Source organism: Rhipicephalus microplus, chromosome 9 (genome assembly GCF_043290135.1).
Source record: "Rhipicephalus microplus isolate Deutch F79 chromosome 9, USDA_Rmic, whole genome shotgun sequence".
Taxonomy (NCBI): Eukaryota; Metazoa; Arthropoda; class Arachnida; order Ixodida; family Ixodidae; genus Rhipicephalus; species Rhipicephalus microplus.
Genome location: NC_134708.1, coordinates 64,802,563 through 64,874,651, shown reverse-complemented (window position 1 = coordinate 64,874,651; position 72,089 = coordinate 64,802,563). Strand labels below are relative to the sequence as shown.

Here is a 72,089-nt window from a genome sequence, read left to right as displayed (position 1 = left end):
GCTCGCTATGCCCAGAATCACATAGCGCAGACGCCTGCCAGGCAGAACTTCGAAAATGTCGAAACTGTCATGGCCCTCACGAAGCATCGTCGAGAGATTGCCCAATCATGAAAAAGGAAATGCAAGTGTTGACTGAAATAGTCCGGGACGGCTAAACTCACAGGGAGGCCGCTGCCAAAGTACGACGCCGGCGGTCTCGTCACCGGGGGCCCCTGAGGAGACCCAGTGCTGAGGCAAGGATTGAACCTCACCAAACAACCACCGGCATACCACCTCAAGCGTCCAGACACGCCGACAACAAATCCTCCAAGCAAGACAAGAGCATCACCGGCTCACCTGAAGCATGGTCAGCGCTGCCAACGATAGACCCACCGTCTGAGCCACCGCATCGCTCGTCTACAATCACTTCGGAACGAGAATGCGGTGATAGTCGCGACAAAGAAATCGTAGCCATGGTAAAGGCCCTTATGAATACCATTCGTATGCTCCTCACTAGCATTGACAGTCCGGCTGCAAAGAGTGCACTTCAGTTAGTGGATGCGCTGAAGCCGGTGCTATCAAGTATGGACAGGCACCATGGCTCCGCCTCTGCAAGCCTTTCGTAAACAGGTCAAAGCAGCTTCGATATTTCAGTGGAATGCCCGAGGCCTCAAGCCCCGCATTTCTGATATACGACAATTTGTGTTCAAAAACCAGTTTCCAATTATTGTTATCTGTGAGCCAAGGCTACACAATGCAATACGACTATCCAGGTACGAAGACTTCAACTCCGCTACCTGCAACGAAGAGAGTAAAGTCATTGTATATATCAGATGCGACCTTACCTATATCGAGCACCGTGTAGCACCTCACGATGACAACCAGTATGTCTGCTTGACAGTTAAACGTAGAGACCTCAATTTCACGCTCGTAGGCGCATATATATCACCTTCGAACCGTTTTGAACCTGAAAGACTACGTGCACTGTTAACAGCCACACCTGGACCATGGATCATCACCGGAGATTTCAACGCTCACCACCCACTATGGGGAAGTCAGAAGACAGACAGTCGCGGAAGGCAAGTATTCTTCTTTGCTCTGGAGCAGCAGCTGCTTTGTGTAAACGACGGAAGCCCAACGTTTCTACGGCGAACGACATACAGCAGCTGCCTTGACTTGACATTTGTGTCACGAAGCCTAAATGGAAAGGTCAAGTGGTTCGCAGACTATGAAACTCATGGAAGCGACCACATACCAACTTATTTGAAGATCAAGGGCCTGGAAAAATCGCCAAACTATGACACTTCGACTCGCATCGACTGGACAAAGTTCAGGTCACTGACGGAAAAAAGGTGTCAAAAAAATAAAACGCCTCCTCTTGACACCCTCGAGGATATGTTTAGAGGTGCTACTCAAGAAGCGACCTATCATATTCAACATACTTCAGATTATTGTCAATATCAAGCGGAATTGGAAGCGCTCAGAGCGATCCGTCGTCGCGCAGAAAGAAGATATAGGCGCACTAAGTCCATTCACGACTTGAGGGAGGCAAGGCGCCTACAGAAAAAAATTCAGCGGCGAATCATTTCACTTCAATTCTTTCGCTGGAAACATCTGTGCGAGTCTTTGGATCCACACAAGCCTTTGACGCAGACATGGAGGATTGTCCGTGGCCTACGAACATCGCCACATCAACATCGCCCCTTCAAGTGTCTTTCTCTCCACCAAGGACGCACGGAAATTGAAGTAGCAGAAGATTTCTGCATGAAAGTTGCCGGTCATGCGTCCACGTGCACCACGCGCCACCTAGAAAACACTCCAGTTTCCAGAGATTCAAGAATGGACACCTTTTTCTCTCTAGAGGAACTACAAGCGGCCTTGACGGCATGCAAACGATCTTCATCGCCTGGTCCGGATGGGATCACGTACATGGCTCTTTGCAACCTCGGAGAAGCAGCTCGACGGGCCCTTCTATCCGTGTACAACGACTCGTGGAGCAGCGGATTTATCCCTCATTCATGGAAATCCAGCCGCCTCATCCCTGTACTTAAACCAGGTAAATCTCCTCTGCACTTGACCTCTTATCGCCCCATCGCGCATACCAGCTGTTTCGGGAAAGTGATGGAGAGGATGATTTTGACTCGTCTAGAGTGGTACCTGGAGCGCCACGAGGTATACCCTCATGCTATGACGGGCTTTCGGCGTGGGAGGTCCGCAATTGATAACGTTATAGACCTGGTCTCATCTGTTCAGCATCAAAAAAGACTGAAACGTTTATCTGCGGCGTTGTTCTTGGACGTGAAAGGTGCATACGATAACGTATCACATGAAGCCATTCTGGATGTCATGGAAAATGTTGGATTAGGGGGTCGGGTTAACCTATGGATCCACAGCTATCTGAAAGGCAAAACTTTCTTTGTACAGATGGAGAATGGCACAACAACGCACCATTGCAACCGTCGAGGTGGGCCTCAAGGCGGCGTTCTTAGCCCCACACTTTTCAATCTAGCGCTACTCGGCCTGGTTGATGCACTTCCAGAATCTGTCCATCTATCAAGATATGCAGATGACATCTGCATCTGGGCGTCAGGCGTAACAGGCCTTCATTTGCGTGCCCGGCTTCAGAGAGCGGCAAAAGTAGCTACAAAGTACCTGGAAGAACGGGGACTAGAGCTGTCATCAGAGAAATGCTCGCTTATAGCATTCACGCATAAGGCTATGAGCCCATATGTTATTAAAATCAACGGACACACGATCAACTACGTGAAGACCCACCGATTCCTCGGAGTCATAGTTGATCGCGACCTCTCCTGGAGCCCTCACATCGCCCACATGAAAACTAAACTCGCCATGATCACCCACGTACTGAGGTTTCTTGCTGGAAAAACGTGGGGTGCATCGGTACAAGCAATGCTCCAACTCTACACTGTTTTGTTCCTCGGTTATATGCAATACAGCTTACCTGTGCTTTGCGGGATCCGAAGAACAAACTTGCGCGTCCTCCAGTCGATCCAAGCCCAAGCCCTGAGGATATGCCTTGGTCTCCCGAGATGCGCGTCTACTGCAGCGACAGTCATCATTGCGCGTGATTATCCGGTCAACGCGTACATCCGCGTAGACGCTTTGAGAATGCACATAAGACATTTCGCTCAGCTTCCATCTCATCACCTAGCCTCACTTCGAACTTCCAGGCCCCACTCAGCGTTCAGCGCAACTGTAGCTCAGCATTGCGCAGTGCTTCCATTGCACTTCACGCATGCAGCACAGCCGCCGATACCATTATGGGGCCTACACCCACTCAAAGCCCTTCTTACAATTCCTGGCATCCAAAATAAGAAAAAGTCGTCGCATCTAGCCCTGAAACAGGCCACATTACTTTTCCTGCAAGAGAAGCACAACGGACGCCTTCACATTTACACGGATGGCTCGGTGTCTTCAGTAAGCTCTGCAGGGGCGGTGGTTATTCCCGCGAGGAACATCCCAATTAAATTCATGACATCGCATTTGACGTCGTCGACAGCTGCAGAACTTGCAGCCATTCGTGCAGCTCTGGAGGTTATAGTGAAAGAACCTTCGGGAATTTGGTCGATCTTCTCGTACTTGAAGGCATCTCTTCAATGTCTTATATCACCCTTTCGCCATGGACCTAATGAACAGTTAGTAGCTGAAATAAGGCTTCTTCATCACCAAGCAACCGAAAAACAGCACAGCATACTGTATCAGTGGATACCAGGTCATTGCGGTATATATGGCAATGACCGCGCAGATGAGGCCGCTAGATCTGCACACGATGGTACCCAATACACAGCCATCCCGTTCTCAAGAACCGACGCAGCTACAAGACTTCGTTCGCTTGCACGTGACCTAACACTGGTACAGTGGAACTCGACAGACTTCACAAACGCGCGCCTGCATAACTTGGATCCCGATCTGCAGCTTCGTCTTCCCCCAAGGATATCTCGAGCTGAGGAGACTCTTCTATGCCGCCTGTGGCTTGGAGTGGCCTTCACGAACGCATACTCTTACCTCATCGGGATGGCCAGCTCTCCTACATGCACTTACTGCAGTTGCGAAGAAACCATCGCGCACCTTCTGTGTGAGTGCACCTATTTCAACGTGCAAAGACAAGAACTCACTGCAGCTCTGGATAGACTAGACAATCGGCCTGCCTTTGTCGGAACAAAAGATTCTGGGTCATTCGCCGAGCCCATCCTCAGCCCAGAAGGCTTTGAAAGCTTTGCTGCGCTTTTTGCGGACAACTGGCCTCAAAGACAGACTTTAGTGTCTTATACTCTTTGATGTTGCCTTTCCTCTGTCGCAATTTTTTTGTAATTTCTCCCTCTCTTCACAACACTTCTTTTTAACATCTATCATTCCCCTCACCCCTTTCCCCAGCACAGGGTAGCCAGCCGGTCTAAGAACTGGCTAACCTCCCTGTCTTTCCGCTTAAACTTTCTTCCTCCTCCTCCTCCTCCTCCTCCTTGTTTTACATGGCACGTATATCATGATCGTTATGTTTGGACGTACAATTTACCATTGTCTTCCATTCACTTCGCGTTATACCAAATTTGGTATATGTGAAACTAGCGAAGAGGTCGCGAGCGCATCATGAGCGTAGTATGTTGTGAGGTTCTTTCATGACACGCATCTCATGATTATAATGTTCGCACTTGTCATGTACTTTCGTCACCCATAAACCTCCCGTAATACCAAATTTGGTATATGTGAAGCTAGCGAAACAACCGCGAGCGCACCATGAGCGGGGCTTGAAGTCGTGGCTAGTGATAACATGAAAATCATGACATGCATGTCATGATTTTGACCTAAGGGTATGTCACTTATGTGCGCCGTGCAGTCATGTATATCATACCAGTTTTGCAAAATGGCATGTGAACGAAGCCACTACAAGAACAGCAATACCATGAAATATAAATCATGACATTCATGACATACATGTTACGATTTTCATGTTATGAATAGTCAATTGTGCTCGTCATACAATGATGTTATACCATAACAATATTGGTATCGATACCATTATCGAGGGAGACGGCCAGAGAGCTAAAAGTCGAAGGTGGATAGATAGATAGATAGATAGATAGATAGATAGATAGATAGATAGATAGATAGATAGATAGATAGATAGATAGATAGATAGATAGATAGATAGATAGATAGATAGATAGATAGATAGATAGATAGATAGATAGATAGATAGATAGATAGATAGAAATGCCTCGCATTTAAAACACGCTAGTTTATTCAATGTTTATTGGAATATGTATGGGAGCAAAAGTTTCGACGCCAATTTTTTTTTTCGGCCAGCCCTCTGATACAAAGTACGGGTGTGTTCTTCAGTAGCGTGTGGCAACCTTGCTAAGGCCATTGACATCCCAGTTCACGCCTTCTAACTCCTAATGTAGTTTTACTGTTCCATCATCGCTTCGCAAGGCCTTAGCTTCAAATGGGCACTAAAATCAAATAACAATTTGCGTGAGAGTCAAAAATCATTATTTTGACCCGCCGCGATGGTCTTGTGGTTATAGTGCTCCACTGAACCACAGGTCGCTGAATCAAATCCCAGCCGCAGCAGTCGCGCTTTCGACGGAGGCGATAGTGCCACAGCCCGTGTACTTAAATTTAATTCCGTGCTAAAGAACCCCAGCTTCTCAAAATTTCCGCAGCCGTCCACCACAGCGTCTCTCATTCTCATATCGTGGCTTTGGAACTAAGCCCCAGCTATAACCAAGAGAAATGATCTGGTAATAGTTGGTAATAGTAAAAGCTGAACTGAAGGTCGCGGGTTTGATCTCAGCCGGGGCGGCCACATTTCGATGAAGTGAAGTGGTGGAGGGCCGTGTACTGCGTGACGTGCACGGGAGGGAACACCCACTGGTCAAAATTTCCGGAGCCGTTCACAACGGCGTCTCTCATAATCATATCGTGGTTTTGGAATGTTTAATACTAGACATTATATTATTAGTGCATGTGATGTTGCCGGATGACCGCCTTGTGTACGCATGCTTGGGCTGCAGAAAATAAACTCACATGACTTTCCACTGGGTTCCGCGAAACTTAGTCTTACGCTCGAAATGAATGAATGCTGCATGCAACTGCGTCACCGTCGCGAGACGATGTCTCGTCAGGGTCACCGATGTCATGGAGGCGGCAAGCTTCATTGACAGCTGTTGCTGCTACAGATGCCGCTACTTTGCCTCTGTTGCTACTATAGTGTCCGCTGCCACGCAGTGATGGTGAACAACGTTCGGCAAGGCAATTGCTTAGTTAGGAGACAGGGTTTCAGGCGGGTGATTTGAGGGGCATGAATGCTATGCGCAACCCTAAAACGTGATTTTATTTCAAAATAAGCATTTCCTTGGCACAAAAGCAGTACTACGAAGTTTTTGGATAATTTTGTGAGCAATCATCGCTATCATCATCTTCATAATGTTATATCAGAGTGGAAGAAACTGCCCGAAGAATTAGTATACGCTAACACAGCTGAACCATTTGTTCAATTTTCGAATCACCTTTCGTTTTTTTTTTTTATTCATACTGCAGACTACAAAACGTGGTCCAAGCAGGACGGGCAATCAGTAATCACAAAAACAGAGGACTAAGATTGATCACGAACGAAATAAATAACAAAGTGAGTAAGATGAGGAAATATATACAGTGCTACATCAACAAATATACACTATGAGACAAACATACATACTATGCAAGGCGGTCACACTCAGACAAGGTGTTCCACTCAGACACTGTTCGCGGAAAAAAGGAAAATTTATATGTATCTGTTCTAGCAAAATATGGTGTAAAAGAGTTTGGTTGGTGATGTCGTGTATATCTGGTTGACAAAGGGGTTAAATACAATGAAGGGTCAATCGCAACTCTATGGTTAAGCAAGGAACTCAGGAAGTCTAAGCGCAGTTGCCTTCTTCTACACTGAAGTAGTGGAATGTTGTTAGCTGACATTAGTTCAGATGGAGAATCCGTGTGACGAAATTTAGAATATATAAAGCGAACTGCTTTTCTCTGAATTCTTTCCAATTTGTCTATGTTACATTTGGTGTAGGGATCCCACACTACGCATGCGTACTCCAATTTTGGTCGAATGTAGGATTGATAACACAGAAGTTTTACACTTGATGGCGAATTGCGGAGCTTGTGTCTCAGGAAGCATAATTTTCTGAAAGCAGATGCACAAATGTTTTCAATGTGTGAATTCCAAGACAGGTTAGTAGTGAACATAACACCTAGATATTTGTAGTTATTGACCTGTTTAAGTGTAGAAGAACCAAGGGAGTAAGCATAGTGAAGGGGATATTTTTTTCGAGTTATACACATGGAAACTGTTTTTTCTGTAAACACAGGAAACTGTTTTTTCTGTGTTTCTGTGTTTGATATGTAAAGTTCTGTTTATGCTTAACAGCTTTGTTGCAGTTGATTCTTTCATTCACTTTCTTATATATAGTGATCATCTCATGTGTTGAAAAATTGTACGTACATAATTTATCATTCTTAATGTTGTGTGTTTGTTATTGCGAAGCATATTCATTTTCTTTTGCCTGGTAATTGTGGTTTACTACTCAAGTTGTCGATAGTTCCAAACATCATTGTTGGTATTGTTTTTAATGATATTCGTACTCCTGCTTGGGCCTGAGTAGGTCCTGCAGTATTTGTTAATAAATAAGAAATCATCATCCTCCTCATCATCATTATTAGTCTCACTACGCCCACTGCCGGGTGAAGGCCTCTCCCATGGTCCGCGAATCAACCCGCTATTGTGCTTTCTGCTGCCACGTTATACCTGTCAACTTTTTATTTTCATCCGTCCACCTAACTTTCCGTCTCCTCTTCATGCGTGTGCCTACGCTCGGCAAACTGATCGTAATATTCACCTGCAGTGCCTCTTTAAAACACCCCAAGTCGAGTTTTCAGTGGCGACCTGTTCTGGTTCAGAGACTGTTCTGTTGCTTTACTATTGTCCTATCAGCATCTCGATCTAATCTTCCACATTTGCTTTATTCTGAGCGCTATGGGATTCAGGAGTGACTTTCGCTTGTCAGGTAGTCGTGAGACAATGCACCAGGGAGGTCAATTTATGTTTTATCGCAAGTAAGTCATTGCTAAGAAGCAGAGAGTGTCCATTAAGTGTCTTACCTATCTAGAATCGATCCACCCATGGATGCTTTCTGACATCACTTTACGGCAGTACATTAACACTACCGAAGCACTCCGTGCAGATGGCTCATAGCAAAAAGCTGAAATACAATGTCCCATGCTTATGACTTTGGTTATCCTAATGGTTCGGTAAAATGTTAGGGCTTCTCACGAAGAGAGTGAACCTATACTGAGGGCGCAGATAAGGGTGCACCATCCTTTCTCTAGTACACCTTTCTGCTCGCTCTGCATTTGCACCTACTGTTATTTAGTTTAGGGGTCAAGTGATGAGTAGTGAGGCTTGCCCCATTTCAGTGGCACATACAAGCTAGAAAGTCTTTGTGTATGTATGAAGGGCGAACTTTTATTTCGCATTATAACAAGCAGCTTTGCTGTGAAAAAAAAAAAAACTTGGCAAAACTTTCACTAGGCCGCTCGAAACTTGAAACAGCGAAACATGGCGATCCCGAAGACTAATCTGGTTGGTTCTGGGTTTTTTATAGGTCTTAACCAGGTGATGCAGGTTCAAGGTTGCTTGTAGGCAGACCCTAAGCTTTAGCTAAATGATGCTAGGTTGTTTACATGATGAATTTAAGCGCATACAGGCAGTAGACAAGAAATCATTGTCACCACTACAGAGGCAAAACTCGCGCTGAAATCAGGCGTTCGCACCTCTCACAAGTCGGTGGACATGTCGTCGTTGGCGGAAGCCTGCCATCACTTACGGATCTCCTATCAGCCATTTTGGCTTGGTATTCTCTCGTTGTACGCGCTCGAGGCCTTCGGCTCGCCGCCATCTCTTCGCAGCCATTCATTGGGCTACCAGTTGACTTCTTCATTTTTGTGAACCAGCGAACCTGGTCGCCAATCAGTGTGACTTAGCTCAGTTTTGCTGCACTAATTAGTTTACGGTCTGTATTAGCGTCTTGAATTGAGCTGGTTGATTCTCTCGTCTTCGTCCTGTTCCAGCGCTGTGTCTTGTCTAATGAAGCACTTCATGATAATCAAAGTTTTGTGGATTAACTTACAAGTGCTAAGCAGCTTCACTGTTAAAAAAAAAACACGCGCAGCTTTGAACTCGTACGCCTCCCAGCACGTGTGACCGAGCTCATTCGATGACCGGAATATGCGTGTTGTTGAAGGATGAAATCAAGGACGAAATCTCTCAGCTCCCATTGCCGTTGATAAGCTTTGATGAAGAGGCTTGACAAACTTGTACACTGAGAATCGCCTATATATATGTTCACAACAACCACGTCTCTGAACATATCCATAACTGAAAATATGTCTGAAAAGCTATATCCGCAAAATACGTAGTTTAATTCTCGTTCTTTGAGAGCGACTCACTGTTTGTAATGACAAACTTAAGATTGTGGAAGTGTTTGATGGGTGAGTGGGCGCATGTTCTATTTTAACCAACTAAGTGCAGTGTGGCGAAGGCAAGGCTCAGCACCGACCAACAACTTCCCCGGATGGCGGCCCCGTTGCACGTGTGTTTCCCGTTATTCGGCGACCATCGCCGTTCCGCTACGGCAATGTATTCCGGGTGCATGGGAGTCGGATTTTCGTTGCCCGCGAGGGGTTCTATTCGTGTCGGGAGCCGCAGCTGCCATTCTCTCGAGCCAACGGCTGCCTTCCTTGCAAACAACGTGTTCCCACGAGCGGCAAGCGACGAACAACCGCAGTGAACTTCAGCATCTGCAGTGATTCGCGGGATAGAAAGCGGAAAAGGTACGAAAGAAAAAGCAGCGGGCCCAACGCTCTGGCGGACGGTGTGCAGCAATTTGCGCAGAAGAAATGCCAGAAATTCCACACAGCTCCCTCGTGTTACGCAATTCAAATGACGAACGTCGTTCTCCGAGGCCAGGAGGTCACAAAACGACAGAGCAATAACCCGTTTAGCTTTACTTAACTGTACCAATCACCACACACATATGTATATGGTTCTGTGACTTGGGTGGTTTCTGAACGCCCACGTTTTATGGTGAAATGGAGTTGTGCTCGGCACGTGCGTTGCATTGTCTCTTGAGAATGTTTGCCTCTCGTGAGTTGATCAACAGTTTCTTCTTGTGTGTACATTGCCAGTGATACCGATTCAGTGGGTGACGGAATGAAGGTGTCGCCGAGGTTTTCGGATATGAAGTTTAATCCGGTGGTGTGCGGTGCTACCACTCTTACTGCGCACGAGCTCCGGCTGTCCCAAGCACTGCCAGAATGCCCTCACGTGCTATCGCATTCCGGCCTTTGTAAGGGGCTGGGTAAGACGCTTTGGCCCCTCTCTCTTAACCTCTCTCTGCAATCATATGATAGCGTCGGGGAACGGCATTCTGTAGACGCGCGACGAATCCCCGTGCTCCCTCGTGGCGTGATGCGCTGCCACAGCATTTCGCGATGAGCAACAGCAGCAGAGACTACAGAGAATTCATGATGTGCTCCACTTCATGACGCGTTAGCATCGTTAGCAAGGTGCCGCCCGTAATGAACAAAACTGGCAGATGCTGTAATTCTTGCTTCCACCGCAAAAATATGGGTTGATACGTTAGTATGCTCAAGGAAATGAAATATAATGTTGATATATGGGGCTTCATGACGCAAGAGCCCGTGATGGCCAAAGTGCGCTATGTCATGATGTCGGATGTGGGCAACGATGAAAACAGCTCCTGGTAACGACATATTTTGTGATTAACAGGCACCATAGAAAAGACCGATGTGCACAGCAAGAATATTCTTCGCCATGAGTCCTTCCCTATTGCCCCGAGACGCATTGTCAGCTCTAACTTCGCCCGCCTGTCAGGTTAAGGCAATACGCCTTGAAGACATAACGTCCGAATGGCGTCTGAGTGCTACACACCACATTGTTTTGCCGGTAAAAAAAATGAAGCTTTATCGAATGCGTGCTAGTAGCCTGTTTCACGAAGAATATGATGTGGCAAATTAGAGATTCTCTTGGCACGGACTACAGGAGACAATACATTTGTTTGCGTCTTGAAAGACGAACGACAAGTGGGTGGGACAACGCTGGCTAACACGTTTCTTTGACGGTTGGTGACTATTGTGTAAAACTGAAGATCAAAATGAAGAACGAGAAGAAGAGGTGACTGCATACAAGTGAGAGAAAACTATAATGAAAACTGACAGACAATAATCCAAGGTAAAGTAGAGGGGGTGGTATTAGAAGCGATTGTGCTGTAAACGTGAAGAAAGGAAAGTGTACGAAGAGATCACTAGCCACCGGCAGTATCTCTTCGTCCGCTCGGTTTCTTCTCCTTTCCACTACAATTACTTCTAATGACATCTTATATACTTCTTCTGGCATTATTGTTTGTTCTTATTACTGTTTGCCTGACAAAAAAAACGGTCCTCTAAATGTACACTTTCCTGAATATCAATCAGAACAAAGCAGTACGTTAAAAAGGGTTACACGCTAACTTTTCCATTCTTGAAAGCGCCCAACCTGGTCGCCAATCAAAGATTGGTTCAACGAGCAATATACTGCTCCATGCAGGAGATGAATATCCCTACTACAGTGATAATGATCAGTGATGCAGCGAGGTATAGGGACGTGATAGTTCCCGGTGGAAGTTTGTCGTGGAAAAGAGTACGGGCCTATTAATCGGCGGAGAAATTTCTCCCAAACGCTCGAACTGGGATCCAGAGTGCGGACTTCATCTCGTGGATGGAAGGCGACGTCAGGGCGTTGTGTAAATAGGGCGTCCAGAAAACACACACATCCCCAATTCAGCTTTGGGACTTGCTGAGTGGAGAGAGTTTCCTGTATTGCAGCAGCGGGCGAGAGAGACGGCAGGTGCAGGCCCGTTATGAACAGCGTCTGCGAGAGTCAACGCCGTGCCCTTTTGCTCGCTTCCCACGGGGGACGCCGCGACGCGACGCTTCGTGTCAAAGGACCGAGTCGGGAAATGGATAACGCGTCTCGCTTCGCTTCCTCCATTCTTACTCTCGTGACCCCGTCCCTCCACTCTCCTCCTCGCGCTGCCCTTGAGCTTTCTTTACTAAAGAAAGTTCACTGTCCCCTGCGTTACCCAGGTGATTTTGCATTCTAGAAAGTTTCTTCCGAGTCGGGCAACTGCATTTCCCTGTGCCCGACTTCCGTAACTGCTGCTTTGTGCGTCCGATCGATTTTTTCGGGGCAGCCCATGTAAGTTTCTAGTTCGCTTTCTTTCTCGCCTACTATCGTTTCTCGTTGCAGCCACGCTGTATCGCGATTTCATTCATCCGCCCACAGGTGCACTGGCACTCCCGCTGAGCGTAATGACGCTTCTGCTGAGCGTAACGTATTAGTAATGCTTGAAAGGCGATCTCGTGGGAATGTGTAGACAGTCCCTCCGCCCCGCGGATGTCATTGTTTCCACGCTGCGTAAACGAAAGCGGTGGCGTTAGCCGCGACGAACACTATGGGAACTCACGCTGTTACGGAACGCCCGCGTAATAGCAAACACGCTTCCCAAACATATGCCGGAAGTTCCAGTCGCACAAGAGGCGCCCAGTGGCAGCAGTAGTAAAGGGTGCCTGGAAATAGTTTTACCCATCAGCAATGATTCTCCCCGATGTACTTTGGAAAGTGTGGTTTGAAACTCCCCTTTGTTAACCTTGTGAAGTATGCATGATATATTCCCAATCGTCCAGCACTAGTCTTAAATAGCGTTACGGCCGTCTCTGAAGCACTCATTTCCGTGCATAATTTGACTTTGAAATAAATGCTCTCAATTATGATACAGCCCCGCCGTGGTGGTCTAGTGGCTAAGGTACTGGGTTGCTGACCCGAATGTGGCGGGATCGAATCCCGGCTGCGGCGGCTGCATTTTCGATGGAGGCAAAAATGCTGTGGGTCCGTGTGCTCACAATCGGGTGCACGTTAAAGAACCCCAGGTGGTCGAAATTTCCGGAGTCCTCCACTTACGGCGTCTCTCATATTCATATGGTGGTTTTGGGTCGTTAAACTTCACGCATAAATCATCGAATCTATTATGATGCCCGCGGAGAGTACCTTTCCGGCACATTTCAAAATTGAAACTCGACAAGGACGTGAAGTCCAGCAACGTGTTCCGGTAATTATTTCCTTCTTTATAGCATTCCGTTGTGCAGGGAGACTCTAGCATAGATTCACTCGCACATAAGGCAACGATCAGTCTAGTTCTCCGGTCTGACTGAAGCGCCAGAATAACTAGCCCAACGAATGAAAAAAAGCAACCTATAGACGGCGTCGGTGAAAAGGAAACGCGATGAGCGCGTCTCGCGCCCTGCATCTGTCGGCGGATTGTGGCCGGGATACATGGGGGACGCGCACACACGTCCATTCTTTGCGTGCCCCTAACGGTGAATGTCAAAGACTTTGAGACGACGCAGAGTGAGCAACGCAGCTCTCTCTGGTCAGTATGGTATATGGTATGGTATGGAGAACTTTATTGAAGTCCTGACAACCAGTCTAGAACTCATGCTGGCTGCTCCCACGTCGGGACAAAGAGGCCAGGCCCCTCTGCCGCCCCACGGGCCCTCTGGACAGCCCTGAGTTGGTCCGCCAGCACGTCACTGTGCAGAATTCTGGTCAGTGTATACGTACTAATTTTCTTCACAATGCAGCAAAGGCTAGAAGTGAAATCGCGCGCATCCTACCGCTAATGAAATAGTGCTACAATAGTGTTCGTATTTTAAATGCGAAGCATTCCTTAGTAAACCTCAGCGACTTTGAGCGTATCTATCTATCTATCTATCTATCTATCTATCTATCTATCTATCTATCTATCTATCTATCTATCTATCTATCTATCTATCTATCTATCTATCTATCTATCTATCTATCTATCTATCTATCTATCTATCTATCTATCTAGCCGCCTACGACTTTTAGCTCTCCTGGCCGTTTAGATTTTAGATAGTGGTATCGATACAAAACTTCGTATGTCATTACATGACTGTATGAAGAACATATTTTAGTAATCATAACATGAAAATCATGACATGTATGTCATGAATGTGATGATTTACACATCATGGTCCTGCAGCTCTTGCGGTGGTTTCGTTCACATGGCATGTTGCAAAACTGGTGTGGTATGACATGAATGCATGGCGAACACAAGCGACAGACCCTAACATGAAAATCATGACATGCGTGTCATGTAACAACATGACTACATGCCACACTGATGATGCGCTCGCGGCCGTTTCGCTAGCTTCACATATGCCAAATTTGGTATTACGTGACGCCAATGGATGACGAAGGTATGTGACAGGAGCAAACATGATAATCATGAGATGCGTGTCATGTAGCAACATGACTACATGCCACACCCATGATTCGCTGGCGGCCGTTTCGCTAGCTTCACTTATACCAACTTCGCTGTTACGAGATGCGATTGCATTACGAAGCCCCGCCGCGGTGGTCTAGTGGCTAAGGTACTCGGCTGCTGACCCGCAGGTCGCGGGTTCAATTCCCGGCTGCGGCGGCTGCATTTCCGATGGAGGCGGAAATGTTGTAGGCCCGTGTACTCAGATTTGGGTGCACGTTAAAGAACCCCAGGTGGTCAAAATTTCCGGAGCCCTCCACTACGGCGTCTCTCATAATCAAATGGTGGTTTTGGGACGTTAAACCCCACAAATCAATCAATCAATCAATTGCATTACGAAGGTATAATGCTGGTGCTAACATGATAAACATGAGATGCGTGTGATGTAACAATATGACCACATGATACTTTCACGATGCGCTCGCGGCCGTTTCGCTAGCTTCACATGTATCAATCTCGGTTTTACGCGACGCGAATGGACGACAATGGTAAATGACACATCAAAACGTGATAATCACACCATGCGTGTCATGTAACAACATGACTACATGCCACACTCATAATGTGCTCATGGCAGTTCCGCTAGCTTCACATATTCCAAATTAGGTGGTCTAAATTTCCGGAACCCTCCACTACTGCGTCTCTCATAATCATATAGTGGTTTTGGGACGTTAAACCCCACATATAAATCAATCATATTCCAAATTTGCTATTTCCTGATGCCAATGGATGAAGAAGGTATGTGACTGGTGCAAATATAATAAACATGAGATGCGTGTCATGTGAGAACATGACTACATGCCACAGCCATAGCGCCAATACATTTCGACGTGACGCGGTGTGCGTGCTCACCGGCGTTCATTTCGTCGCGTCACGCCGGCGTTGCCACGCCAGGCACCGGTCCTGCCTTTATATACTCACAGGCGCGCGCCACGCTGCGTTGCTTTCACGCATGCGCGTTTCAGAGCGTCTGGCGTCCCTCCGTCACGACAAGAGGGAAATGAGGGAAATGCAGTGTTGTCTGGGTAACGCATTGGCACAGAGTAATGTTCCGCTATGGCATCAGCACGAAATGCAGCATGTCGCATTTTGCGCCGGTTGCCTTCAGACCGCGCCGACGGATGCTGGTCGCGCCTGGCGTCAGACTATATAGTGATAGCGTTTTGCTAACGTAGCGTCGCTGTGCCCAGTGTTCGCTCGCGTCAACGCTACATTGGAGTATATCAGGCCCTTCATGATGCGCTCGCGGTCATTTTGCTAGTTCCACGTTTGCCAAATTTGGTGTTATGAGGTGTCACTGCATGACAAAATGTATGACTGGTGCAAACATGATAATCCTGACGCGCGAGTCATGTAAGAACACGACAACATACCACGCTCATAGCGTCCTCGCGGTCTTTTCGCTAGCTCCACGTGTAATAAGTATGGTATCACGTGACCTGAATAGATGACGAAGGTAAACGACACATCCAAACATAATCGTGACATGGAAGTCATGTACGGCTTCATTTACCTCCACCTCGTAACGTTGTGCCGATCTTAAAGTGACATATCAACGTTTCTGATTCATGCTTCGCATATGATCGATTACCACTGTACATGGGATCTACCATTTTTTTACGTAACATATGAAAAATACTGCCTTCATTTTTTCATGTATGAAGAAAGAAAAAAACTCCCAAGCATTTCCCCGAGGGTGAACATGGTTAAGTGCGAATACACGGGGTGATGCTATGAGGGGTATTTAGTAATTCGCACTATTATATTTATTAATCACACTATGGTGCCTTTATGGTATAATGGTTCCTGGGAATCGCAATTTGATCACACGGGGGAGTTTACGTTAACTCACTGGCGAATGCCAACGGATTTTAACTTTACTCCCCCTCACGACCCGCTCTCGACGGGAGACTGAGAGAGAAGGCGGGCGCGCGAGAGAGAGGGGTGCGCGCGCAGCTGCAGCGAGCGAGGAGAGCGGAGGAGCGAGCGAAGGGGGAGGGGGTATAAGGCGCGTTACTGACACCGATATCAGCGTCGCGTCCTTGGCTTATTCGGTAGAGCGTCGCGCTGCGGCCCGCCAAGTCCTCTTTCTTTTAAAGATAGAGAGAAGACTGCGGACGCCGCCGACGGCGGTGGATGGTTTGGGGTCGGTTATAAAGTGTATTCACACTTAAAATAGGAGGAAAAGAACGGCAGGGAGGTTTACTAGCCTATAGGCAGCCGGTGTGCTACCCTGGGCATGGGAGGGGATGGAGGAGATGAAAGATAGAGAGACGAGAGGGAAAAGAGAGAAACACAGCACATTCGGCCGCACACGCGCGCACACTCAGTCATTGTCCAGTCTTGTCTTTCGCGGTGTGTGACCCTGCTGTTACAGCCACTTGTTCAAGTCCGCGTCGCGTAGGAATTTCAACAGAGCTTCTGTCACCTTCTGTTGCAATGTATTCTCTCCGGCACTTGACAGAATAGTGTCCACAGACATTTGGTTGTTGATTTTTTTTTTCATGTAGCTCTCTGACACAAGATGCAGCCCAAACCAGAAAGATATTTATATTGGTTTAAATTATTCCTTTTTCCCTTCACGTTTCTGAGGGCGTGAGAAAGCCACGCCTTTTACGTGTACTTCAAACGCTAACCCTCGTTTTCAGAAACGCTACTTGACTTGAACTTCACTTGCAGCCACCTTCAATGCAACGCGTTTGAAACTTGTCTGTGCGTTTCTGCTGCCTTGACACGGCCTAAAGACACAGCTTTCGAAACGCGTTTGTGCTGCATTGGAGTCGGTGCCAAGTCAAGATCAAGTGACGCAGCGTTTATGAATAGGGGGGTAAGAGGTGCCTGCGTCAATATGAATCGCTAGTCGAGCATAGACATCACTTCCTACAGCAGGACGGAACGCAATACATACCGGACTACGTCGCATTCATCTGCAGAAGCTCGACCTATAATAGCTTTCCCTTCATCGTCAAGAAAAGTTATCCGCGAGTATAGTCAAAAGAGGCATGGTTCTATTAAAATAGAAGATTGAGTACAACGAAGTTACAAAAATTAGGCCTTTTATTGAAATGGTGCCCTCATTATGAAGTTCGTACTAGCTCAAAATACTTAAGAAAAAATTGGCAGATCCCACGTACAGTGGGAATCGAAGATATGCGAAGCGCAATTGAGAAATGTTGGTATGTCACGTTAAAGTCAGCATACCGTTACGAGGTGGAAGTAAATGATGCCGTACATGACTTCCATATCTTGATTATCATGTTTGGATCTGTCGTTAGCCTTCGTCATCTTTACACGTCACGTGATACCAAATTTAGTATATGTGGAGCTCGTCAAACGGCCACAAGGATGCTATGAGCGTGGTATGTTGTCATGTTCTTACATGACACGCGTGTCAGGATTATCATGTTTGCACCAGTCATACATTTCATCATCCATTTACATCACGTAACACCAAATTCGGTACATGTAGAGCAAGCAAAACGGCCGCGAGTGCATCCTGAAGGGCCCAATATACTCTCATGTAGCGTTGACAAGCGCGCAGGCTGGGCACAGCGACGCTGCGTTAGCAAAACGCGAGCACTCTATAGCGTGACGCTAGACGCGACCAGTGTCCGTCGGCGCGGCCCGACGGCCACAGGCACGAAATGCGACATGCTGCATTTCGCGCCGATCCGTTACCCAGACAACACTGCCTCTCCCTCTTTTCGTGACCGAGGGACGCCGGACGTGCTGAAACGCGCATGCGTCAGAGCAATGCAGCGTGGCGCGCGCCTGCGAGTGTATGGCGGGACCGGCGCCTGGCATTGCAACGCTGGCGTGACGCGAGGAAATGAACGCCGGTGAGCACGCGCACCGCGTCACGTCGAAATGTATTGGTGCCTTGACTGTGGCATGTAGTCATCACATGACGCGCATCTCATGATCATCATGCTCGCACCAGTATCATACATTCGTCACCCATTCACGTCCCTTATTACCATATTTGGTATAAAAGCTAGCGAAACGGCCGCCAGCACATCATGAGGGTGGCATGTATTAATTTGATTATTTTTTCCCTCGAAAGATGATCTGTATATTGATGCATTTCAGTTTTTGAGTACGTGTGTTGTCTCCTGCCAAATTCTGTATGGGCAGGGGCCTTCGTCAAGCCGCTATGATAGTGGCTTTTTGCTCCTGTCCTAGCATTTGTTGTAAATGAATGCTTAAATAAAGAATCAGAATCAGAAGAAGAGAGAGAGAGAGAATAAAATGAGGGAAAGGCAGGGAGGTTAACCAGAAAATGGAGCATCTGGTTTGCTACCCTGGACTAGAGGAAGGGAGAATGGGGAAGAAAGATGGGAAAGAAAGCGAAGAGGGAAATAGACGCGCGCAAAAAAAGGGGGGGGGGGGAGCTAAGGTGCTACAGTCTATACAATAGGCCGCTGCCACGCAAAAATTTCAGTAAGGCCTTCACTGATTTTTTGTGAGCACACAAATCAGAAGAAGAATCATCTGTTCAAGGTATCGGCTGGTGCTATTTAAAGTAACCGGTTCGCGGTAACGGTGGACAAACAGACAAATGTATAGGCAGGCAGGCAGGCGGGCGGGCGGGCGGGCGGGCGGGCAGGCAGGCAGGCAGGCCGGCTGGCCGGCCAAAATTTGTGCGTCAAAAGTCCCCAAGAAAGACTGTCGTCTTTAAAAGTGAAAGGCGAAAAGTATTTGTACCCAGTCAGAGAACAGGCAAGCCATACATAGATTAAGGGAGGGGTGCATCTCGGGTGCTGCGGTGCTGCCGATTGCCGCTGACGTAGCGGAAGTGTCGCGAAGAGGCTTTTGGCTACGCTTTCACGTGGTCCGTAAACATTTTTTTGGTTGACTGCAGATTGCCATCGTATGTCAGAACATGGGATTATCATATTGGGTTTTTAGTTTAAAGCCAGCCAACCACTACAAAAGCCACACACGCTACTGCAGTCTTAAAGCCACATAGTGGGTGCATATAAATTTCGAAAAGCTTTCATACACTATGTGTTGAACTATGCCCTAAGAACACAATATCGATATGGCTTTCAACTCCCAAAGGCTAAGCCTATGTGTTTACCAATTATTTACTTATAAGCGCTATAGACTTCTTTGCCCCGAGCCATCTTCACACACACACACACACACACACACACACACACACACACACACACACACACACACACACACACACACACACACACACACACACACACACACACACGCACACACACACACACACACACACACACACACACACACACACACACACACACACACACACACGATCCTCCCTGGCTGCAGCTTGGGTCATGCAATTTTCACCCACTCCCAGTTCTTTGACGCCCTGGACTACTATACAATACGTTACGTGGTTAGTGAATATGTGAGTGATAGCGTGGAATGTATCTCAAATAAAATCTGCATTAGAAAATTTACCTCTAATGAGGCACACAAAGTGGCGCCAGTTGCAACGTTCAATTCGGTGAATCTAAAGGAAATTTAAGCGCCACATGGTGGCCAACACCTCAGGCAGAAAACCTCAGGCAGCCGTTTCAGGTGATTTTTATCGCGTACTGGAAAGCCACTCGCTTGGGGCCCGATTTAAGCATCCCACAGTTTACTTTGCACTATCACCGTCGCTACAACCGATGACGCAAAAGTAGGCGGCATATGTTCGGTACAGACATCAGGGTGCACCGCTCGCAAAACTTTCCACACACCGGTGGGCTACCACGGCAATGGCCCCTCATTGTAAAGACAATGGGTTTCCCACGGTTTCCTTGGCCTGCCCCTTCCCTTCTCACCGAGTCGGCCGCGTGCTTCGCGGCAGCAGGTGACAAGAGGCCCGAGGAGTCGTTTCCCACTTCCTCTGAGAAAGCGAGAAAACAACGGCCCTTCCTTCGTGCTGCTTCCATGCACCCGTGAAATGGCTGCGAGGAGCGTATGCCACTCTGTGTACAAAAGAGAGCTGAAATTTTTCGCAGTACCTGATCAACACCTGTGCCACCACGCGGCCAGGAGTTTTACGAAAGCTGTCTGGGAGAGTCGCTGCTGGCACCTGCCTTTATTTATGGTGGCGACAGTTTCTGCCCTTCAATGTCATGGGAAAGTTTCGTCCTGGCACTGGCCGTTGTTGCTTTCTGTCGTCCATTTTCTTCTGCTGGTCGTGGTGATGACTATTTACCTTAATGGGATGAATACGTACGATATGTCATGGTTTCAAGTCCACACCTGTGCCATCGACACTTGTGGAAGTATTAAAATTGGCTACCGAAAATATCTGCCACAAATGGTGGAGCTACAAGTGGCGCACTGGTTGACTGATGCGTATAGTGGTTTTGTGAGTCATAGCAGTCTATAGTTTCTAAGCGTTTACCAACAACCTGCTTGATAATAGTGCACCAGCGTGACAACATATGGCGCATGTATAGGAGGTCAAATGGCACATGAGTGCCTACCGTGCGCTAGTGTTTCGTTAATTTACCTCGAAAAACAATTGTTTATGGTAGCACGTCTTCCCGGTGTGTCTTTAAACATTACGCTTTATTTGTTTCTTTTGACAACACGTAAACTTTTCAAAATTTTCAGTGATGTCCCAGTATAGTGTTGACCCTTTAGCAGCGCCAATGTTGGTTGAAGAAAACGAGATTTCTTACGTGCTTTTCAAGCGCAGAAAATAAAGATGCGTGCTGACACCATCTGCTGCGCTGTTTGCTTAGGTGTGCTCACGCACTATTAACCTTATCTGCATCATCATCAGTTTATAAAGCCACTGTGATGCCCATTGTGGTATCGCTCATCTCGTTGCTGTGTGTGAGTGCTAAATATTTCCAATTGAAAGTCAGCGCCTGTTCTTGTCGAAGTCCTCCAGTTGCTTTCTCACCGAAAGTAGTCGACCAATAGCTCGCACTGAGCTAGCGGGTCACAGTCACGAAATCTAGTCGGCACAAGAGCTTGGGCAGCCAGTTGGTGCGATAGGAGTGGCGACGGAGAGAGTTCGAATGAAAATCACTTAAGATTGCCATTCCAAAGAACGCTTTTTTCAATATTGCATTTATGAGTCCTTTAATAATAAAAGGTAGGGTTTTGCGTCTCAAAACCAAGATATGATAATTAGAGAGGCTGTAGTGAAGGGCTCCGGAAATTTGGACCATCTGGTGTCCCCAGGGTTTACTGACATATCATAGTACATGGGCCGAGATAGGAACACGTTACCTTCGACACAGTAGCCGAGCAATGTAGCCACTGATCCACCACGGCGAACTATATGAGTCATTTTTGAAGAGAATTTGACATCAGGTTTTGAAAAACATATACAGACTGATCTTCACAGTTCTCGCTTCATGGTGACTCTTTCAACTATCATTGGCCGTATATAGGGTGTCTCAGGGAAAGAAAGGCTTAAGACCACTCCCGTCACTGTAGCTCACGCGAACAAAACACTATTAGCCTTATTGCACTTGACGAAAAAATAATGTGAGTACTACTTTGGTAAAGTCGCAAGGTTTTATTCTCAGGAAAGTCATGAACCACCAGCGAAAGGTTTGCAAGAGACACGTGGTTCATGTGTTTCAGGCCTTTGATTTATAGAGTGGGACGAGAATGAACAGAAGCTCTGAATTAGCGTGCCTGCTGGTCTGGGGCAGCTGTTTGAAGGCTCAAAGCACACGTATATCCGGGAATCCAGAAGAAAGTATACGCTGTCTTACGTTTCGTATAGAGTATATATCGCTTTCCAGATTTCTAACACATTGAACAAGTGGATGTGAACTTATAGTATTGTCGCATACCACACAGCGCTAATGAACTGTGATGATGCACATGTCCCCTCTCAACCTTTCTCCATTTATTTTTGTTCTATCTTTTAAAGTGCCCCATTTTTTTCCTTCCATATTGTTTATTCTACAATCGTCAGCATCCCTGGATTTGAGCCTCTATTATGTTGTCTTTCCTTCACTTTTGCAGATGACTTCGCAGTAATGGCAGATCTTGGTTTATCTTGTTTTTGTTATTATTCACGTGTACAAGTATTTATATTGTGTTATGTGACTTATTCACAGTGTCATGCGGTAGACTTGTGTTTTGGATCAATATGTAAATAAAGTAATTGTGCTACGTTTTTTTTCTTGTGCTACAGGTTGTTCATGATAAAAAAAAAGGGCTGATCCTTCTATTTAGGAATCGGTATAACACGGAAGTGAAACGTATCTATAAAGATGTAGTCGAGCGTTTATGGTGCGTTGCTTCAGCAACAGCAACAAACAGCGAAATGACGTTAGGAATGAAAACCAGCTCAAAAATGACAGCGCTCACCTCAAGCAGAAAGCATTCACAAAATTAGCATACTCAGGACAAGCGCGCACCAACGTGCGTTTTAAATGTCGAGCCTCAGCTCGACATTTAAAACGCACTGTTCAAACAGGAAGACGCACGGAACCAGTGCACAGGTATATACGGGACAAACGCGAACAACTGTGACAATTCTTCCTGCGTCGTAAATCAGTAGTATGCTCCTTTCCTAAACATGGCCATTGCAGCGTGCGAAGTGACCTTCGTCCGCTCCCGAATTACGAGTCTGATAAGTGCGCGTGCAGGTGAGACCACGCATCGTGCAGGCGACGGCCTCTGGAGCGCGTCCAACGCGAGCCCATCGCGTTATTTGGCCACTGATAACGAAAACGCGCTACATTTTCGAAGCACTGAGGACTGCCAAACGATGTGTGGTCTATATAAATGGCTTGCCGTTACTTTTCTAGGCAACGTACGCTTTGTGGCGCAGTGGTTAGCGCAAGGTCTTGAGAAGTGAGAGGTTTCTGGGTCGATTTCGCGCCGCAGTTGTTTTTCTTGAGAGACTTTTTTTTTCAATCTCTTAATGTATATATTTTTAACGTCACTTCCACGACAGACGCATGTCAGCGGAGCCATGGTGGACCCCGCCATAAAACACTTTCGCGTTCAAAACAAACGAATTGTAATCAAAGTCACAGCTTCATAGTTCACTTTAGCCATCACCCTCAAGCTTTCACATTCTTTCCTCGCCATCAAAAGCAGAGTTGGAGTGGTTTACCTGCATTACATATATATCAATAATTTAAAGAAATAAAACGCAAAATAAATCAAGCATTCCAATTCATTGATTGACATGCTTCTACAGAATTCGTGTTACGTCGTTTTATGTTTATCTTAAAACGACGTAACACGAAAAGCAGGCACATAACAAGAATGTTATCTTTATGTTTATCTTGGCTGAAGGCGACGACGAAGTGATTCTGACGTAGAACACTGCTGTCAGTATCTGTAATTTTTTAAAGTTTTTCTGTGGCTTTGTAAAAGACGCCGTTGCAGTGACTGTGGCGATGGACGTGGATTCGCCTGGGTTTCCATCGCAACCATCAGCGTCGTCTGGAGCTACCACGAGAAAGCGTACGGGCCACCCGAGTGATGCCGAGAGCGAGGACACGCTCATTTACTCTACAGCCAGCGACGAAAGCTCCGACAAAGGCGACTTCGTGCCTGTGACAAGGCGGCATTCAAAAAGAAAACTAGTGATGCCGTCTCCGTCAACAAGTAAGAATGCTACGAAGACGCAAGGTATCTTGAGGAATTCGCCCAGGGACAGATCGCGGACGTGCGGATCAATGGCCGTAAGAATATCCTCGCCGTAGACGTCACTCAACGAAGCACATTGGAAGTGTTGAACAACGTCAAGATGTTGGATAACATCAATGTCCGCTCATACATACCTGATGACCGTGACTATATACTGCAGGCGTCATTTACAATGTCGGCATCTCCATCAGCGAAAGTGACCTTGCTGCTCTCATCAAACCGATGTCTGCAGAACTTACCATACGGCAAACCCATTGCCTTGGCAAATCACGCTGCGTGAAGCTCGCGTTCAATTGAGACAGCCTTCCATCGCAAGTCAAGGTCGGCCATTTTCGACACACAGTGCGACCCTTCGTACCGAAGCCCCTTCATTGCCGGAAATGTTATAGACTGGGACATGTAAGCGCTGTTTGTACAAACCTGGCTGTGTGCTCGCTATGCTCAGAATCACATAGTGCAGACGCTTGCCAGACAGCACTTCGAAAATGTCGAAACTGTCATAGCCCTCACGAAGCATCGTCGAAAGATTGCCCAAGCATGAAGAAGAAAATGCAAGTATTGACTCAAATGGGTCGGGACGGCTCAACTCACAGGGAGGCCGCTGCCAAAGTACGACGCCGGCGGTCTCATCACCGGAAGCCCCTGAGTTGGCCCAGTGTCGAAGCAAGAACTGCACCTTAACAAATTATCTCCGGCATGCAACCTCAAGCGTCCAGACTTGCTGACGACAAATCATCCAAGCAAGACAAGAGCATCACCGACTCGCTTGAAGCATGACCAGCGCTGCCAATGGTAGACCCGCCGTTTGAGCCGCCGCATCGCTTGTCTACAATCACTTCGGAACGAGAATGCGGTGATAGTCGCCATAAGGAAATCGTAGCCATGGTTGAAGCCCCCATGAATACTATTCGTATGCTCCTTACTAGCATTGACAGCCCGGCTGCGAAGAGAGCACTTCAGTTAGGGGATGCGCTGAAGCTGGTGCTATCAAGACTGGAAAGGCATCATGGCTCCTCCTCTGCAAGCCTTTTGTAAAGAAGTCAAAGGAACTTCAATATTTCAGTGTGATTGCCGAGGCCTCAAGCCCCGTTTTTCTGATATCAGACAATTTGTGTTTAAAAACCAGTTTCCAGTTATTGTTATCTGTGAGCCACGGCTACACAATGCAATACGACTATCCATGCACGAAGCCTTCAAGTCCGCTACCTGCAACGAACAGAGTAAAGTCATTGTATATATCAGATGCGACCTTACCTATATCGAGTACTGTGTAGCACCTCACGATGACAACCAGTATGTCTGCTTGACAGTAAAATGTAGAGACCTCAATTACACGCAAATAGGCGCATATATATCACCTTCAAGCCGTATTGAACCTGAAAGACTACGTACACTGTTAACAGCCACACCTGGACGATGAATCATCACCGCAGATTTCAACGCTCACCATTCACTATGGGGAAGTCAGAAGACAGACCGTCGTGGAAGTCAAGTATTCTCCTTTGCTCTGGAGCAGCAGCTGCTTTGTGTAAACGACAGAAGCCCAACTTTTCTACGGGGAACGACATACAGCAGCTGCCTTGACTTGACGTTTGTGTCACGAAGCCTGAATGGAAAGGTTAAGTGGTTCGCAGACAATGAAACTCACAGAAGCGACCACATACCAACTTTTTTGAAGATCAAGGGCCTGGAAAAATAGCAAAACTACGACACGTCGACTCGCATCGACTGGACAAAGTTGAGGTCACTGACGGAAAAGAGGTGTCAAGAAGATGAAGCGCCCCCGCTTGACGCCCTCGAGGATATAATTAGAGGTGCTGCTCAAGAAGCGGCTTATTACATTGAACATACTTCAAAATATTGTTAACATGAAGCGGAATCCTAATGGCTCAGAGCGATCCGTCGTCGTGCAGAACGAAGATACAGGCGTACTTAGTTCATTAACGACTTGAGGGAGGCAAGGCGCCTACAGAAAAAAAAAAATCAGCGGTGAATAAATTCACTTCAGTGCTTTCGGTGGAAAGCTTTGTGCGAATCGTTGGATCCACACAATCCTTTTACGCAGACATGGAGAATTGTTTGTGGCCTACAAACATCGCCGCATCAACATCGCCCCTTCATATGTCTGTCTCTCCACCAAGGTCGCACCGAAATTGAAGTAGCGGAAGATTTCTGCATGAACGTTACCGGTCAGGCGTCCGCGCGCACCACGCGTCACTTATAAAACACTGCAATCTCCGGAGATTCAAGAATGGATACACTTTCTCTCTAGAGGAACTCCAAGTGGTCTTTATGGCATGCAAATTACCTTCATCGCCTGTTCCGGATGGGATCACGTGCATGGCTGTTTGCAACCTCGGTGAAGCAGCTTGACGGACCCTTCTATACGTGTACAACGACTCGTGGAGCAGCGGGTTTGTCCCTCATTCGTGGAAATCCAGCCACCTCGTCCCTGTGCTTAAACCAGGTAAATCTCCTCTGGACTTGACCACTTATCACCCCATCGCGCTTACCAGCTGTTTCGGGAAAGTGATGGAGAGGATGATTTTGGCTCGCCTACAGTGGTACCTGAAGCACCACGAGGTATACCCTCATGCTATGACGGGCTTTCGGTGTGGGTGGTCTGCAATTGATAACGTTATTGACCTGGTCTCGTCTGCTTAGCATCAAAAACGACTGAAACGTTTATCTGCGGCGTTGTTCTTGGACGTAAAAGGTGCATACGACAATGTATCACATGAAGCCATTTTGGATGTCATGGCAAATGTCGGATTCGGGGGCCGGGTTTACCAATGGATCGACAGCAATTTGAGAGGCAGAACTTTCTTTGTACAGACAGAGAATGGAACAACAAGGCATCATTGCATCCGTTGAGGTGTACCTCAAGGTGGTGTTCTTAGCCCCACACTTTTCAATCTAGCGCTCCTCGGTTTGATTGACGCACTTACAGAATCAGTTCATCTATCAATATATGCAGATAACATCTTCATCTGGGCGTCAGGCGTAACACGATTTCTGTGCCCGGCTTCAGGGAGTGGCTACACTGGCGACAAAGTACCTGGAAGAACGGGGACTAGAGCTGTCATCAGAGAAGTGCTCGCTTGTAGCATTCACGCATAAGGCGATGAGTTCATATGTTATTAAAATCAACGGACACACGATCAACTACGTGAAGACCCACTGATTCCTCGGAGTCATAGTTGATCGCGACCTCTCCTGGAGCCCTCACATCGCCCATATGAAAACGGAACTCACCATGATCACCCACGTGCTGAGGTTTCTTGCTCGAAAAACTCGGGGTGCATCGGTACGAGCAATGCTTCAACTTTACACTGTTATGTTACTCGGTAATATGCGCTACAGCTTACCCGTGCTTCACGGTATCGAAAGAACAAACTTGCGCGTCCTCCAGTCAATCCAAACCAAAGCACTGCGAGTATGCCTTGGTCTCCCGAGATGCGCGTCTACAGCAGCGACAGTCATCATTGCGCGTGATTATACAGTCAACGCATACATCCGCGTAGACGCTTTGAGAATGCACCTAAGACATCTCGCTCAGCTTCCATGACATCACCTCGCCTCACTTCAAACTTCTAGGCCCAGCTCAGCGTTCAGCGCAATTGTAGCTCAGCATTGCGCAGTGCTTCCATTGCACTTCATGCATACAGCACGGCCGCTGATACCATTGTGGTGCCTACACTCACTCAAAGCCCTTCTTACAATTCCTGGCATCCAAAATAAGAAAAAGTGGTCACATCTAGCCCAGAAACAGGTCACATTACTCTTCCTGCAAGAGCAGCACAACAGACGCCTTCACATTTGCACGGATGGCTCGGTGTCTTTAGTAAGCTCAGCAGGGGTGGTGGTTATTCCCGCGAGGCACATCACAATCAAATTCATGACATCACATTTGACGTCATCGACAGCTGCAGAACTCGCCGCCATACGTGCAGCTCTGGAGTTTATAGTGGAAAAACCTTCGGGAGCTTGGTCTGTCTTCTCGGACTCGAAGGCAGCTCTTTAATGTCTTATGTCACTCTTTCGTCATAAACTTAATGAGCAGTTAGTAGCTGAAATAAGGTTTCTTCATCACCAAGCAATCGAGAAACAGCACAGCATAGTATATCAGTGGATACCAGGTCATTGCGGTATACATGGGAATGACCGCGCAGATGAGGCCGCTAGATCTGCACATGACGGTACCCAATACACAGCCATCCCGTTCTCAAGAACTAACGCAGCTACAAGACTTCGTTCGCTTGCACGTGACCTCACACTAGTACAGTGGAACTCAACAGACTTCACAAACGCGCGCCTGCATAACTTGGATCCCGATCTGCAGTTTCGTCTTCCCTCAGGGATATCTCGGGCTGAAGAGACTCTTCTATGCCACCTGTGGCTTGGAGTAGCCTTCACGAACGCATACCTCTATCTCTTTGGAATGACCAGCTCTTCTACATGCACTCACTGCAGCTGTGAAGAAACCATCGTGAACCTTCTATGTGAGTGCGCCCATTTCAACGCGCCAAGACAAGAACTGACTGCAGCTCTGGATAGACTGGATGAACGGCCTTTGTTGGAACAAAGAATTCTGGGTCATTGGCCGAGCCCATCCACAGCCCAGAAAGCTTTGAAAGATTTGCTGCGCTTTTTGCGGACAACTGGCCTCAGAGACAGACTTTAGTGTCTTTGACGTTTCCTTTCCTCTGTCGCTATTTTTTTAATCTCTCTCTCTCTCTTCGCAACAATTCTTTTTATCATCTTTTATTCCCCTCTCTCATTTCCCCAGCACAGAGTAGCCAGCCGGTCTAAGAACTGGCTAAACTCCCTGTCCTTCCACTTGAACTTTCCTCCTTCTCCTCCTCCTTTATGTTTATCTTCTTTTTTTTTTAACAGTAAAGCACACCACATAACATATGTTACGCATAGTTATGATAAGGTTGTGCTGTTTCTCTATTGTTACTGTTTTATCATTTCCATTTTATTCTGCCTTCATGTTTTTTGTCATTTCCAATGTATTCATTAAACTACCTTTTAAGCATTTTCGGGAAATTTTAGACCAATTATTTTCTTTATCCATATCCAACCACCTGTTTGGCTGTTGCCACTCTCACTAAAACTTTGTAAATGCTGTGCTTTTATTAATATGTATATCGATAATAAATCTTTTACTTTAAGCCTCAATTCACGCCTTTGTCTTTTCAATACATGCCTGCACTCTGCAGGTATATAATACAAATAAATAGGTAAGTGTAGTACGAGCGGATAAATTTGAAACTGAGAAATCAATGCTCACCAACTTCACAGCCTAAATTACTAGACGCATAGAATAACATCAAAGAAAAGCTGCCACTAAACAACAACATAGAAGGAGGGTCTGTAAACCTCTGAAACTGGGTTCGAAACGGAGTGTCTAACGCTGTTCGATGTCGACTTCGGTGAAGTATACACCATTCTGCTCGCTCCATGCGCAAACGCCTTACACCCCATCAATGTGGAGCCCATTAGGTTAGGCTTCCCTACCAGTGGGTGGCATAAGGCAGGTGAACGCGACACCTGGAAGTCTCTGGTTTGCATGCAGCGGCTGCGGTTCCCACAGATTCACTCCTCCGTGGTTCAAGGTATTCGGGAAGTTGGGGAAAGGCAGAGAGGGGAGATGGGAGCTGGCTGGAATGCACTTTTTTTTTTCATCGTTCTATTATCCAGCGTAACGAGCCGTTACGGTATAGTCGTGGAGAGAGTTCTGAGAAGTTACCCAATCACTCGGTCGAGTCCGCGTAACCTTCCGAACCGTTCCTTGTCAGTATGTACTCCAGGCAATAGGGCTTGCACTCCCGCTTAACATTTTGTTCATTGTGTAGCAACCGGGAGGGGGTCGGGGGCCTTTTTTGCCATTCTCCTCGATGTCTGCCGGGAGTGGGGATGCCCACTTTCCCTTCTTTCTTGCTCACAACTTTGCAAGTATTTTTTTCACTAGCTTACACCGGGTATTAAACGCCGGAAGAAGTTAAAAAGAAGCGTGAGTGGTTGTTGCGACGGCGTAGAGGGTCCCGCGGAACCAGAAGGTGCGGAAGAAAAGCGCGTTGCCTCTTTAGCGTTACGACAATGTTACGTCGACGCCTACCCTCCCCACTCTCTCTGTCCTTTTACTGCTGGTGTTGTGCGAATTTCTTTTTTATCTGTTACTGTTTGAGTGTTCCTGCTCGCGTGCCCTTCGCTAGAAGCGCCGCGCTGAACGCAAGGTCAGAATCTTTGTTGGTTGCTCTCCTTTAGTTTTGCGTAGCTTCGCACGTTTCTCTTTCGTTATTTCTTTAGTGGCGCGTTTTCGATCAACTGAAACTACGAAGCACAGTCTGAAAGTTATTGGCAAATCGCGTTCTTTTTTCATAGGTGGTTCATTTCATTTTCAAGGACGTCGGGGTTCCTCCTTGATTTCGAGCGCGATGTTGGTCTCTCGCGAGCTCCCGCGCTCCTCTCCTCTTCCTCGAGATCTCAGTTTTTTCCGCTTCCGCCATTCGTAGATGCGGAAGGTACATACTCGTACTTCCTGCGCCGCGTCGCCGTCTTGTTCCGGTACGTGTCTGCGCGTGGGAACGGCGCGGGCTACGAAGTCAAGGTGGCCCGACGGCGTCACACGGAAACGAGCTCTGAGAGAGGAATTTGGCGGAAGCGTGATCGACGCTGAATGAAGGCAGAAGACCTTGGCCGTAGTGGTTTTGAGCCCCACTGCCTGCATTTCGACAAACCCAGCGCCTTTTACTAGTAGGCAACTCTGTGCCAGTGGGTGAAAGAGAGAATGACTGCCGTAAGAATTGCGAGATATGAGGAACTCGCTCCATTCAAGCTATCCTTCCGGAACTGACCAAGGCCTATAGTGCTATCCCGCGTTCCGAATTGGGAAAGGAGTTGGGAAAGAGAGAAAGCAAGGTGAAGCAGGCCGCCAGTGTTATGGCTTGACTGAAACTGAGATTTTTAGATCACGGTGGTCGAAAAGGAAGCTGTCAGGGCTGCATTCGAAGCGTAAATGTCATTGATAGAGTCATATCTTGGAATATTTGTATCATCCACTTTAACCTCTGTCAAGGTGGCGCCGGGGAGAGGCCACGGAGGATGTTCGCCTTGAACACGGAAATACCTCGGCAGTGGCGTTATCTTCTTCCCTGCCTATTTCGCCGTGCTTTCTGCCGAGAACTCTTCTCCTTGCGTTTTTGTATCCGGTGATTGCCTTTTGTCAGTTTGTTTGGCTTTCATATCTACGAGGGCAAACACAGGAAATTCTTTTTTGATTCTTCGTAATAGTGCCCTAACTTTCATTCGTTGAGGAGTGACACATTCTGTGGCGATTTGCTCTCTGCTCTACTTTTCGGTGGTTTTTATTCCGCACTCGTCTTCTACATAAAATAGCAATATAATCATTAGAAGTGCCTTCATTGTTTTTTGTTCGGGCTCACTGCTCTTCGTTATAATACCTGGTGTTTTACGGAAAGAAAACAGGAGAACATGCAAAACCGAGTGAGAAAGAACATTCGTCACGCAAGCATAATGGAAAATATCCGATTCCTCTCACTTGCAATAAGATCTACATAAGACAAACGGGGCGTTGTTCAAATGAACGGAGTATAGAACATAAACGTTAACTCAACAAAGGACCGGCTTAAATTTGGCAATCCATCAAAAAGCCTGCGGATAAACCTTGTTTCTGGGTAGAAGCCAGGACAAAGTGGCACGCGAGCTGAAAGAGGTCTGCTAGTATGAAAAAAAGTGAAGGGGGGGTCCAGTCTGCGTATATAGGAAAACCATCAAAAGTGTTATACAAATTCGAAATGTCTTTTTTAGAAGCACCGAGTAAATAACTTCTTAAATTAGATGGAATTCCTACCGCGCATGACTGAAAAACAACAGAAATGATCTTTTTAATGGTTAAAACTGTGTTCTTTGTTTCAAGATTTTGTAATCGCCAAAATACTGGTTTCATTATCGTATTAATTTGGCTTTGCACCACGTGTCATTTACCATATTTCTATTTTTGTTAAGAATATACCGCCACGTACAGATTTTATCGCTGTTACTAACGCCATGTGACTATCGCTGATAGATGTGCGCCTACGTGTATCCCCCCCCCCCCTTTTGTTTTTCGAATGCAACCTGTTGTTCGTTGGCGTTCGTTCATGTCTCTTACTGTGTTCGCCTCCTTCGCGCTTTTTCCTCCCGTAAAAGTAAGGCTTCAGATAGAGCGCACGTTTCAGCTTCAGCATTTCCAAGCCAAAAGACACCGCGTTTGATCTTCGTGTCCCGTCTTCCGGATAATCCAATGTTGATTCAGTGGATGCAATATTGCCGGCAATTTGATTGGCCAGTATGCGAATATCATGCGCTTCTTTTTCCACAGCATCGATGGACGAGTATATAGATATATGATTATAAGGGACGCCGTAGTGGAGGGCTCTGCAGATTTCGAAAACCTGGTGTTCTTCAACGTGCACCGAAATCTGAGCGCACAGACCTACAGCATTTTCGCCCCATCGAGAATGCAGCTGCTACCCCCGGGATTCGAACCCGCGACCTGCGGACCAACAGCCTAGTACCTTAGACATTAGACAACAACGGCGGGGCATGGACGAGCAGTGTTCAATTTAAGTCAAGTGCTTCCTGATATTATCAACAGTTTTGTCACTCTGGCTTAACTTCTGCCCCGCCGCGGTGATCTAGTGGCTAAGGTACTCGGCTGCTGACCCGCACGTCGCGGGTTCAAATCCCGGCTGCGGCGGCTGCATTTCCGATGGAGGCGGAAATGTTGTAGGCCCATGTACTCAGATTTGGGTGCACGTTAAAGAACCCCAGGTGGTCGAAATTTCCGGAGCCCTCCACTACGGCGTCTCTCATAATGATATGGTGGTTTTGGGACGTTAAACCCCACATATCAATCAATCAATCTGGCTTAACTTCTGGTGAGTCGACTTAACTTCGGTTATTAGCGACGCCTGCGCAGATCGTATTTCATTGAGTTCCTCCAATATATCGGTGGTTTTGTTTCCTCGAGTGTTTGAACTAGGGTTCGGTCCGACGTCTTCTGATAACAGTGATAACTTGCGTACAATCTTTATCATTCACAATAAAACAACGTGGGCTCGGGAGTACTATCAAACCAGCATACTCAGTGCGTCTAGCAAAGAGTGAATTAGCAGAGTGTGACGTTGAGCGACTTGGTGCATAGCCTAATAAAATGATGGTGGCGCGACTGATACTATAGCAAGGAAAAAAGGAGACAGGATAGAGCGTCATTCTTTGAACTCATTTATTTTCCTCGCATCGCTCAAATATACATGCTTTCAGTATGTGCACAAGGAATGCGTCAGTGTCCCGTCAATCACTTTGTACAAGAAGGAATACCTGTTTCTAGGTAGCGCTGTGCGATGTCTTTCTTCTGTTTAGCTTTTCGTGTGTGCAAAGTGATAGTCTCTTGTTCTGCGCCCCCTCCTTGTGCGCATACTGGAAGCATATAGATTTGGGTGATGCGAGGAAAATAAACGAGTTGAAAGACTGGCGATCTATCCTGTCTCCTTTTTTTTTTCATTGCTAGTGTCTGTAGCGCCACCATCATTTTACGAAGAGAGGATATTGGTATAGTTAACACGCAAAACGAATAGTCGTCGAATGCGAGCGTTCGAGCTTTTCACTATATAGTGCCGCCGAGCCCGCAAGAGGCCGCGCAACGTACATACGTCACTCTTTATAAGGCAGTGGTGGGGTGAGAGGATGGTTTACTGCCGACAAGTTATCCCCGGATCAACGAGGAGTGACCATAACTATTGCGGTTGCGCAGTTATAGGGGTAACCGTGCAACGATGTTGCGGTGGAATTCCAAGAAAGTCGGTCGCGCATGACGTCTCTCCCCCCCCGCCCATTTCCGTCAGTTGACACCTCATGCTGCGCATGCGCCGAGTTCAGGTGAGCAGGAGTGTCCAGTATATACAGGTAGAACATCGTTGTTGCGGGGTGCCGAAATAAGGATGCCAGCGCCAAAGAACAGCTGCTTCACACCACCAGAGCCGAGAAGTGTTTGCAGTTGCTCAGGTCTCGTAAAATGAGCTGCAAGTTCTTGGAGAAGCCGGGCGATCGAGAGCACTCCATTTCTTGCTAGTGCATCCATCGTCGTCTCGCAGGAAGTGCGCGAATAAGAGCACCTGCAAAACGAATCGGCGTTGAAGGTGAGCGTTCATGCTTTTCACTTAGCTCCTGACAAAATAACCGAGTTAGCTGCAGCAAGGACACCTGCGTTCGCAGTAAGTAAACTGTGATTACATGCTGAGGTCTCGCCGACATTACATAATTATGAGAGAAAATGCTTCAGAAGTTACGCGTGTAGGCACATCATGCGTGTAAAAAAATGTAACTCTTCCTCAACCTGCGCCGTGAATAGGGCTATGCGATGCGGTGGCACAAGCGCGCTGCTCAAACGAGATTGGGCCAATCTTGTTGCATGAGCTTTCATTTTCACGCGGCGTTCTTTAAAACAGAACAACACTTTATATTAAGCAAGGAGTAGCATAGACCACATTTTTGGTACAAATTAGAACTGATCAAGATGAATAACTTCTCCCCGTAATTGAAGAACAAATAAGTCGCACATTTCTAAGCACGAGTCCCATTCATACAGGTGCGTTAGGCGACAGTCCAGTAGCGCTACATGGGTCACCTTCCCCCCCCCCCCCCCCCCCGAGGTCGTGTAAGATCCGCATACGTATTATTCTGCGTGCCCGTGGCGAAATACTATATACATATGCCTACATTCACTGGGAAGTGTTCGTACTTTGTTTTATTCAACGTTTATTGAAGACGGGTGCCTCAACTGGTCTACGCGTCACCACGAATTGCCCAGGCTGCATACTAAACTGCTCTAACTGAACGTTACTTGCTAGTTCCACATACCACAATAAAGTGGATCAACATGGGGCCCTCAGGACGCATAGACGCACATTAAGTGTGAAACATTTTTTATGTAGTCAAAGCAGATCCAAAACAACCTCTTGGTGTCCCACGCAAGGTGATAGTCTCATATTCCATAGTTTCCCCCTCCCCCTTCTTCGTTTCTTCCCTGTTTGTTTTTCATTCTTTGAAGAGCATCTTGCAACTTGTATCTCGGTGCGATATCCAACGGCTCGAAACTGGAACGCGTGCCGTTGACGCGGCCGCCACATGTGTCACGGCCAAGGTCGAGAACGTGTAGATCCGGTTCACCCGAAGCGACGGTCTGCGCAAGCGTCAAGGCCAACCATGTGACTGAAGAACATGACATATTGTAAGATATTGAGCGCAACCTCGACTTTCGCAAACACTCACACATTCACTCACACAACCACCCGAGTAACACACACAGCATGCAGCGCTCGCTGTGTGCAGTATGTGTTACTCGGGTGGTTGTGTGAGTGAATGTGTGAGTGTTTGCGAAAGTCGAGGTTGCGCTGAATAGCGCTGTATGCTGTGTGTGTTACTCGAGTGGTTGTGTGAGTGAATGTGTGAGTGTTTGCGAAAGTCGAGGTTGCGCTCAATATCTTACAATATGACGAATAACCAACTAGCCCAAAAACAAGTTTTATTGAACAACATGACACATCCTTACTTTTTTGTTGCTCACGAAGATGAGCTTTCGTGAATGTTTTGAGGGAGTCTTCAACGTAAACTGCTATGAACGTTGGTTCTCCGTTGTACATTGCAATTTCGCAATTAGGCGGAGTCTGAGAAGTCACTCGGTTTCTTTGGGTGTGCCGAAGTGGGACAGGGGCACCTGACCCCTCGATCAGCATGTTTCCGCGTATGTTGGTATGTGCGTGCATATACAGGCTGTATTAACGTGGTAGCGTAAAAATCTCGTTTTGCAGGAATTACGGCGTCGGTGCTGTTGGATGTCCGCAAAAAACGATTCTTGCGTGACGAAAAAAATCATCTTTGTGTGACCAAAAAATTATTTTTGTGTGACCAAAAAATTGCCTTTGCGTGATGAAAAAATCACCTTTGCGGGACCACTTTTGCGTGACGGAAAAATCATCCTCTTTGCGTAACAGAAAAATCATCGTTGTGTGACGAAAAAATCATCAACTTGGCGTGACCGAAAAATTGAGCATCTTTGCGTGGCCGAAAAATTGAAAAAGACGCAAATAAGAATTTTGGGTTACGTATATATGCACAAAATACTTAAGGCTCTTCGGCAATTGTGCATGACTCCTCTGCTTCTGAATACAGTGAAAATAACTTCCTCTGCTTGGACTTACAGTGAAGGTAATTTTCATGCTTTACAACCACACGCGTCCTGTATACATGCTTCACAATACAGCGGAAAATATTGCCGTTATAATGCGTGGTTCAAGCGTACATTGCCATCGGGAGTGAGAATATGAGATTATCGTAATGACTTCGGGGTTTAAAGCCGATAACACACTACAAAAGTCACATGCGTTACTTCATATATTCCCTTGAGGCCACGTAGTGGGTACATAGCAAGCTGGAAAAGATTTTATGCACTAAGTGTTTGAAGTACGCACTAGGAACATATATCGCGTTCGACTCGTAAGCACAAAAATTAAGGTTTCTCAATTTTTTCTAACCAGTACAATTTTTTATAAAAGCTCTATAAGCTCTACATCAGTAAGGTTACAGCCGTTTTTTTTTTGCACAAAATCAGATCGAGGTTGCGACTAATTAACAAAAACTCTTCAAATACCTCTTCAGCTATTAACTTCAGCGCAACAACTTATATTAAAATTTAGTGCGTGCCAATTTCTGGGATCCGTATATATTTCTACAGAAACCACAAAAGGTGCACTTAGAATGAAGTGTTCGTCATCGAACTTGCCGGGCGAAATATGAACTGTTCGCTCAAGACGCACACTAAGCTCGACTGTTCTATATTACGTCAGATCCGAACTACCCTTCTCATGGAGGTGACAATGTTGGAACGACAGCTGCAAGTCATGCATCTCAAAAGCTGCAAGCCATGAATGCAAGCCATGAAGAAGGACATGAATCGTGTCCTTCTTGTCTCTGCGTCGTCGCTTTGTTCTCGCGCTATAACTATCGTCATGCCATACCAACTGGCCTAAGCTGTCACACTTCTAAGCTGTCAGCTATAGCGTATTCCAGAATGCTTGCCGATTTTTCTGAACAGATTCCGCTCTGACACTCCTTCATTCGACTTTTGTCACTTTCCTGTCAAATGTCTTGAGTGTGTCTCAGCGCTCTCGGCACGCAATCTGTTTAGACTTGAAACGCGTGAAGTTCGACGAAGAATATTTTGAACCACGCGCAACTTTTGTAATTCCTAAAAAAAATACGTATGCCACAAATAGACAGGCTATAGGACATTGTGATTTAAACACTTACTCTCCGCCCCTTCGTGCTGCAGTGGAATGTCCGATCACCTTTATAGACGTTTTTCGTGCGACTATTTGATATTTTTGCGTCTGCGTTCCCCCCTCCCCGTTTTTTAACTTTCCTCTTTTCTCTCCTTCTTTCTTCCCTTATTTCTTCTGTCCGTCTCCTTCCCGAAGGAGCAGGCAGACCTTGTGCCCCTATGGGTGGCACTTGTCAGCCTGTTCCCTCCCTATTTCCTCTGTCTTCGTGTTCTCTATATACTGAAACCCGATAAATAAATGATAAATAATAAGTCAGTAACTAAAAAATAAATTAGCAAGCCTTTGTTTATTAATCGCAGCAGTGCTGTGTGAATGGCGGCAAAGCATATATGCCGGGACGTGGTGTTGGTGTTCGAAAACGGCAGGAGCCTCAGTGTCATAATTTTATTCGTAAATTTGGTAAAAAATGGTAAATACACGAGCGAAATGTCAAACTAACGCTAAGCAAACTGTAAAGATGAGTGACTATAATCAAGTTGAAACGTGTTGCACCGGTGTCTGTCACTGGGTTAATCCCGATTATTCATTCAACTCTTTGCGTTCCTTAGCGATGTTATCATCATGTTTGGCACATGCATGGAGGCGGGGCAGTGCCAAAGTTGCATTTGCACCCACTCCCCATTCTAAACGCAAGCTCTCCTCTTCTCGTACCATGAAGCGCGCCCCATTCCACCCCCTGATACAAGATCTAGCGGACGTCCGATGTGAGGACAACGGCGGCTGGCATAATTTCTGCGTATATATGCGCTAGAAGTTCTTGCGTACATAGAACGGACAAATTCTGATTTTGTGCGGAACGTATCCAATTCATACTTTGAGAATACTTGGGAGCATTGAGGACGCTGCGTAGCAAGGCAGACATGGAGGTGGTGGTAGTGGTTAGAAGAGGAAGAAGGCGCCTATAGTTCCTGCAGCCCGGTATAGGATTATGGCGCGGCGCCTAAGAGGCCGACATTTACGAATGCACGTCTAGCACTGGCTCGGTGGCTTGCAAGGCAGTCGGGAGCCTGCGGCTCCCCCCGCCGCCCCACAGTGGGCTCCAAGGAGCCCCTGAGGACTAAAAAAGTTCGGCTGGCTGGCTGGCTGACAGAGAGGGAGGTGAAGGATAGACACAGAGGTTAACCATATGAAGACGTTGGTTTGCTACGCTGTACTAGAAAAGTAGAAGAATGAGTATAAACTAATGAAAGAGAAAAGATTGTGACAGTAGAAAAAAATAAAGTATTCTGTCCAGATGACTATGCGCGGTAACATTGTTCGCGAACAAGCCAGTGGACAGACTGATTAACTGACTCAAGACTGTTATGACAAACTATGATTCATCTTATTCTGAGAGTGACGCAATCCGCTGCAAAGGAGCTCTATTGTCCAGATACGCACGTAGAAAGGCCGGCGTGTTTTTCCGGTGATCAAATTATCGACAACCAAGGACGAGGCTCACCCCATCGTTGCAATGCGCCTGCCACTTTTCCTTGGGCGCATGGTCTCCCAATCCATATATCTACCAGTTTCAATTTTTCATTCTCAACCGCCGCCACTACATGGCAATAAAGGAAGCATTTGACGCATTCAGGAAGATTGGTGCTCATAACGGTAACTGTGACTTCGGGAAAACTACGTCACAGATTCAACAATAGCTTTTCACTTTCCTTGTTTACGTATGTGCACTGTTATGAAAATGTTCAAGTGAGTGTATATACATATGAATAAACTAACCACTCAGGCAATGAGCAAATATGTCGAATACCGACATTATGCTGATATACAGGGCGTCCCAGTTATCAGGCAGCACGATTTTTTTAAAAAAGGGGACTCGCTCGCTGGATTTGGTGCCGACCGGTTGTGCCCCCACGATCTCCGACGACAGCGCAGCTCTGGCCGACAAGCTCGCCTATGCCATCTCCTGCTGCCGACAAGAGCTCTCGCTGAGTGGTGTCCCGTCCTCGGACTTTTGCGACCGTGTCCATCTTTTCTATCTCCTCCTTATTTGCGTCATTTTCTGTCGTTCGCCGTCCCTGCGCCCCGCTCTCTCCTTCCTCTCTCTAGCTATTTACCTTTTACCCCAATCCTTTTAATCCCTCATTACCCCCATCTCTCGAGCTATAGTGTTGAGGTGTCGCACTCTGACGCAGAAAGTTACGGGGCTCACTTTTCTCTTCTTTTCTCTTTAATAACCACATAAAAAAGAAAAAAAAGAACGGCATTAGTCAAAGCAAAGCTATTGCATATTGTTCCCAGTAAACAGGAGTGACTGCAATTTACTGGTTTTTTTTTTGTTAATGGCATATAATATATTAGGTATATTCACATTTGTAATTCAAGAAGTGCTTGCCTAATTATCAAAATGCCAATGAGGCGGATGTGCGCATGTTGAAACGACATCAGTCTGTTCTACTTTAAGCAACCTACCAATTGCGTGCTAATTTGTTCTTGTTGATAGAGAGGGCCCGCGACATACGAAAAATGACGCGTGACTAGACCGCTGCGCGCATCAGAACGAAGCGCCCTCAAACAAGCTCACTTGGAGATAGCCAGCAGCAATGAAGGAAATGTATACGAAGAAAAATATGCTGATCCCGTTATCTGCCACCCACCGTTTGAAGAATCGCGCCGTCTTGTTTTTACACAGTCAGGCTTTTATCGCTATAGACAGAACAGTGATCCGGCCGTTCGTTGACTGTGAGATATGAATGGTGATGGCGACGTATAGAATCAAGCGGAAGGAATCTCTGCGAAACTGCGACGCAAGTTGTTGGCACAAGCCCTGAACTCTTGCCAATGTGCAAAATGCTCTCTTTGGCATCGAAAAAGGCCTTCAGTAAGATTATTTGAAGGTGCTGCTTTTTTTTTTGCTTTTTTTAGGGTGTGAGCGCAGTCACGTGTTGTTTTTTGTATTTCGCTGGCTTTTTTTATTCACAGAAGAAAATGAGCTCGCAGTTGATACGTTTTTACAGTAGAACAGAGAGATGTCATTTCAACATGTGCCATCTGCCCCATTGAGATTTTGATAATTAGGTGTGTATTTTGATTTACGAATATAATTAGAATATCCATTTACTAGTCATTAAAGAAAAAAATTAGTAGCGGCCTCTTCAGTTTACTGGGTGCACTATGCACTATGTTTTCTTCTCGTAACACCGTTCTTCTTTCTTTTAAATTGCACTGCTTGACCAGTGGGACGCCCTGTATACTGTATTGCCGGTCCTTCTTATGTCACAGAAAGTGGTATTTTACAAGTGCACAGCAACAACTATGAAACGGGGAGGTTAATTAATCTGTTTCATATTGATCGTTAGACTTCACTGCAGCACTTTGTGGTGCTTGAATCGTAACGAGGCTGAATTCGGCCACAATACGATAGCACCTTGTGTGACAAAGTCTTTGGCAGAATTTACACATAATGGTTGTAATGTATTTGCGATATGCTTTGGCGTTGATGTTTCTATATAAAAAAAGTGTTGATGGACATTCCGGAAGAATCACATGAATTTACATAAAACATCAGCGTACAAAGTTCTTTTGAGTATGCGCCGTTTTATTTTTACATAATAATTTCCTCAGGGCAACGCTATACTGCAATGAATAGCTAAAAAGTGGTGTGTTGAGAAAAAGTTGTTAACGATTTAGAGTACGAGGTACTCTACTATGGGAGAGCACAAAGCCGTCCTATTGCGCTCAGTGTCCCTCTACGCTCTTGATCAATACTAGAGAGACGCGTACACATTGCGGTAGTCCTTTCTACGGAAATTTTTATCCGCACTGCAAAACCTGTAAATGCGACACGCCATATTGAGTTTATAGGTGCTTCGTTATTGGGCGCCTCTTCTCGTTCGTTCTGGGTAACCAGTCAAATTAGAGTATACGTTATAATCGGTCGAAAATAGTCGTCGCAACCAACACTAAATCACTCAGAAGTGCCTACTCTTATTCTCCTGCGATACCTAAACACACGAACTCACGCACCCACGCAAATGTGAGTGGGCGACTTTTACGGCATCGACAGGAAAGGCCGACGACGCCACCTGGGAGGAGTTGAGGGGGCGTGCGCGTTTCGTTTTTGATACGACCAAACTACACTGTCGGCGCGGTCGCCCACGCCCCGATGCCCGCCGGTCAGTGGCATCGGCGGCATCTGTGCCCAAAACGTGCTGCCCCTGAGCCCCGGGAGCGGTCGCGCAAGAACAGTTTGCACGGCGCTTCAGACATCACACGATAGCTCCGCCAAACCCCGAGACCGAAAGGAATTATAGGGGCGAGGCGTCGCTAATCGACACTATACCCGAGTACCACCGGCTTCGTATCCGCACCCTGTTTCCCAGCTCACACTTATGAGTGTTCCCATATAGCCTCTGGGTTCACTCGTGTGACGCAGAGACCACGTTACCATCAATACACGGTGCAGAATTTCTTCGGCTTACCGGAGTTAATGTTAGCGCCTACAGAGGATATATCATTACGCCGATGCGCGTGGGATACATGGTGGTTCGACGTCCCAAAATGACGATAGTGTTCGTGTTGCACCTGTTAGTTGCGCCACTCCTCGGGCAATTCTTTGTACGGGTTCCGCGGTCACTCGCCCGATACGACGGGGCGCGAATGAAAGGGTACAAGAGTCATTTGCGTGCGACGTGAGGATCCTAGCGAGAGCCGCGTGTAATCGCTATTTGCAATGTTTGTGTTAATCAGCCACGCTCGTGCCATTCCACACACACACAAAAAAACTTATATGAGGGCGAGAGACAGAGTGATTAGAACAGCGAGGACCTGAGGCCCTCTTGATCTCCGTATTGAACGCGTGTTTGTTCAGCTCTGCGAATGTTGTCGAGAACGGCTACGTAAAAGGTAATAAATTGCGCCCATGGTCACAGCGCTTGAAGCAAGCATTAGACCTTTATAACGTCTAATCACCTAATAGCTTCTCGGTTAAGTAGAGCCTGAATTTTTTCTTTCAATAGGCTGCCGACTCGGAGCAGCCCAGAGAGAGAGAGAGAGAAGGAATGTAGGAAAGGTAGGGAGGTTAACTAGACTATGCGTCCAGTTTGCTACCCTACACATGGGGAGGGGGAGGAAGGAGTAAAATAAAGAGAGAAGGATAGACACATGTCACATCACACACACAATGCCGAGTTTCACAGGCGGTCTCTCAATGAAGTTCCTGACAAGTATCTCAGGAGGGGAGCAGCCTAATAAGACATGTAGCCTGGCCAGCTGTTTCGTACTTGCAACATTACGTGCCGAAACATTAAAGTGTGCGCAGAAAAACATGAGTCTGCTGAGGTAACAATACAGGTCACAGTGTAGCGTAAACTATCGTCAAATCGTTATAGCAGTAGGAGTGCGGAATGAATAAAATGTTGACACGTGCAGTGATGCCATCAAGACATTTTTCCTTCAGTAATCCTTTTTTATACTTGCTTCACAAATGTTGCCACACATTGGGCGTCTCACATCATGCGGAAGTCTACGTCTTCAAGCGTTCTCTGTCTCTGTTGAAGCATGAGTTACGTCCCAGCGCCAATTTAGTTAGAACCAATAGACAGTGTAAGGAGAAGTGTAAGGGGCGTTAGCTCTACCTAATTAAAACAAGTCCGACCATGAGGCACTGATAGCTCTCACAGTTATCGGCAGCCGAAGTCACCCATTTCGAGTCATGCAGAATAGGTCGACTGATGCGTGTGAAGGCGTCACATGAAGCTGCTTATCCCCATTTCGTCCCGTTACCCCTTTCCCACCTCATGCTTAACAGCAACCAGGAGTATTCTTTTTCGTTCAATAAAGGTCACGTTCATGCCCCACCGTGGTGGTCTAGTGGCTAAGGTACTCGGCTGCTGACCCGCAGGTCGCCGGATCGAATCCCGGCTGCGGTGGCTGCATTTCCGATGGAGGCGGAAAGGTTGTAGGCCCGTGTGCTCAGATTTGGGTGCACGTTAAAGAACCCCAGGTGGTCAAAATTTCCGGAGCCCTCCACTACGGCATCTCTCATAATCATATGGTGGTTTTGGGACGTTGAACACTACATAGCAAAGGTCACGTTCAGCAACTGGCAGTCTTTTAAGTGCACCAATGCGATAGCGTTAAAGAGCTCGTTTAGTAAATGTACCGACGTAAGGGGGGTAGGGGGTGACATTGTGAGCTAAGAAGAGGCATCGTCCCTGAGCTAAAATTTGAGGCAGATGCAAATAAATAAATACATAAACAAAAGTTTGAGTAGGGTGCGAATCACACCTCGGCCACATGCGAGGTAAGCAGATGTTCTACTTCGAACCCAGGCGAGTGCTTGAAACTCCTTTAAAATCAATAGAAATAAATAAGAAATGCTTTACGGATATCACGTAGGCGTAGCAGTCTCCTTCAGGTATGTGATATTACGTGGCTAAAGTATATAATACTACAGAGATCAAACCATGTGATCTGCACAACAGGTGAATGCTCTAAAGGGGCCCTTCAACACTTTTTGAGCACGGTCAGAAAATGCTGCCGATCGGTGGTAGAGGCTCCCGACGATACGCGAGCCATATATTATAGCGCAGCACGCGGCCTGAAATTCAGAATAAATGATCAATGTCAGCTGAAAATTGCTTTCTCTTCTCTCAACAAATCGCGCTATAAGCCCCAAGATCCCTCGTAGTAAGCCCATCCATCAGCCATTGACTGATTTGAACATGGCACGCTCGGTCGTTACAGAGATCACCGCAAGAGGCCGTCCCTTGTCCACGCGCGCGCGCACGATTGCACTAAAAAGCCAGGTATTTGAAGAAAAAAAAAAGCTCGAGGTCACGAGGCACGCGTGGCGTTTTTTGTTTGCCCCTACCATCCCTCCCTGCCTAGCTTCCAGTGCTTTCGTCTGGACGAGAGAAGAAAGAATGCGATTGCAGCGTGTGACAAATCTTTGTAACTCTGCTCGTACTGGATGGATTCTTAAAACTTTTGCGGTGTTGAATTTGTGAGGCAATACGCTTTTCCAGCGAATCAATGCCATGGTTACTCAAAAAAGTATTTCAGGGCACCGTTAAAGCTATCAAATTATTGCAAAAAAAAATAAACTGGAGGTGCACGTGATACCTTCCGGGCGCCTAATGGATCTTTCACCAATTTCCAGAGGAAATAAGTGTGTCGAAGTTGGCCCTTCGCAACTGGGCTTAGGGCAGGCATTCTCTTGCGAATGAAGCTCGAGCATTCTGTTAGTTTGTGGAGTACTCATGATGCGAATTTGAAGAAAATTCAAGAGCACGATGTTAGAGCTGGCAGCTGAAAGGGGCAAAGCCTGCAACGTTCGGACCCGAAGGTGGCTGGTTCGGTGCCACATAAGAAGAAAATGGTATGGAGGGTATTGTACTAAAGAAAATAATGAGTAATATTTTAAAGATTACTCCTTTGATGTTCACTTTAAAATAGCAGTTGTAATACTCTTTTTTTTTTGCACACGTCCATTTCTCAAGTATAACTTTCTTTAGAGAGCCGCGCTGAGTTCCTTTAGGAGAGGCTTACAATCCAGGAGTATCTCTAGAGAGGAACGCTATGTTTGTTTTGTTTTTGTTTTTTTTGAAAATTGTGCATCCCATGATTCTTATAAAGAGTACCAACGCGACTCTCTCAAGAAAGGTATACGCGGTAGAGCCACATGTGTAGTAAAGAGTCAAATGACACGTTTGCTTTTTTGTCTTTTGAGATCGTATTTTATCGTAGTACGTAGCTAATTTGCCAACTCGTAGAAATGACAACTTACTACGTCGCTCATTGCATCGTAAAGCAATTTTATAAGTGTCATTTTGTTACTGACAAGTCTTCCAGCTCTGCAGACTCTCCATATCTGTAGCGAAAGTGTTAGTAAAAATATAAAATACCAGAGCACCAATGTTTTCGAAACTTGAAGACCTGTCTGAATAGAAAACGAAGACTCTGCCGTTATATCGTTAGTACACAAGGGGGGGGGGGCAGCTTATTCATAAACTAAAAAAAGATAGATGGGAAAGACGTAAGGTTGTTGTATACTCTCCACAATACAGGGTTTAATCATTGGGTGCGCAGGTGAGCAACAAGGCAATCGGTGCTCCGAGCGCTCTTCACTTTACGCTCTGGAAAGGTAGCACTCTTTTTCCATTTGTAATGCAAATTTCAGGTTGTTGTTGTGACCTTTATGACCTTATCCGCGGCAGCCACTTATGTGCACACAATTATCGAGACACCTTGGTCACCACGTTACGTAGATCTGCACATTCTCCTCACAGTGCCATTCTTTCCGTTTGGCGCGTTGCCTAGGATCGCCAGTGGTGTAACGTTCAGTGATTTAATTAGATCTCATGACAGACGAGAGAAACGCCGCTGCGCGCGGTGCTACCGAGTTACGCTCCCGAGTGCCCCACATTGCGAACCCCGACGCGTCGCTGCAAATCAGCCAAATGAAGGTCGTGCAGTCAGGGCGCGCGTCCCCAGCCGTCGCCCGGCGAGTGCCGACATCGTAGGGTCACCCGACCGCGCAGCCTTTTCTCGTCAGCTGCTGACGCGCAACACTGTCGGACCAATCGGCGACCGTGGGAACGGCTGCCTAATCGAAGTCACTTCGCGTCTCTCTTATCGGTCGACGCGTAAACAGCGGCGGCTACCAGCGCTGCTCGCCTCTGCGTGCGATTCGGAATCTCTGCTCTCAGTTCACGTGTGCGTGCGTGCGTGTGTGCCCGTTTTGCACTTGACGGAGAAGTGTCGGGTGTTTCTTTGCCCTCGGTTTTTCCGCTTAGTGCGGCCCGGCCGTGCTCCACATCGGCGCAGGTGTTTCGGCTTCTTGGGTTCATGCCTTCTGCGTGCTCCCTCGCTGCATTTCAATGAAGCTGATACATATGTACGTGGAAGTGGTGACTTTACGATTCAATGCGAGAGGTTTCTTGCAATCACAGTTTGTAGGTCGAGTGTGTTTGTGCGGTGTACGTGTGTCTTTATCCAACAGTGTAGATAGCATGAGCTGGGATATGTTCAATGCATGACAGTAAAATGCTAATGGTTCGAAGTTCCTGCTAATCGGTCGATAAGACCGCACGTGATCAGCCATAAAGGCTGGCTCGACCATGAATCGACGCGTGCACCTAATGATACACAGAAAACGGGTGCCATTTTCTTAACAAATCCCTGAGAGTACGTCGCTTCTCTTTGCCTTTCGTACGCTTGCGTGCTGCCGTTTCTTTTCTGCAGCCAAGCGGGGGCCGCTTTTAGAGAACCCATTTAGCAAGCCTTGCGAGTGCACGATCTGGGAATGCGTCATGTGTCATATACGAGTCTCACTTGACTTGCTTGACTTGTACGCCAGAGTAAGCCGTTCATTGATTCATTTTTTTTTTGTTGAAAATTTGAAGGAAAAGGCTAAGCCAGGCATCATCCGCGGTTGTGAGGAGTGCTTCTACAAATTGCCACGCGTCCTTCTCTCTTTGATGCATTCGGGTGTCATCAAAAAAGAGAACTTAGCTGCTGTCGGCGCATCCGGTGTTACAATGTTCGGGAAGAGTCCCACACGGTAGATCAGTGGCTACAGTGCTCGGCTGACCGCTGCTTCGATCTCGGAAACGGTGGTCGCATGTCGCTGGAGGCCAAACGGTAGAAGTCCGTGTAGTGTGCGATGTCCATGGACTTTAAGCACCAGATCGCCAAAATGTGCTTGAGCCCTCTACCACGGCATCTGTCGTGATCATATCGTCGTTTTAGAACGTAAAATATATGTTCGGGAAGCTTGGCGATTGTTTGACGTCATTCTATGAAGACTATACGGGTGGGTGGTGCACAGTCACGTTAATTTCAGAGCTTACGCGAGCGGCAGAGATAACGCCAGAAGGTTTGGTGGCTGACGTATAAAAGTGGACGCTTTCCAGCGATGACCACATTACCGAGAATGGCGGCTTCTTCGCCACGGTCAGTTCACAGCGTCTAACTTTTGTATTTTTATGACATAGTGAGCGCACCCAGTACCTCCACCACTTATGAAGAAGAGCTTTATTCGAGACGAGCTCGAGCTGGCACACACTGATGATGGTATCTACAGATGAGGAACTTATACAAATAATGATGACACGTCCAATTGATAAAGAAGATTCGGTGACTGTGCTCACATTTCATTTTCCGAGCACAAGTTCAGCCGTTTAAAGAGCTTCGTCTGGACTAACATCCGTGGCCTCCTTTAACTTGCCGACCACGTGGCAATATAAAGCGTATGCATAACCCACAGCTGCCACAGATTTCTGTCAATATTGAGTGCGGTCACAACTGTCGGTTGCGACCGCACTCAAAATTGTTTAGCACAATTTAGCACAAGTTTAGCACAAGTTTAGCACAATTTAAAGGTTATCAAAAAAGCGCCGACCGAGAACTACCAGAGTGCCACGTAGCTTACAATCCTCATCCTGTTGGTCACTATTTCTTGCTGTTCTTAAGGCCAAACCTCATAAGCGTGAAAATGCACGCGACAGCGACAAGCGACGCGACGTAGATCGGCTTCGCGCGATCAGTCGCTAGCGCCGGCAAACCTCATTCACGCGACGGCTTCGGCGAGCGAATTCCACTGTTGCTGGCATGAGGCCATCTACTCGCACCAAGAAAACCGCGTAGCGAGCGGTATGCAATTTAAAAATAAGATATATTGTTGTGTAATGAAACGCAAAGTGGTTATTATTGCCTTGCAGCACTTTTTTCAAATGCACATGCGTAAATATTGCGTCATTTCTTGTTGCGCATACGTGACACGGGCAGGGTCACGTGCACCTATGTAGTCTTTGTCTTTTTCCGGTTTTTCGCTATTTGCTGCTTGAGCCCAGCACTTCCGGACGATGAGCGACGGTTTCCAAATCTGGAGAACCGAGCGATCACGCGAAAACGAGCACGCGACACGTCGCGCGAACGCCCTGTTTCGTCGCTCATAGCATCGCTCGTCGCTGTCGCGTGCATTTTCGCGCTTATAAGGTTTGGCCCTTAAGCTTCGATCACTCCCGTCTGAGGAAGACACATATTCATCTTTTTGTAGAGCGGGGCTCTGCTTTGCATTGCACCGAGTTGTGTGAGCAGCAATTTACGTCACAATGAATCGGTACGTGTTTGCTTTGTCCTCTTGAACTTTCGTTTTGCTCCCGAAACACCTGCGCCAATTTCCGGCATGGAATACAACAAACACACTTGCTCTGGTCGTGCCCGGGCCTAGAGCGAGCTATCCTTCGTCACCTTAAAACAGCGGGTCACCGTGCTGGTCGCCCTCCGGACAAAAGTGGATAAGAGGACCGTTCCACAGATCCTTGCTAAACTTTACGCACGAGTGTAACTTCTTTATTTATGTGTGATGAGCCTGTGCTTTTTTTATGTATGCTTGTTATGCCAAAGAGCAGTCTTTCAAATGAAAAATGAATATGATGGAATAATCAGCCATGTGACTCAATATCACGTAACATCGCGTAACAACTGTTTGTGGAACTTTAATCGCAAAACGAGACACCTTAATAAAATCGCGGAACATCATTCCCCATGTAGTCAGGTGACTAAATTCACGTAACATCACGTAACTACTATAGTCACCTGAATAAAAATCACGCAACACTCACGGGACACACTATCAATTCACATAACATGACTATATTACCTGACAAGGACCGTGTGAAATCACTTTAGTACTCGCGTGCCTGGAAATCTTGTAAAACCATTCAATAACTATAGGCCCGGGACTATAAATTGCGTGGAATGCAGCTACGTTACCAAAATCACGCAGCATTGCATAATAGGTAGCCGCATGACATGTTCCCCCCATGCGCACGTAACAGCTAGCCTCGTGACACGTCAAGCCAATTCTGCCGTACTTATTACTAAACTAGCAGAAACATGGAATTTCTATCCAAAAGTTGCCATCAGTGGTAAAAACTAGTTAATTTGAACACTAGCACCGCAACTGAGCGGCTGATCAGTTGCGGTGCTACTGATCAAGCCGCAACTGAGCGGCTTTTTTGTAAGCTCTCCGTGGTCATGCTTTCATTTGTACGTGTCTGTAATAAAGAATGAATTCAATTCATTGCAATTCCACATCTCTAAACGAAGCACTGCAGTGCCATGCTTTACCAGCTTTACCGGATTTTGCCCGGCAATTTCGCTATCCGCTGAGGTAGAGCCCACGAAAAACACACTTGATCGCAGCGAATCAAAATTTTAAAACGGAGTGAAAGAAGGGCGCCGAGCGCCCCTGGCGCATTCCGGACCTAGTACTTTTAGGATTCGAATGCTGCAGGTTCCGTCGGTGCCGGTGGTAAATTGTGTATTCCTCAGGGTAAGTGTCTTGATATCTCTGTGACAATCGCTCCAATACGCTCAAAGGGCGCCTAAACCACACCGAGTATAGATGTGAGAGAGTGATTTCTGCCTCACCTTCACTGCCCTTCATACAGGCACCATCTCCCCCTCGCTACTTATTGCTTCATAAAACACGTGGAAAGTCAGCGCTATAGGCGTTGAGCCGGTCAAGCTTTAGCGCTTTTTGATAGCACGATGCTATCTCTGCTTGCGCAGTCGCAAACGGGTAAGACGTAGCGAAATCCGTTTATCGAGCATGATAGCCATGCGAGGCATGTCTGAGTGGGCCCCCGACTGCACGGCAGAGAAGGGTAAGTGACCGTTGACAGCAGATATCTTTTTTTTACCTCGACAACCCGAGAATCCATTTCATCCTCACGTCACGTGAGCAGACTGTTGGCGACACTAATTCTGTTTCAGAGACGGAAAACGCTGCGATGGAACGCTGCGTTGGAAAATGCACTCGTTCTTTGGATTTTTAGAAGCGCTTGAGGGGCCGTTTAAGAGAGTGCAATTAACTTTCTCCATACCTACCTTCCTCGGTTCTATTATCTGTTCGTTTTCATTAGGGATTTCTGAAATGAGCCCTCAAATTTTTCTTCGCGAGTTTTCTGAAATCGTCATTTTCCTCGCCAAGCGTAGCGATCTTTCCAACGGTTCGTTGTGAGCCATCTGTGTGTAGGGATGTCCTGCTGGTCCTTCGGCGAGTTCCGGCTAGTTCGGTCACCTTCCACAATGACAAATCAGCTTTCGCAACCAGCCACAGCGTATAGCAGGATATCGAGCAAGCTGGAAGGAGGAGTTGAATGTCACAAGTTTTCACTACTGCAGCCTCTTCTTTGCAACGTCTTACGACAAAACCCTACTCCGGAACGAAACAAAATCTCGCTGAAAAGGAGCTGTGGAGCTTTTACTATTAATCATTCAAAGTGCCGTGATTATTTTTAATATCTGAAAAGGGAGAGAATAAGAGGAAAGACGAAAGATTCAGCAGAATTGCATCCAGTTGGCTACCCAGCACTGGGGTGGGCAAATGAGTACAAAATTCACAATCTCGCTGTAACGCAAGAGCTGAAAGAAAAGTGATCATTTGTGACTATTTCTCTAGTGTCCAGAATGTATGCAGATCGAACCGTGACGATGCAACACACAGATCGCCTTTTTCCACTACAAAACCGGCTTTTGATCCACTTTCGGTATACTTGCAGTGCTACAAGTCGAACTAAATATCCCGATTAGTCTTGCATTATATAATTAGAGGTACCAGTCAGTGGCTTTTCACAAAAGTGGAGCTCAATAAAATGCGGGAAAACGATGTGCGGGTTTACTCGACACATTATGATTGTGCGATTTACGAATTATGCAGCCTTGATCTATTTGTGCGCATATACATGATAGTATACCATTACACAGATGTACTATGCGGTTCATTATGCTAATATACATTAAAGTAATGCGTCCCCATGCTAGAGATAGTAAAATGTCAATGATTTTATTTCCACCAAGGAAGTTGAGGGGTGAGAATGAAAGCCATTATCTATTTGACATTGAAATGAAAAATACCTGGCAGCATAATGCAACATTTTATCACTGAATAAGCAATCTTACTAAATTGAAAAAACAAGATACAAATGTTCTAGACAACCGTGGCTAAGTAAAAATCAGGTTGCGATAGTGCATTATGTATCAGTCAGGCTACGTTGTAAGGCTCACAAATATCTCCTATTATAGGAGAACAAAGAAACTCCATGCAAGCGTTATTACAAGGAAGTTACTAAGCGCTAAATTTTCAATATACAGTAGACTATAAAATAAGCCAAGTCGGAATCATCATTCTTTAGTACTTTACGTTGTTCTGCTTGTTGATGTCTTAGCAGATTTAATTTCTCTCATAAATATATACACCTCGTTGCTCGTCCAGGCATCAAGAGAGCAAGTCAAACACATCGAATAGTTTTCTTCAACGCTATTGAGCATGGTTGCCTTTACAGGTGCGAATTCCAATGGCGATAACTTAAATAGACAGGCTGAGACATTTTCGCCGCAGCAAATATGTTCCGGAGGCATGTCGTGCTGTGCACACATCTGGTGAGACGAATAGAACAGGGACCTCCCATATTCGATGGAAGCGCTGCATTCCAACCAGCCGAACTGTGAAGTTACTCGTACAATCACCATTGAACGGTGAACATAATGCCAGAAGTTTTAAAAGAAAATGGCCGTTCTCATGCATGCACGTAGCATGTGTTGTTCAAGGGAGTCTTTAGCTGATTCTTGAACGTACGCATCTATATAGCCATTTTACTTTTCCAAAATGTTTTATTTTGACCTCGCCGACCCACATTAGCATCTAACGCACCTTGCGGCTTCAATAAATCGCATTCAGCCTACGCAAGAGCTTGATAATGCGTTTCCGAGTAGCAGCGGGTAAGAAAGGAGCACGCTGGCATTTTGTAACGCGAGTCGACAAATTATCCTCCGGCTGTTGCGCCCAAAGCCACACCTTCCTGATTAGGCACCGCGAAAGTCATTGACGCGTGCGAACCCCAATTGCCAGCTTATATTACATTCTCCTTGCCTGGAGAGGTGATTGTTATCCAGTATTTTGCACCTCCAGAGCGCCAGGAACACGCTAGCAAGGTGTTGTTTAAGAGGCACGGCATTAACACCTGCATGTAGCTCCCCTTGAACAGCGAAGATTGGCGTTGGGCTATTGCACTCGCATCACGCCTCTGGTATCGGCAAGTGCGTCTATGGCTGGAGATCATAAAGATTGGATGGAGGAATGTTCTTAATAGCGCCACCTTCTTTTGAGAGCGAGCGTTCACAGGCTTCTGTACATAGGCTGGCACCCATGCGTTCCAGGGTTGGTGTACGGCAATTGGGCGAACATATCCCCATCGCATCGCGCATTGATGAGGCCAGAGTTAAGCTGCCCCTTAGTATCAATTCGTGCGTCAGTGTCTTTACAGCGTTTGTAACAGATGACAGCTTAAGTATAGGGAACATTGTGCTGAGAGCGGGTGGCAATATTGCGTAATCTTACAAATATGTGGCAGCAGTGTTCCTCATTGCATTGTCGTTAGACCAGTGGCATTCTTTAAGCAAGACGGTAAGTGAACACTGTGCTGAGAGCGGGTGGCAATATTACGTACGTTTACAAATATATCTCTGTAGAGCTCATTGTGGAATTGTCGTTAAACCAGTGGCATTTTTTTGTAAGCTGGAGGTGAAAGATGTTACCAGGAAGCTAAAAGAAGTTAAAAGTGTAGCCAATCTTAATGTGCGGTTAGGTTAAACGAACACGAACACGCACTTTTGTGAGGTATGTGTTCATGTTCTTTTAACCTATGCCAATTCCCGGAACAGCGCCTCCTCTAATAGAGATGGCGTTGCCCGGAAGCTAGGCAGACGTTAATGCGATGCCCCAGATGTCACGGGGTCGTGACGTGGCCGAAGAAAAGAGACTTCGTCTTGGGATTTAACTGTTTATTTGGGCGAACCTGTGCCCGGTAAACGGAAAGTCAAATTACAGCAGCAGTCTCGCTCAGATAGCAGTCTCGGACTGATAGCGGCGAACGGAGCGTCGGCCTTCGATCAACAACTCACAAGCGGCGAAGCGCGTCGGCATTTATACTCTTGCCGTCGAATGTTCTAGCGTTATCGCTGGCGGTGGCGTAGCTTCCAGAACAATCTGTACCGTTCGCACAGTGGGCGTGATCTTATCGAAATGATCTACTACAGTCCGGAACCTTCTAGAAAACTGCAGGCGCGGTTTTCGCTGAGAATCGTGCGGTGTTTTCGGACGATAACAAAAACTTGGGAAATGGAACGTGGCAATATGTATACGCTTTACTCATTGAGTAAAAACCCATGCTTTCTTACAATTTCACCTCCCCTTAGCTATATTTATGGAATCTCGGAGCCGTTCATATGAAACCTGTAGTTCGAATTCTCTGTCGCTGGTCCGGACAGTAGGCAAGAAATTTCGAGATATGGGCGGTTTAACTGTCGAACATGTTACAGCAGAAGTTTTTGTTTTCTTTCTGAAAGCGAGCTCATTACACCAGAAACCAGAGCTAGCCGCTGGTGAATCATGTTATACACCTTAATAAAATATAGTCATTCGACGCTCTCTTTAGAGTCCTGGTTTGCCGCGCAACTGACTCTCTTCCAAAGAGGCATATCAGCTCTCTCTGGAAATCGTGGCACACTCTTTCGGCAGTCATCTGACCCACAAGTTATAGTTAACGTGTCTTCTTAAGAAGACTCGTGTAAGCGTCGAGTGAGGAATTCAAGGAAAGATAGAGCGGAATCACTCTTCTTCTTTCCTTTACTTTTCCTTTCGTGTTTTTTTTTTTTTTTTCGTGTTTGCGCTCTCTGTTCATGAACGAGAAAACGAGCCTGCATGGCTTGTTCCTTCTGTGACCAAAGACAGATGTTCATCCACTCGCGCGGTAACGGAAGGACACTGTCAGAATAATAACGGAAGACACTCGCATTCACTTTCATCTCAGACAGAGCTTAGCATTACCGTTGCACTGAAGCTCGCTTTTGCACCTTCACTGGGCCCTTGGCTATTTCTTCTAGCTTGGTCGCCACCTCGTTCAAAGGCGTGCACAAGCCGGTAGAGGTTTGTATTAGAGAAGAAAAATCGTCGCTTGACATGAGCAATAGCACTACATGAGCAAGAGGGGCTAGCGCCACAAAAATTAAAGCAGCTCTACTTGGCGGGCACCAATAAATTGTGAATCTCGCGACAGCACTGGGCTGTGGTTAACTGAAATTGCAATGCGTAAAAGAGCAAGCGCTTTTTTGGAAGGAACCTTCCCGAATACTTTAACTTCTGTGGCCTTTTCCGGATCGGTTGTGGCCCTGTGAAGTTATCGTGATTCAGCCACGGGTATACGGTGAGAGCACTTGAGGAGCATATGTGGCCAAGTGGAGTGTTTATTTGTGACAATACAGACTTTTTATAAATGTGTTGCCAGTTTTATAAATGACATTTTCGCATTTGTCTTCCTCGTGCTTCAACTCCGAATTCAGGGGAAAATGCAACGCCAGAGTGGTAAATTGCAAAAGTTAGCGTTCAGAACTGCCCACAATGAGCTCAGTTTCTGTTTCGTCATTAAATATGAAAGCCTAATATGTCAAATAGGGTTTATCTTAAGGGACTTATAAAACAACTGGTATGTTATAAATTGTCACAGCCAGCATCGTAGCCAATAAAATCTAAATTAGTTAGCATTTGATATTAAATATTTCAATGTAACCTAAACTGGGGCAAAGTTTTTCCGTCTAGTGCCGGCGGCACATGGTGCGGGTTACAATGCTAGGCGGCTAACTCGAAGGTCACAGGTTCAGTCCGGGCCTTCGCATTTGGTCGTCGACGAAATGCTGTACGTACGTGTTCGATGAATATATGTACATGTCGCATTATTTCTGTTCTATTTTTCCCTACATGTCCCCTTATGATTTTGTAATCTGTGATTCAATTCTCTGTGTAAAGATTTCACTCGCTAATTAAACAAAATGCCTTGTCTATAACGGATCCTTAACTAGCCATGTCGGCGACGTATCCGGAAGTTTTCGAACAAATGTTTGTAAGCAATTTCATTGAAAAATAAAGAATTATTCTTCTTCTTCAATGTCGGTGCACGTTAAATAAGAGCCGATGGTCGAAATTTCTGGAAGCATTCATTATTGCGCACCTCATAATCATAGGTTTCCGCACGCAAGACCACTTAGAATATTATTATTTTTTTTTTCATTTAACATAGGCGATGGGTGGTTTACTACCATGTGATGTTTATTAAAGATCTGTTCTCGAAAAAAAAAAAACCATGCACCCCACCGCCATAGTGTAGTAGTTACGGGGCTCTACTGCTAGCTTGGATATTGCGGGATCGAATACCAGCTGCGGCGGCTGCATTTCCGTCAGAGGCTGAAGTGTTTTACGCCCATGTGCTTAGATTTAGGCGCAAGGTAAAGAACTCCAGATGGTGTAAATTTCCGAAGCCCTCAGCTGCAGTGTCTCTCACAATCATGTCGTGGTTTTGGGACGTTTCACCTCAGATATTACTATTATTATTATTTTTTTAAATACCCTGTATAACTTGTGCGTTCAGCTGGCCCTTCACTACTGAAGTCCGCAAGATTGGCATGCACGATCTCTGCGGCCCTTGTCTGGCCCTCTAAGCACGTCCAAATGTGTACAGGCGCCTACGCATCGCGGAAGTAAGAGCCAGTCCACGAGTGTCCACAGAATACGACGTTATCACCTTGTGGCGGCAATACGCTCCCAATATCTATACAGCAGGAACGCTATGAGGCAGCTATCGGAGCCGCGCGAGGTGATGGTCGCGCTAATGGAATCCATGAGGACTCGCAAAACATTGCTGCTCGGAACAGCTGATTGGCTCAGCATGCTTTCAACTTCAGAACGACGCATCTGTGCACTCAAGAGTGGCGTCGCTTTATCGCTATCGCTGTAGGAGCTTGACGATATACCGTTCACCGCTACCTTCGCGTCGGTGTAGGTGAATTTGCAGTCAGTTTAATAGTTCTAAATATGTAAGCATTGCTGTGCCACCACGACAAAAAATCGGACCGCCTGTCTTGTTTTCTATCGCATAAGGCAATTGCAACTGTAGAGATATGTATAAATTAAATAAATATACTTCACTTTTGAGCTCACGTTTGAAACCGAGCTCACGTGCTTCAAAAGTGGGTGTATTTTTTTTATTCACATATACATCACAGGTGCCAAGTAGGAGTATTATGCGAGGGGGACAATACACCGCTTTTTATCAAAGAAAAAACTATGGACGAAATGAGAGTAATTAAAAGCCTTGTACACAATTGCTTAATGTGAAATATAACGTGCACCAATAATAGAAAACCTATAGGTATTATACATAATTGAACGGGTTGACACGTAAACGTAGAACGAATAAACACGAATGAAAAAGATATGCTTAAGGAGCATAGTCGTAATTACTTTGTATTTTATGCCTAAACGCCACGTGATCACGAATGAACAGTGCATCATGAGGGAGGCCTTTCCATTGATCAATGGCACGCGCTAGCGTGGATGCGTTAAACACTTGCGTTTGGCTGGAATGTTGAGTAGCCATGCAGAACAGCAAACCTATCCAAAAGCACATCATACTGTTCACAGAACGCCGTGCCAGCATGCTTGCAAAACATGGATTCATAAACGATTTAATTTTACCCGTGGTGAAAACCAAATGCAGAAGGTAACACTTCCTATAAAGGCTTTGTCGGAAATCACAGACGTGAAAAGAAAGATTGCTGCTCGACAAGCTGTAAAGCCAGAACGGCGGACAGTACACAAAAGGAAAAATTGAATTTTATGAAATTTCGATGCCAAAGGCGCGTTTTGTTGTTTGCGTGGTGACCGTGTCATACCTGCACAGTATGATACGGGAACAAGTTCTTGAGAGAAGAAGAACTGTGGCGGTACCCACGCAAAATCAGCGATCGATGGACGACCGCCAACGCTATAGAACAGACAGACCTTGTTTGTGTCCTCTTCTTTTAGCTCTGTCTTTTTTCCACTGAAAAGTTTTCAAGTCAGCATAAGTTTCAGCTCTCCCATTTCGCTACTTGACTCGAAATAATGTGTGTTTCAGCCGAACGGGATGAGTTTCTTTTTTTTGAACACGAGGTGAGATCGTGGGAAGGTGAACCGTCATCCGGTGCGGCGCTCGCCAAATTACTCTCCAGAACAAAAGGAAGTGAGAGCGACTTGTCGTGTACGTGTACACTCAGCATAATAGGAGGAGCAGGGTGGTTTGTTATATTAAACACGAGCATGAAAACATAGACATCCTGTCAGCGTTCGCCGGATGCTTGGTAGAATGGCTGTTACAGCACATGGGGCACGCGTTGCTGATGAAGTGCGCGTGTTATATGCCACTAACAAATTCCGGTAATTTTTTGGCTCCTCCAGTAACCGGGTATATCTCATGTACAATTGTATGATCACTGCTTTATGAATGCAAAACATGTAGGTTATTTACGAAATTCCAACAGCATCGAAAAAGAAGCGAATAATCATTAAAACGCGTGTTGCAATAATTTTGGTTGGTTTCCTCAGTACGTGAGACTGTAGTGGCTGTCAATCTGTCAAGCTGCCAGAGCGATCGCCAATGTCACGGTGTCATAAGGGCCTGTCCGGTCATTCGGAGGCCTGACAGGTTATTTGTGCGTGAGGTTATAACTGACCATATTATCTCAGAAAATGGCACCTAATTTAGGCTGTTACAATCTTTTGTTACAGCCTGAGAGCCTGAGTAGAGGAATGCTTATACACGGGATCAGGTCTGTAAGTGGCGTCCTCTTTCTTGTTGAACGAAAAAAAAAATTCGAGGCACATCCTTAAAAAAAAGAGCTGTTTGATAATATTGTTTCAGATTAGGAACAAATTTATGTACATGCAGAGCCATGTATTGTTTCCTTCTGCGGGAGCAAAAGTCACCATTCGGATGAAGTAAACGGCAGCTTGCTAGTGAATACATTATCCTCAGGAATCGCCACCCCCGAAAGCCATCTATTGCGGTGATTCGATTTATCGTATGCGATAGGATAACCTATCAAAACGACGAGATAAAGGCCATTTGGTGTGACGTTATAAAACTGCGTGAAAAACGATGGCACCAATACTTGTTTTTTTTTTCCGTCTTTCGCACTATTCTTAGGAAACTGCCATCGACTTACGAATTTCTCTCAGTTGTCTTTCTTATAGAACTAATTGAAATTATTTCATATAATGAAGCCAAGACACCCGACGTCGTAACGGCAATGGGCGTGATGATGAAAACATCAGGAGTAGACCTCGACATCTATGTATATAGAGACTGTTGTAAAACCAAAATGAAGAGCTGATTCTTTTAGAGTATAACAACCACTATTGGACAATGTTATCACTTGTTTTATTGTTTGTTTTTCGTTTCTTTTTCTGGTCTTCTTAGCTACGATTAGCTGGGGCATCTGTTAGCAAACCCAACATTGGCATATTGGTACAGGAAGAATCATCAATCACTCGGTGCATCTCTTCTTAGCCCTTCATGGCCACTGCCGCATGTTGATATCACTAATAGCTGCGTGCAATTCTTTAGGTGAACACATCGTAGAAATACCATTGATATGACTCCAATAAATCAAGTTGGCTATAACGCCGCTATTTCTATGCACAATTACAATTACTATGCACAATTACAAAAACACCACTCCTGCTGAAGAAGGCGTTTGACTCGAAGCAACACGTACGAAAATAACATGCAAGTGGCATTGCCATAATTGAGTCCCGCACCAGCCGCCATGGTGCGTGTGGAAAAACTTTCTTGAGCAGAGACGATGCAAGAGGAGTATGGTTGATGGCGTATACTTGGACGTATGAAACTCTTCACAAAAAAAAATTGTTCGATTGTCTTGTAGGTAAACTTTACTTAGCAACGCGGGAAACTTATCACATACAAAAAAAAGAGTGAAATTTGTGACGTTATATAGAGTCACCATAGGGTGTGGAGCCAATTGAATATTTAGGGATGAATCCTATGCTTTATTGTGAAGCTATAATTCGAAACGTCACCCAGCCCGTCGTATATTCCATGTGTGAGCGAAAGGTAGTCATGTTGCTTACAAGCGCCGCTAAAGCAGGAATGAAACCACGCATAGAGTATAGGCTCCTTCGCACGAAGGAGCATGAAATGATGCCACTTTCTAAGACTGCGTCACTTTATCGGTCGGCACGCAGCTGCTAACTGTGATCAAAAGTACGCAGTCGCATATTATTTGAGGTTTAACGTCCCAAAACCAGTATATGACTTTGAGGGATGCCCTAGTGGACAGCTTCGGTAATGTTCACCATCTGCTGTTCTTCAACGTGCACTCACATCACACAATACGCAGGCCTCTATCATTAGCTTCCTTCGAAAAGCAGCCGTAGGGTCCGGCATCGAACCCGCGACCCTCCAAGTGAGCAGCGGAGCACCGTGACTACCACACCACCACGGTGGACTAAAATTGAAGTCGTTCACGCTAACTCTGCAAACACCAGTTGATTGTCGCTGTCAGCATCACACTCGCCTATAGAGCGGTCGAGTGCGTGGCTGTGGACGCTGGTGTCACCTGCAGCCGCTACCTCTGGTTATCTAAAAGCTTCTGTTCATGCTCTAACTGTAGCACAATAGCGAAGCATGCGGTGCGATTATATATGATAGTATTACGGCGTCCGTCTTTTTATGTTTCTACAAAAGAGCTGCAGCTGAAGTGGATGACTGGGCGCTTTAGACAAAAGCCAGTGCTGCTGTGTGCGTACTGTACTCTCACCACTTCGCGTTTGCAGGGAGCGCAAAAACGACTTCGCTCCCTGGAGCTGTCCTATATTTTTTTTTTCAGCTAGTGTTTTCCCAACTACGTCATTTCGAACCATTAAACAGTCAGCTGCTAAACATACTTCATGAAACATTCCAATTCGTCGCTGTCAAATTCAGTGCTTCACATTTGATTCGAGACTGTCTTTCTCGATGATAAACACCTGACGTGCCTCACCAAATATCGTCCTCTCAAAAGCTAACTTGTCCAGTTACGCAAATTCAGCGTCACTCTTTCGGGCTGTTAAAGGCTTTTATTAAAAAAATACCCATCACTGTGTTTCTGTTTCTTTTTTTCTTACCTAGTTCTAGAACTGGCTGTTTCGAAGGCGCTGCCAGTTCTTGTACGGAGGCTACTGCCCTGGGAGTTCCTCCTCAAGTGCTCAGGTGAGTGAGCACGCTTACTACGGGCTTCCGGCAATTTTATTCAAGCTCCTGTCACCTTCATTCACGCGTGCGTGTACAAGCCGACGCGCTTCCGTGGCTGCGTCTTGGGAACGGAGCGGTCAACGTCTTCTTGAAGAGACGTCGGACTCGTTGCGAGCCGCGGTAGGACTTCAACCGTGACGCGTTCCGGCACTCTGGTCTCGGGGTCGATCTTACAACCTTAATGCTCAGCGTATCTTTGGTGAATCTCCAAGGACTGAACTACTGTAATGTAAGATGGAAAAAAGAAATGGTATTGTTACTCTTTTAGACTAGTCCTGACTATCCACATATACAAGTACCTTTAAAAATGATGTAACTCTATTTTGGCGATCATTACGCTTTCCTTCAAGTGTCGCGGGAGGTGCGACCTTCAGACAAGGAGTTACCATGTAAATTCACATAGGGTTCGATATGTGTCACGTTAGGGTTAGCGACAAAGACAGTCTGACTTCTTTCGTTGTATGCTTGATCTTGGAGCGTGGCTATGTTGATCAGCAGCAAGTCTTGTCGTATATGTGAACACAAAATGTTTCTGGTTAGCGATACTGTGTACAAGCTTTTACGTAATGAGTCTGTTTTCACGTTTTTGCCAATGTATATACTGTTGGGCAAACAGTGTCGAAAGTAAAAGAGACTAAGTGGAGCAATCACAAGCGGAGAATCGCCTTTCATACTGAAGTGTTTCATGCATGGTCATAGGCGAAACGCTCACGCTCTCAATGTTTAAAAAGTTTTGTCATCTTCAATTTGAGAATAAGGCGGCAAACATTACTGAAACAAAACACAAAAACAGCTTCCTGTATTTTTATGCTCTCTATTTACAAGCCAACTGATCGTTCTCTTTCAGCCATCTGCACAGCAAGTCAACGCTATATGCTTACCACACCCAAGCAGAGAGAAATAGGATTAATATCTATGTTTCCTAAAATTTATGGTATACATACTAAGGGTGCACCAAAACAATTAATTACCAAGTTTATTGAAGAAAAAGGTTGTTTTGTTCAGTACAGAGTGAAAAAATAACTGCAAACTACATTAACCTGATGTCAGCTTCGTTCGTCATACATATACATGTGAAGTGGCATCGTAGAAACAGGTGTCTTTTTTCGATATCGGCATCATTTGCCATTCACTCGTGAAACATGTACCTGATACGTATGTGAAACATTAAGAAACAGTGAACAATCATATTACGCGAGGCATAAGTTATGTTTGCGGTCTTGTGCGTTGAAACAAACTGTTAGGTCTACACAGCAGATGCCGATGAAGAACCACCGTTTAGCTCGGGACATCAAAATTATTCGCGTCATCGCCCATTCCACATTTTCGTGGGTGTCCCTAGAGTTCTCCGCACCTCCGAGTGGCTCACATCTCCTGGCCCTGCAGCTGAGATGCCTCCAAAGGTACAAATGTACGTCGCTACGGCCACGACTGCGTCACGTCCGAAAATTGCAGCGCTAATGACCAGCCCGATGGGAGACAATGGGTTCTCACGATCCCCGGAGTGCAAGACCCTCCAAAAAAGGTGACCGCCGCCGGACTGCTCAAAGCGTCCCCGTCTCCAGAGGCAGGTGACGGCGTCGGGGTCGACTCTCGGTTCTCTCTTCCTCGGGAAACGGTAACCCCGGCAACGGCTTCGTTACGTTGTGGCTCGTAGCGGCACGAGAGCACCGACAAGCGTTCGGAGGAATCTCAGGCTTTCTCCTTTGCCCGAGTCGAGCAACACCTGTGCTGTGCTTCCCACGGCGTAACACAGAGAGGGACATAGGGAGAACAGCACCTGCTTCCAGGTGGTGGTCGCTGTCGGCGGTTCTTCGTGTCGTGGGAACGAACGTTCTATTGACGAAGTTTATTTTTTGTCGCTCTTTATTTCACATTGTCACCTTTCTTTATTCTGACCAGCGGAGAGCCACTCGAATCTGCCTCATAGTGGCTGGCACCTCCCCTCGTCCGCGATCATGACGACAGAACGGAACGGTGGCAAAGGACGATCCTGATGCTGGGCTTTTACGTGCTAAAACCACGATATATGATTACGCGTGTTCGGGCACAGTGAAGGCCTTCGGGTGAATCTACATGCAGTCTTGTTGTTATTTCTTGTATGTAATGTGTTTTTGTTGTTCTTGTATGTATTTCATGGTCCCCATTCCGGCATACGCCATGAAAGACCTGCAGTATACTCATACGGGGAAAAAAAAGTAGGGGGCTTTGAAGAGACGCTGAAGTAAAAGTATGAATCACCTTCGAGTGTCAAATTATTTCACTGGTGGTTGTCTTGTCACCGCATGTTTTTTTTTTTTATTGGACGATAAAATGAAGGTCATACTTTAAAAGCTTTGTGTTGAGATTCAACGCCGAAATCTTCGCACATGAAATGTCAGGCATGACTCATTATTTTTAAAGCATTGTTCTTGTTTGAGAAATTTTGTTGACAAAATTTTCAGAAACATTGTGCTTCAGTTCTCTGGTCCCCTTAGAGAACAATGAGTTTTATTTTCTTTTGTCATCTATGAACTATGTAGGACCAAGAGCACAACGTTAATATGTATTCAATCAAAGCCGTTTTGGCTGGAAGTTCAAGGCGCTGCTTCTGTATTCTCTTTTGGCGCATTTCCTCGCTCACCAATCCCCTTCTGACGACACTGTGACGGTGCTGCATGTGGCAGTATGAAGAAAAAAAATTCTTGCGTTTTCCATGCATGAGGCGAAAATGCTGTAGACCTGTGTACTCAGATTTGGGTGCACATTAAAGAACCTCAGGTGGTCGAAATTTCCGGAGTCCTCCACTACCGCGTCTCTCATAATCATATGGTGATTTCGGGGCGTTCAACCCTGTATATCAATCAAGAAAAAAATCTGCCAGAACAAGGAACGCATTTTCTCTCTTCTGTGCCCAGTTAACGCGTGCTTAACCTAATCACTTGTTTGCTTTCACATTTGGAAGCCATTAAACGGCAGCCGCCATGACTGGCTAAAGAGCCTGCGTCGCGGTGTTTAACAACGCACCAGCTCAAATGCTAAGCTCTCACGTATAGACCTTTTCACTCAAGGTGTTCTGGGCGCCGCTATAGTCCTCTCTGGGCTTTTGTTAGCGCGCGTGACCCCCAGGCAATGCACTGCCGAGGCTGCGACGTTGCCTTTCGTACTCTCGTGAAACAGCCCAGAAAGAAGAAAATCTTCCGCTCCGTAAAAAAGGTCCATTGTGTTGGTTTGTGAAGACAGCATGTGTCCAGATTGGTGAGGCGTCATTTTGTAGCTGTGCCGAATAAGTACTCTGAAAAGTCGAAGTTCCATTATTAGATAAACCAATTGACAAACGCTTGTATTGCTGCGATACTTACACTAGTAACACAGAGGACACGCGTTTGCGTGTGCTACTCGTTCCTTTTTTTCTGGTGGTGCTTCCGGTGCAGTTACAGTTGAAACGAATCTGAGCGTCTAAAAGCAGCACGCCAAACGGCGTTACTAAAAGTTACATCAGCGTACTTGTCTAGAATAAGCTCCCAGGGAGCTTCTGTGCGTAAATGGTATGAAATATGGGGTGTCCACACTCCTATAAATAGCGTCAACCTAAAAATAACACTCGCGATAACTCACAAAAACTTTACTTTATCTCTTGTGTTTTCTTAAGAAACGCTACCAAAGGTTTCCGGCGCAGGCACATGAAGAAGTTTGCGAGAAGTTTGTTTTCGTGTTCGACCTGCTGCATTGCGTAAATTGACACCCGACTGAAGTGCACTGTTATCACTTGCGAAATCATTAACACGTTTAAGTATTTATCGCCCGTAAGGATTCAAACTGCTGCATAAAACCGGCTTACTATAGTTTTCGTTTCAACGGGAGAAACTATTTGATGGTTCTGACGACTTGTTTTCTCAGGCATCGAAAATGTTCTAGGGATGCTGAAAAGTCCATTCTTTTCAGTGCAGTGGATTATGTAGGACCTGGTAAATTAAACATGCAAAATGCGGAGATAGTTTGTTAGAAAATGCCCCTGTGCCTGGAAAATATGGGAAGAGACAGATTACTTGTGAAAATGATTTCTCTGGGGGCAATGCGAGTGTATAGGTTTACCAAAATTCACGTCAAGATAACTGTAAGAATAAATGGCTGACGAACAAACACATGAACACTTCTATATTCAAGCCTGAATGTTAAACAGTATGTGTAGATTTTTTTACTACCTGTGCTCTGCGTGGAGCTTCACTGCATTTATATGAATGCAGGCTTCTGTGTTAGCACTATTGGTGCACTGGCAATTATGTTTATTTATCTAGCATATATTGTTACGTGTAACTTTTGTATAGCAAATGGAGTATCTTTATGGCTGCGAAAACATTCCTAAAGCTTAGTTCTAGTGGCGCATTACGAAGTCAAGATCGTTCTAAACATTGCTCAAATATTCGCTATGGGGCATACTTCTGTCCCGTACGCTGTGTTTGCCCTCCTAATGAAGTGATTCCTTGGGTATTTCGCCAACCCCATGGAAGATAACCAAGAATGCAATAAGCTTCGTGGTGACCATGCTCCGTAGGAACAGCGGCGTATTATTCTATTTAGTATGTGTCACTTCCGAAGACTGCGAATTATCGAACTTATTCACTTCATAAATGCCAAAATTGTGTATTCTGAAATACTTATTTTCCTTTTGTCTCCCTAGCCTGTAAAGAGCCTTATTGAAAAGTAGTTTTGCCAAAAATTGTTGCCGCATTTTTAGGTAAAGACATTTCTGTGTATTTTGCACTCGCTTTTTCAAATGCGTAGCTTTATAACTGTGTATTTCATCAATAGAATACAGTGCACTTACCCAGCTCACAGTTTCAAGCAAAGCTTTTTTTATTATTACTAGCAACATGCTGAGTGAAACGATGCTTCAGCAATGTGCAACACTAACTGTGCAGCAGTGCTGCGCTCGTATATCTGGGTCGGGTTTTGTTCTTTAACGATTCAGCGTCTGTGCAAAAAAAAAAACAAATCCTGGTTTCAGGTGTCACTATAGTAAGTATATATTTCAAAATCAAGACAATGGACATCACGGTTGAAATTTAATATGGATTGCGCGAAGAAAACTACAATATTATTAGTGAGCGTGCACGCAAAAGGGCTAAATATTATTTCTTTGTTCATTACCGGAATACGTCGGAAATTGAAACACCAAAATCATACGAGCATACGTCTAGGAAGACACAATAATTACACTTGCGCAGCCATAAACACCCTCAATACACTATGCTCAACTGTCTCAAACCATATCCTGCCTTTCAACCTTTTTATTCATTTAGCCGGTAGCATGCTTGGAGCACCTATCTAGCGTTGGAAATATTTTTGTCTGGGAGAATGAAAGAGAGTTTGAGGTTTAGTAATTAAAAAGAGCAATTTATATTACAGGCGAGAGAAGCTTTTGGTAGTAGGCTGACTTGTTGAACATTTTGTGCTCATCACTTGAAAGCGCACCCTCTTCCCTCTCTGCTCTCTATCTTTCACCTCTCCCATCCCTCTCCCATGCGCAGGGTAGTAAACCGGCCGCCTATAGGCTGGTTAACCCCCCCTGCCGTTCTTTTCCTCCTATTTTACTTCCGTCAGATAGTCATACAAAAACTCAGAAATATCTTTTTGCGATATTTTGAAAATTCTCGAGTGGTTATCTTTCTCAAAAAAAGATGAATACCTTTTTCTAAGTACGACTTCCTAATATATATGGACTAATTTAACAGGGATAAGTCCATAATATAGTGGCATAGGTGATGGTGACCGAAAAAAAAAAACGATGACACTTAGGAGAAATACACACAAATACACACATGCCTATCCATTTTCGTCATTGGTGTTTTTTCTACAAAGCTGCCACTGTTTTGATCTTAATGCTTCATCTAGCAAGCTATTGTACGATACCACATTCGCTGTTTTGAAAGCACCTGCTCATAATCTGCGCAACAGCAACTTTGCCCCAACAGCTCCGGTGTGCAAACAATATGGCAGAGTTCCTAAATTGTGGGCGTAGAAACGATGCAAAGTAATTACAAATCTACATGCTATATTGATCGCGAAAGGAGCACATGTGCTTCCAGAAATGAAGTGTGCGTTTTCTTCAGCTTAATTTTGAGCAATGCACTCCTATAATATGGAAAAAAATCAGAGAAACTTGCTTTGCGAGAACCAGTTGAAGAGGGCGTTAACCCAAGACACTGAATCGATTGTGTGACCTCGAAGACATTACCTGATAAAGGGATTACCAGTGTAAGTAAAACAAATATCGAAGAAAAACTGCGAAACAGCAAATTAGCATTCCTAGCAGCTAATAAATATGCGAACGTGAATGTTTTCTTCGATATCACAGGCAACAATGTGTTTGACAGCTCAAGCTCGAACTAAAGGTGTTGCTCTCACTGGGCGCTGCATTTAGAGCTGCAAATATTCTCTGTTTGGATCTACTTGCGAAGAAAAAAGGAACAACACAGGAGTGTTTTTTTTTTTTCGATTTTTATTCTCGAGCCTAGAAGCACCTGCTTCTCTGCATTTAAGAAGAACCGGCTCGTAACTCAACTACGTGTATGTCGAACGCGTGGAAAAAAATGTAATCGCCTTAGGCAGGCTATGCCGCCAATGCTAATGCACTTTTCTCGTTATGTCGTTCCTTATATCCACTCCTGCCCGGGGACACCTCCCAGTAGACCTGTTGACCGAAGGTCACGAGGAACTTTTTAAGCACTGATTTGCCGCAATTTACTGAAGTGGTTACAAGTGGCGCACTCTCTTTTGCTCCTTCCCTCTCTTGTGTTTTCTGGTGATGCGCTGTAAATAAGTTCGCGATTGATGTTTAGAAAAAGTAGTTACCGATTTAGAGCACTAGGTGCTCTACTATGGGAGAGCTGTGTGCCGTCCCTGAATCCAAGGTATCCCATGTATCTGTACCTTCATATCTCGAGCATGTCGTTTCTTCACTGGGAACTTTTCACCGCTACAAACACCACTCCTTGGTTCATTTATACTTCATTGACGCGTCCAACGAACACCTGCCTTCAGACCACCCTCACTTTCTAGTTTTCATATAGTACTGCTTGGGCGAAATAACTATATGCCTATCTGCAATGTGTGTCAATAATTCATCTGTTCTTTGTCTCGTAGGACAACTAACATTCAAGACAATAATTGTCTCTGATACCACAGGCACACTAAAAAGTGCGGAGGGTATCGCAGGTGTAGATTGATTGATTTGTGGGGTTTAACGTCCCAAAACCACCATTTGATTATGAGAGACGCCGTAGTGGAGGGCTCCGGAAATTTTGACCACCTGGGGTTCTTTAACGTGCACCCAAATCTGAGTACACGGGCCTACAACATTTCCGCCTCCATTGGAAATGCAGCCGCCGCAGCCGGGAATCGAACCCGCGACCTGCGGGTCAGCAGCCGAGTACCTTAGCCACTAGACCACCGCGGCGGGGCGCAGGTGTAGAAAGGCCAAGTTACTTTTTCAGAGTGTACTCTGGCAAAGCATGAAATGGAGTGAAATTCATTTTCACTCTGTATAAGAGAAGAGAGTTCACCCGCGAAGGTGAACTATACGTTCTATAAATACGTAACTAACCAGTATCTGCTCGCGTTTATTACATACGCTGGGGGCTTGAAAATGGAGCATGTGAGGTAAAGGTTGGCTGCTCCATATTTAAAACTTTTTTTCTCAGAAACTTGAGTAAAGTACTATTCGAAAAAATGGCAGATCCCATGTACAATGGGAATCGATGATATGCAAGCACGTAAGAAGAAGGTGTATATGTCAGTTTAAAATCAGAACAACGTTACGAGGCGGAGGTACATTATGCTGTACATAACTTTCATGTCCTAATTATTATGTTTGAACGTGTGTCTTAACTTCATCATATATTCACGCCACCTGATAGCAAACTTGGTATATGGGGAGCGAGCGAAACAGTCGCGAGCGTGCTATAAGCGTAGCATGTAGTCATGTTTTACATGACAAAAATATAATGAATATCATGTTTGGACGTGTCATTTCACTTCGCCGTCTATGGACGTCATGCAATACCAAATTGGTATATTTCAAGCTAGAGAAACGACCGCGAGCGCATCATGATCATGGCACGTGGTCGTGTTGTTACATGACACGCATCTCATGAATATCACGTTTGCACCAGTCACATACCTTCGTCGTCCATTCACGTCCCGTAATACCAAACATGGAATATAGGAAGCTAACGAAACGGCGGGGAGAGCATCATGAAGGGCCCAATATACTGCGACGTAACGTTGACGAGCGCACGCTTGGCGCAGCGACGAAACGCGAACAATATAGTCTGACGCCAGACGCGGCCAGCGTCTGTCGGCGCAGCCCGGCGGCAACCGGTTCGAAATGCGACATGCTACATTTCACACCAACCACGTTACCCAGAATACACCACGTCTGCCTAGCTTTGTGACGAAGGGACGCCGGGCGTGCTCAAAACGCGCATGCGTGAAAGCAACGCAGTGTGGTGCGTGCGTGCGACAATATGCCAGGCAGATCGGCACCTTCCATGGCATCACCAGCATGACGCGACGAAACGAACGCTGGAGCACACACGCACCGGGTCACGTCTAAGTATATTAACGCCTTGAGTGTGGCATGGAGTCATGCTCTTACACGACACGCACATCATAATTATTATGTTTGCACCAGTCACATACTTTCGTCATACATTCACGTGACGTAATACCAAATTTAACGTGTATGAATCTAGCGAAACGGCCTCGAGCGCACCATGAGTGCGACATGTAGTCATGTTGTTACATGACACGCATGTCATAATTATCATGTTTGGACATGTCATTTACATATGTTCGCGTCACGTACTACTTTGGTACATGTGAAGCTAGCGAGATTGCCGCGAGTGCATCATGAGCGTAGCATGTAGTCATGTTGTTACATGACATGCATCACATGATTATCGTGCTTGCACCAGTCACATTCCTTTGTCGTCCATTCACGTCCCGTAACACCAAATTTGGTGTATGTGAAGCTATAGCGAAATGACTGCGAGGGCATCATTAGTGTGGCTTGTAGTCATAATGTCACATGACACGCATCTCATGAATATCATGTTTGCACCAGTCACATACTCTCGTCATCCATTCGCATCACGTAACGCCGAATTCGGTATATGTGAAGCTAGCGAGACGGCTGCGAGCGCATCATGAGCGTGGCGTGTTGTCATGACTCATGACTTACATGACATGCATGTCATGATTTCCACGTTAGGGTCTGTCGCCTGTGTTCGCCACGCAATCATGTCATAGCACACCAGTTTTGCAACATGTCATGTGAACGAGACCACCGCAAGAGCAGCAAGACCGTGAAGTGTAAATCATGACATTCATGACATATATGCCATGATTTGCATGTTGTGACTAGTCAAATATGCTCGTAATACAGTCGTGTTATGCCATACCAGGTTTGGTACTGATACCATTATCCAAACGGCCAGGAGAGCTAAAAGTGGAAGGCGGATAGATAGATAGATAGATAGATAGATAGATAGATAGATAGATAGATAGATAGATAGATAGATAGATAGATAGATAGATAGATAGATAGATAGATAGATAGATAGATAGTAGATAGATAGATAGATAGATAGATAGATAGATAGATAGATAGATAGATAGATAGATAGATAGATAGATAGATAGATAGATAGATAGATAGATAGATAGATAGATAGATAGATAGATACGCTCAAAGTCGCCAAAGTTCGCTAAGAAATGCTTCGCAGTTAAAATTGTCTTGTTTTGTTAGCTCTTGTTCTAAGCTGTCCAGAGCTGACCCATGTGCGCAAAACGTTGTATTATGCGATCAGTTCAAAATTTTTCTATTAGTAATGACTAGATATCTTCGTGCACGAAGCTGACTTCGTACGAATCCTACTGCACAAAAACAGCGTCCCCAGCGTGATTCTGGTAGGTTCTTTGGCACTCGTACACGCTGGTATTTGCTGGCACTTCGCTGGACGCACTGGTAAATCACTGGGTCCCACTGGTAGGGGTGCTCGCTTGACCGCTGTGACACTGGTGCACACGGGAAGTGCTGGAAGCACTGGAATTTTCACTGGAGTGTACTGGTGCACACTGGAACACGCGCTGTTTCATGGCGCCTCATTCACGTTTATGTAGCGTGTGCAGTGGCATGTTACGGTATATCGTTGAATATAAAACGCTTTATTTGACGGCATGGATAGATGCTACCCTCACAGACCTCGAGCATGCCTCACAATTTTGCATATCACACATCTTCATGATGATCTGTGATATGCGATATCACTGTTGTTTTTAATATTTTTCTTTAAAATGAGGATAAAAATTCCTTAATAACGTGAAGCAGCCAACGCTGAAGCTTTTGCTGAGTAGCGCGCTTTATTTTTATTATTCACGCAGTGTCAATAACACGTGCATTGCAGCAATTATTGCAGGTTTTTCGCGTGTCCCCAGCGTATTTCATATACCAATTTCGCATCAGTGATGTATTGTTGTTACGATTCCGTGTTGCCGAGTTAATATTCCGAGAGCTAGTCGCCACTCATAACAGAAACAGGAAATCGTTGACGCCGCAAAGTTGACTAGACGTAAACGAGCTCTCTCGACACTTCACAAGCTTTCGCAATGGAGGCGAGAAAAACTGTTGTCAATGAATATCACCGCACCGGAAATGCATGTCTGATAATGCTTGTCCTTGGATCTACTTACTTCTGGTAACAGGGAAAAATGTTCTGAAGCTCAAATGCAGAAACTTCAAGCATAGCAACTCAGCTGCTTTGAGAGTCGTCTTACCCGCGGTGCCCCGTAAGTGAGCATTAGGCCTATATCATGCCGGCCGCATTGGTGTGGATGTTACGAACGCTTCTCGCTTTATGTACACACAATTCTAAAGTGATAGAATGACTGTAAAGTATAGTTCAGACATCTGTCAACCTATATCAACCATTTTTCCTTGCGTGTGATGCCCGCAGATGGAGCGACGATGATCGATGTGTCGTGCTTTCAGCAACGCAGGCTGAAAGCACGAAAGCTGCCGGGTGCAGTAGCCGGTACTTCTCTGGCTCGTACATATAAGACAATCTTCAGTTGGTAATTTTCTACGCCTTAGTGAACTAACACACTGGCATACTTTTTTAGTGGACTGCAGGTGGTGATATAACTGAAAATCTGTAGATTGACACGCCCGCTGTATACTGCCATAAAGCCGCTTGCACGAGAATACTACCCGATATTCAATTGTGTACGCACATATGCATCGAACAAGCCATCATAAAAACCCTGTGCATGTTGACCAGTAGCAGCAAGAAACGGCTATCAAAAAAAAAAAGATCGGCAGTAACCGGTGGCAATCCGTGGCTGCTCCTACAGTCCATTTGATATTTTTCGAAGGTAACATGTAATTGAACGAAAAAACTTTGTGCTCTTGCCAATATGCGCATGTCATTCGGCACCCAGCAGCCGTTCGT

At 45.8% G+C, this 72,089-nt stretch overlaps 1 long non-coding RNA gene across 1 annotated transcript; it reads right to left on the bottom strand.

Annotated features, from left to right (window-relative positions):
• Nucleotides 1-33,800: 33,800 nt before the first annotated feature.
• Nucleotides 33,801-49,901, bottom strand: LOC142771847 (uncharacterized). Its single transcript, XR_012886176.1, has 2 exons — nt 49,844-49,901; nt 33,801-34,240 (listed from the first exon to the last, which is right to left on the bottom strand). It is a non-coding gene; the product is annotated as an uncharacterized LOC142771847 (long non-coding RNA).
• Between the last annotated feature and the right edge of the window lie 22,188 nt (nt 49,902-72,089).